We start from the raw sequence: 72,089 nt of genomic DNA, 5'->3' as shown, positions 1-72,089 counted from the left end.
TGAATTCCGGAATTCAACCCTGACTCTGTTAAAAGTTAAGATGAATCTTTACTCTCCTATTTCACTCTTTGATGATAGCTTCATTCATATGCTTCGATTAATCGAATCATTTTATCCATATTGCTCAATGATGATAAAACTCTATTTATCAACTCATATTCGTCATGAAAAATTTTTTATTGTTAACCATGACCACCTCACTCAAATTTCGGGACGAAATTTCTTTAACGGGTAGGTACTGTAGTGACCCGGAAAATTTCGACTAATTTTAAACTAAACTCTCGATACGATATTATATTTTTGACACGTTAAGAAAAGCATGTTAGGTTGAGTCTCAAAAATTTTGAACTGTTTCATTTATTCAATTGAACTTCGGCCAATCTCGACGATTCACGAACAACTTATTATATATATGTGTGTGTGTGTGTGTGTGTGTGTGTGTGTGTGTGTGTGTGTGTGTATGTATATGATTTCTATAAAGAAGTATTATGATATATATATTGGAGTATGTATAAAAGATATAAATGTTATATGTATTGTATGTATGATATAATTATTAGATATTACATAATTAATAAACTGTAATATTAATATAACAAATGAAATTTCAAGATAAAAATAGTTGCTATATCAATGATATTATTTTCATTATTATTATATTAATATCAATATTATTATTAGATACATATAATGTATATATGATAGTTGATACATCTAATTGCTAATATTATTGTTATTAGTAATATCATTACAATTAGTAGTAAATATTATGATTTTAATTATTACTTATATTATTTTATTATTATTATTATTAATTCTATTATTATTAATATATTTATATTTATTATTAATATCAAATAAAACCTAAAAATGAATCAGGAATCCAAATTAGTTTGGTGTCCACATCCAACTTTTATCTTTGTCTCCTTGAATTCTTGCAAATCGTTTAATATCTAGGTAGATTACAAATCTGTTATCAATCTTAATCAATCTTTATATTCTTTTATCTATTTCTTCTGTACTGGATGGAATATAATCGACCTACCTTACTATTAGCAATCACAATTATCTACAACAACCATTTTATTTGATGAATTAAACATAAAAGGAAAAGGCATCCAGCACATTACCTACTATCTCAAATTACATATAATATACATATGCAAAGTGAGATACTACACATTTGAGTTTTATGTATTCCATCTTTTCTAGTTCAACATAATCAAACACAACATAAAACCCATATCCTCCTTTTTGCTTATCACCAACTTCTTTCTTTTCCCTTCTGATTGACAATCACCACTGCACCCCCACCTTCATCATCGGCTAGCTTCATCTCCCACGATCACCACCACAATCAAAATGGTTTCACCATTTAACCATCATCAAACCACCAAATTTTTTTTATGCGTTTCATTTATGTTCTAATCTGTAGATTCAAAAGAACCATCCTCAACACCTTATCACCACCTATATATTGTTGGTTTAACACGAAACCCAGTTCAAGAATACCTCAACCGTCATCAACCCCATTGTGATCTACTAACAAATTTCTATTCCATTATTTAAACAACTTCCACTGCCACCTTCGAACACCCAACTAAAACCCATTTCTATATATATAAAATATACATATTCCATATAGATATAGCATTTACATATACATACGTATCACCCTACAACCATCATCATCTTGAGAAGCCACTTATGAAACCTGCTACCATTCTGTTTACTCCACGTTCCTTTTATTTCCAGTTTCTGTTCAAATGTGACCATTAAACCAACCCATTAAATCACGACAAAACCTCACCACCTTGAAAACCCATTTAACCACCTTTCGTTTATCCTTTTCCTTTCGTGGGCAACTAAAACTAGACACCCTCTAGCCGCCACCTTCCACCATTTTGTTTTTATTCCAATTCGAGTTTACATACAAAAAAACTGAACCATTCGGTCGTGGACTGCTGCAACTCGACATAACCATCACCATTACTCGGACCCTTCTCGTTTGGTGCTGTTTCTTTGTCTTGTTACTGTTCACCTGCATCATGAACTATCAACATCATTTTCTTTTAATCGTTTACTCCTAAGATATCACTAATCCCCAACTTAAAATCATATGTGATAGTGCTCGTTTCTTATTACTGTTTCTTTGCTACGATTAAAACCCACAACCACTGTAACCATTACTGCTATGTGCTTCTGTCTTCTATTTGTTTCTATTCGAGAACCCAAACAACCACCATGAACTGCAAACCTATTTCTTTTACTACTGTATTTTTCTGTTTTCAATCGAATCATATAATAATGATGATGAAGGTGATGGAAGCTTGAAGATGATGAGTAGTCGATTTATGCTTTACGAACTTGTTTCTGTTTCTATTCGAACCTAAACACCAGCTACAACGAAACCCACCTGCAAATTGTTTAAACACCATCATTGTTTCTATTAAGTTGTAATGGTGTTGTTGTACGTTCCTGTGCGTGTTTAACCCCAAAGCAATACAAATCGAAGACCAACACCATAATCACCATAGTCAACATCGTTATTGTTTTCTATATTGCTGCTACCATTTCCATTCCCCAACAGACATGATAATTTGGTGGTTACACGATAACGATGATGATGATAGGAGTTGTTGAAGACGATGAATGCTGACTTCAGGTTGATAATGAATATGACGTTGAAGAAGATAACACGATGTTAAACAATAATGATAAGCGAGACAATAATTAAGATGACGATGAAACGATTCCCTTTTGTGTTCTTTTTGTTCCTGCCGACACTAGACCTCAACAATGGCCGACCAAGAGATGGAGCCGTATATATATTTTATTTATTATATTGGACTTTCCATTTGAGCTTATTAAGATGCGTATTGGGCCAAGATTCGTGTTGGGCCGTTATGTGTTAAATAAATTTGATTGGTGTGTTAATCAGAAAGAACAGAATCAGAGGAGTGGTAAGGCATTTGTTTGAGTTAACGAGGGGTCGCGGGTTCGAGCCCGGTTCATGCCAATCTTTTTAGGAAAAGCTTTTAAAGGTAGTCTATAATTATTATTATCCTTATTATTTTTATTGTTATTGTTATTATTATTATTACTATTAATTACTACTATGATTATGATAAAAAATGAAAATAAATATAATTTAGGATAAGAAACATTAATATAAAAATAATTATGAATGTAATCATAGTTAGGAGAATTACAATCGAGAAGATTAATTATATGAACGAATACGATTAAGTTAATATAAGAATATAATTATGAATATAATTAAGTCACGATTAAATAATATTATTATCATGATTATGGTTACTGTTATGATTATTATTATTACTATTAAGTATTAAGTATTATTACCAAAATTATTATCATTATTATTAAACTTATCATTTTTATTAAAAACTACTATTAATATTAAAAGTATCATCTTTATTATTAAAATTATCATTTTTATTAGTATTAAAATTATCATTAAAGGTATCATTTTAATATTATCAACATTAGTTTTACCATTATTATTATTATTATAATTATTATTTTTACAAACAATAGATATCTATATAAAAATATATTTATTACATATATCATAAGTATACTAATATTAGATTTTTAATATATTAATGAATATAATATTATTATTAGTAATATCGTATTTCTTAAAGTATATATATATATATATATATCATATAGTATTATAACAAATAATAAGAATTAATTATATGTAAGGATATTAATCTATATATATTTATATATATAAACTCAGTTGATTAATATTACAACGTGTTAATATATATACTTGATATAGGTTCGTGAATCCGAGGTCAACCCTGCATTGTTCAATATAGTTACATGTATTTTTACTACAAAATACAGTATGGTGAGTTTCATTTGCTCCCTTTTACTCTTTACGTTTTTGGGCTGAGAATACATGCAAATGCTTTATTAAATGTTTTACAATATTTATATGCGTGAGTTTCATTAATCCCTTTTTTTAAATGCTTTTGCAATATATATTTTTGGGACTGAGAATACATGCGCTGTTTTTATAAATGCTTTACGAGATAGACACAAGTAATCGAAACTACATTCTATGATTGGATTATCTAATCGAATATGCCCTTTTTATTAAGTCTGGTAATCTAAGAATTAGGGAACAGACACCCTAATTGACGCGAACTCTAAAGATAGATCTGTCGGGCCTAACAAGCCCCATCCAAAGTACCGGATGCTTTAGTACTTTGAAATTTATATCATGTCTGAAGGAGGATCCCGGAATGATGGGGATATTCTTATATGCTGATTGTGAATGTCGATTACCAAGTGTTCAATCCATATGAATGATATTTTGTCTCTATGCATGGGACGTATGTTTATGAGAAATGGAAATATGAAATCTTGTGGTCTATTAAAATTATGAAATGATTATTTATGTTAAACTAATGAACTCACCAACCTTTTGGTTGACACTTTTAAGCATGTTTATTCTCAGGTACGAAAGAAATCTTCCGCTGTACATTTGCTTATCTTAGAGATATTACTCGGAGTCATTCATGACATATTTCAAAAGACATTGCATTCGAGTCATTGAGTTCATCAAGATTATCATTAAGTCAATTATAGTAAAATATATTACGAAATGGTATGCATGTTGTCAACTTTCGATGTAATGAAAGACTGTCTTTTCAAAAACGAATGCAATGTTTGTAAAATGTATCATATAGAGGTCAAGAACCTCGTGATGTAATCAACTGTTGTGAATCGTTTATAATCGATATGGACTTCGTCCGATGGATTAGGACGGGGCATCACAAAACGGCCCAACAACAACAACAACAACAACAACAACAACAACAACAACAACAACAACAACAACAACAACAACAACAACAACAACAACAACAACAACAACAACAGCAACTACAACAATCAACCCAACAACAATAACAATCGCAACAACAACAACAATCAGAAGCAGCTATGCCAAAGGTGTGAAAAGAATCACTCGGGGTTCTGCACCAAATTTTGCAACAAGTGTAAAAGAAATGGTCATAGCGCGGTGAAGTGTGAGGTCTACGGACCAGGGGTTAACAGAACGAAAGGAACAAATGGTGTCGGAACGAGTAATGGCGGAGCAAGTAGTGTCGGAGCAAGTTATGCCAATGTAGTTTGTTATAAATGTGGAAAACCGGGCCACATTATTAGAAATTGCCCGAACCAGGAGAACACGAATATACAAGGCCGCAGAAGAGTTTTCAATTTTAATGCGGCAGAGGCACAGAAAGACCCGGAGCTTGTTACGGGTACGTTTCTTATTGACAATAAATCTGCTTACGTTTTATTTGATTCGGGTGCGGATAGAAGCTATATGAGTAGAGATTTTTGTGCTAAATTAAGTTGTCCATTGACGACGTTGGATAGTAAATTTTTACTCGAATTAGCAAATGGTAAATTAATTTCAGCAGATAAAATATGTCGGAATCGAGAAATTAAACTGGTTAGCGAAACATTTAAGATTGACTTGATACCAGTAGGGTTAGGGAGTTTTGATGTGATAATCGGTATGGACTGGTTGAAAAAAGTGAAAGCAGAGATCGTTTGTTACAAAAATGCAATTCGCATTATACGAGAAAAAGGAAAACCCTTAATGGTGTACGGAGAAAAGGGCAACACGAAGCTACATCTTATTAGTAATTTGAAGGCACAAAAACTAATAAGAAAAGGTTGCTATGCTGTTCTAGCACACGTCGAGAAAGTACAAACTGAAGAAAAGAGCATCAATGATGTTCCCGTCGCAAAAGAATTTCCCGATGTATTTCCTAAAGAATTACCGGGATTACCTCCACATCGATCTGTTGAATTTCAAATAGATCTTGTACCAGGAGCTTCACCAATAGCTCGTACTCCTTATAGACTCGCACCCAGCGAGATGAAAGAACTGCAAAGCCAACTGCAAGAACTATTAGAACGTGGTTTCATTCGACCAAGCACATCACCATGGGGAGCTCCTGTTTTGTTTGTCAAGAAGAAGGATGGTACATTTAGGTTGTGTATTGACTACATAGAGTTGAACAAACTTACCATAAAAAATCGTTATCCACTGCCGAGAATTGACGACTTATTTGATCAACTACAAGGCTCGTCGGTTTATTCGAAGATCGATTTACGTTCTGGATATCATCAAATGCGAGTAAAGGAGGATGATATTCCAAAAACTTCTTTTAGGACGCGTTATGGTCATTACGAGTTTATGGTTATGCCGTTTGGATTGACTAACGCGCCAGCTGTGTTCATGGACCTTATGAACCGAGTGTGTGGGCCATATCTTGAAAAGTTTGTCATTGTTTTCATCGATGACATACTTATTTACTCAAAGAATGATCAAGAGCACGAAGAACATTTGAGAAAAGTGCTAGAAGTATTGAGGAAAGAAAAACTGTACGCTAAGTTTTCAAAGTGTGCATTTTGGTTGGAAGAAGTTCAATTCCTCGGTCACATAGTGAACAAAGAAGGTATCCAGGTGGACCCGGCAAAGATCGAAACCGTTGAAAAGTGGGAAATCCCAAAAACTCCGAAGCATATACGTCAATTTTTAGGATTGGCTGGTTACTACAGAAGATTCATCCAAGATTTCTCCAAAATAGCAAAACCCTTGACTGCATTAACGCATAAAGGGAAGAAATTTGAATGGAAGGATGAACAAGAGAAGGCGTTTCAATTATTGAAGAAAAAGCTAACTACGGCACCTATATTGTCATTGCCTGAAGGGAATGATGATTTTGTGATTTATTGTGACGCATCAAAGCAAGGTCTCGTTTGTGTATTAATGCAACGGACGAAGGTGATTGCTTATGCTTCTAGACAATTAAAGATTCATGAGCAAAATTATACGATGCATGATTTGGAATTAGGCGCGGTTGTTTTTGCATTAAAGACTTGGAGGCACTACTTATATGGGGTCAAAAGTATTATATATACCGACCACAAAAGTCTTCAACACATATTTAATCAGAAACAACTGAATACGAGGCAGCGTAGGTGGATTGAATTGTTGAATGATTACGACTTTGAGATTAGTTACCACCCGGGGAAGGCAAATTTGGTAGCCGATGCCTTGAGCAGAAAGGACAGAGAACCCATTCGAGTAAAATCTATGAATATAATGATGCACACTAACCTTACTACTCAAATAAAGGAGGCGCAACAAGGAGTTTTAAAAGAGGGAAATTTAAAGGATGAAATACCCAAAGGATCGGAGAAGCATCTTAATATTCGGGAAGACGGAACCCGGTATAGGGCTGAAAGGAATTGGGTACTAAAATTTGGAGATATGAGAGAAATGGTACTTAGAGAAGCTCATAAAACCAGATACTCAATACATCCTGGTACGGGGAAGATGTACAAGGATCTCAAGAAACATTTTTGGTGGCCGGGTATGAAAGCCGATGTTGCTAAATACGTAGGAGAATGTTTGACGTGTTCTAAGGTCAAAGCTGAGCATCAGAAACTATCAGGTCTACTTCAACAACCCGAAATCCCGGAATGGAAATGGGAAAACATTACCATGGATTTCATCACTAAATTGCCAAGAACTGCAAGTGGTTTTGATACTATTTGGGTAATAGTTGATCGTCTCACCAAATCAGCACACTTCCTGCCAATAAGAGAAGATGACAAGATGGAGAAGTTAGCACGACTGTATTTGAAGGAAGTCGTCTCCAAACATGGAATACCAATCTCTATTATCTCTGATAGGGATGGCAGATTTATTTTAAGATTTTGGCAGACATTACAGCAAGCATTAGGAACTCGTATAGACATGAGTACTGCTTATCATTCACAAACTGATGGGTAGAGCGAAAGGACAATACAAACGCTTGAAGACATGCTATGAGCATGTGTTATTGATTTCGAAAACAGTTGGGATCGACATCTACTGTTAGCAGAATTTTCCTACAACAACAGCTACCATTCAAGCATTGAGATGGCGCCGTTTGAATCACTTTATGGTAGAAAGTGCAGGTCTCCGATTTGTTGGAGTGAAGTGGGGGATAGACAGATTACGGGTCCGGAGATAATATAAGAAACTACCGAGAAAATCATCCAAATTCAACAAAGATTGAAAACCGCCCAGAGTCGACAAAAGAGCTACGCGGACAGTAAAAGAAAAGATATAGAGTTTGAAATTGGAGAAATGGTCATGCTTAAGGTTTCACCTTGGAAAGGCGTTGTTCGATTTGGTAAACGGGGGAAACTAAATCCAAGGTACATTGGACCATTCAAGATTATAGATCGTGTCGGACTAGTAGCTTACCAACTGGAGCTACCTCAACAACTCGCAGCTGTACATAACACTTTCCACATCTCAAATTTGAAGAAATGTTTTGCTAAAGAAGATCTCACTATTCCGTTGGACGAAATCCAAATCAATGAAAAACTTCAATTCATTGAAGAACCCGTAGAAATAATGGATCGTGAGGTTAAGAGACTTAAACAAAACAAGATACCGATTGTTAAGGTTTGATGGAATGCTCGTAGAGGACCCGAGTTCACCTGGGAGCGTGAAGATCAGATGAAGAAGAAATACCCGCATTTATTTCCAGAAGATACGTCAACACCTCCAACTGCTTAAAATTTCGGGACGAAATTTATTTAACGGGTAGGAACTGTAGTGACCCGAACTTTTCCATGTTTATATATATATTAAATGAAATTGTTATTTACATGATTAAGTGGTTCCAACATGTTAAGCAATCAAACTTGTTAAGACTTGATTAATTGAAATAGGTTTCATATAGACAATTGACCACCCAAGTTGACCGGTGATTCACGAACGTTAAAACTTGTAAAAACTATACGATGACATATATATGGTTATATATATAGTTAACATGATTTTATTATAAGTATGTATCTCATTAGGTATTTTAACAATGAGTTATATACATAAAAATGAGACTATTAATTTAAGAAACTCGAAAACGATATATATAACGATTATCGTTATAACAACGTCTTACTAGGTACATATGAATCATATTAAGATATTGATACACTTGGTTAATTATGTTAAATTATAAGTAAATATATTATTAAGTGTATTGAAAATGAAATACATATGTAAAAATAAGACTACTAACTTAATGATTTTGAAACGAGACATATATGTAACGATTATCATTGTAACGACATTTAACTGTATATATATCATACTAAGATATATTATATATCATAATATCATGATAATATAACAATTTAACATCTCATTTGTTATAATAAACAATGGGTTAACAACATTCAACAAGATCGTTAACCTAAAGGTTTCAAAACAACATTTACATGTAACGACTAACGATGACTTAACGACTCAGTTAAAATGTATATACATGTAGTGTTTTAATATGTATTCATACACTTTTTAACGACTTCAAGATAATTATCAAAATACTTCTACTTAACAAAAATGCTTACAATTACATCCTCGTTCAGTTTCATCAACAATTTTACTCGTATGCACCCGTATTCGTACTCGTACAATACACAACTTTTAGATGTATGTACTATTGGTATATACACTCCAATGATCAGCTCTTAGTAGCCCATGTGAGTCACCTAACACATATGGGAACCATCATTTGGCAACTAGCATGAAATATCTCATAAAATTACAAAAATATGAGTAATCATTCATGACTTATTTACATGAAAACAAAATTACATATCCTTTATATCTAATCCATACACCAACGACCAAAAACACCTACAAACACTTTCATTCTTCAATTTTCTTCATCTAATTGATCTCTCTCAAGTTCTATCTTCAAGTTCTAAGTGTTCTTCATAAATTCTACAAGTTCTAGTTTCATAAAATCAAGAATACTTCCAAGTTTGCTAGCTTACTTCCAATCTTGTAAGGTGATCATCCAACCTCAAGAAATCTTTGTTTCTTACAGTAGGTTATCATTCTAATACAAGGTAATAATCATATTCAAATTTGGTTCAATTTCTATAACTATAACAATCTTATTTCAAGTGATGATCTTACTTGAACTTGTTTTCGTGTCATGATTCTGCTTCAAGAACTTCGAGCCATCCAAGGATCCGTTGAAGCTAGATCCATTTTTCTCTTTTCTAGTAGGTTTAACCAAGGAACTTAAGGTAGTAATGATGTTCATAACATCATTCGATTCATACATAAAAAGCTATCATATTCGAAGTGGTAAACTTGTAATCACTAGAACATAGTTTAGTTAATTCTAAACTTTTTCGCAAATAAAGTTAATCCTTCTAACTAGACTTTTAAAATCAACTAAACACATGTTATATATCTATATGATATGCTAACTTAATGATTTAAAACCCGGAAACACGATAAACACCATAAAACTGGATATACGCCGTCGTAGTAAAACCGGGGGCTGTTTTGGGTTAGTTAATTAAAAACTATGACAAACTTTGATTTAAAAGTTTTTATTCTGGGAAAATGATTTTTATTATGAACATGAAACTATATCCAAAAATTATGGTTAAACTCAAAGTGGAAGTATGTTTTCTAAAATGGTCATCTAGACGTCGTTCTTTCGACTGAAATGACTACCTTTACAAAAACGACTTGTAACTTATTTTTCTGACTATAAACCTATACTTTTTCTGTTTAGATTCATAAAATAGAGTTCAATATGAAACCATAGCAATTTGACTCACTCAAAACGGATTTAAAATGAAGAAGTAATGGGTAAAACAAGATTGGATAATTTTTCTCATTTTAGCTACGTGAAAATTGGTAACAAATCTATTCCAACCATAACTTAATCAACTTGTATTGTATATTATGTAATCTTGAGATACCATAGACAGGTATACAATGTTTCGACCTATCATGTCGACACATCTATATATATTTCGGAACAACCATAGACACTCTATATGTGAATGTTGGAGTTAGCTATACAGGGTTGCGGTTGATTCCAAAATATATATAGTTTGAGTTGTGATCAATACTGAGATATGTATACACTGGGTTGTGGATTGATTCAATATAATTTTTATCGATTTATTTCTGTACATCTAACTGTGGACAACTAGTTGTAGGTTACTAACGAGGACAGCTGACTTAATAAACTTAAAACATCAAAATATATTAAAAGTGTTGTAAATATATTTTGAACATACTTTGATATATATGTATATATTGTTATAGTTTCGTGAATCAACCAGTGGTCAAGTCTTACTTCCCGACGAAGTAAAAATATGTGAAAGTGAGTTATAGTCCCACTTTTAAAATCTAATATTTTTGGGATAAGAATACATGCAGGTTTTATAAATGATTTACAAAATAGACACAAGTACGTAAAACTACATTCTATGGTTGAATTATCGAAATCGAATATGCCCCTTTTTATTAAGTCTGGTAATCTAAGAATTAGGGAACAGACACCCTAATTGACGCGAATCCTAAAGATATATCTATTGGGCCTAACAAACCCCATCCAAACTCGGACATGATATAAATTTCGAAGTACTAAAGCATCCGGTACTTTGGATGGGGCTTGTTGGGCCCGATAGATCTATCTTTAGAATTCGCGTCAATTAGGGTGTCTGTTCCCTAATTCTTAGATTACCAGACTTAATAAAAAGGGGCATATTCAATTTCGATCATTCAACCATAGAACGTAATTTCGATTACTTGTGTCTATTTCGTAAAACAGTTATAAAAGCAGCGCATGTATTCTCAGTCCCAAAAATATATATTGCGAAAGCATTTAAAAAGGGATTAATGAAACTCACGCGTATAAATATTGTATAACAGTTAATAAAGCATTTGCATGTATTCTCAGCCCAAAAACGTAAAGAGTAAAAAGGGAGTAAATGAACTCACGCATATAAATATTGTAAAACAGTTAATAAAGCATTTGCATGTATTCTCAGCCCAAAAATGTAATGAGTAAAAAGGGAGCAAATGAACTCACCAAATATATTTTGTAGTAAAAATACATATAACAATATTGAACAACTGAATAATGCAGGGTTGGCTTTGGATTCACGAACCTATATCATTTGTATATTTATCAATACATATAACCGTACTCGAACCATTTCACATACTATATCTATATATTATTTATTTAATTTGTATATATATATATATTTGAAAATGGTTATTACTTATATAGTTATATATATTTATGTTGTATATATATTTAAATGATTAATATCTATATATGTAATTATATTAATATATCTATATATCTATATATATATATATATATATATATATATATATATATATATATATATATATATATATATATATATATATATATATATATATATATATATATATATATATATATATATATATATATATATATATATATATATATATATATATATATATATATATATATATATGTATATTTATATGTGGTTAGTATTATATCTAAAATTCTTTAGTTTGTTATATATAAATATTTGTGTAATTAATGTTAATATGTTTTATATATATAGGTATATAAACTATTAATACCATATATATGTTAGGTCAAAATATTTATCTATAATAATAATGATAGTTTTGAAAATAATGATTTACTAATAATAATAACTTTCTTGATAATGATAATACTAAAAACGATATTGTTAAAAAAAATATTTATATTAATAATAGTAGTAATATTAATAATTATGAAAAAAATGATATTAATACTAATTTTAGTGAAACTAATTATAATTTGTATCACTTTTATAATAACAATAATAATAATAATCCTAATCATAATTATAATAATAGCACTTAAAAAGATAAGTTAGTAATCATAATAATAATAATAATATCATTCATAGTTGTGTTTATCATCATAATACTAATAATAAATGATAACGTCATTGATGATTTTATTACCAATACTCTTGTTGATAATAATAATAATAATAATAATACCAACAATTTTATAAAGTGATACTAATAGTAATATTTATAATGATAAATTGTATTATGTTCATAATAATGATAATAATAATAATAATAATTATAATAATAATAATAATAATGATCATAATTATAATTATAATAACAATAGTACATATGTAATAATATTAGTAATAATAATATTCTAACAATATTAATTAATACTAGTAAGAACAATAACAATAACAATAATAATCATAATAATAGAAATTATAATCATAGTAATAACTAGTAACAATAATAATAATAATAATAAACATAATAACAATAATAAAATTGGTTACTACCTTAAAGGCTCAAAAAAAAAATGTCAAACTCGCCCAAGCCGGGACTCGAACTCATGACCTCCCGCTCACCTGCACACCCCTTTAACCATTTCGCTGACCAGTTTTTCTGTTATATTACCCCGTTTTAATTAATATAAACTGTAATTCAATTGTTTCCTTTTCTTCATCTCCTTCCTTAGCCAAGTCGATCAGAAAAGTCTCAAAACCAAAATATCGAACTTATAGCTTCAATTAGAACTTGTAAACATTAATAAAATCATAAATGTGATCTTAAAATAAAAAATAATATGAAAAAAAATTCGAAGTAGAACAGCAAAAGCTTTCGCAGCTGTCGCTAGGAGTAATGGAAAAAAAAATAATTGATTTCACTTATGAGATAGTTTTAGACAAAGTTTATAAAACGAAAAATGTTTTATAACTCTTCTGTAACCTTTATCAAACCTTAATTTCACTTAATTCATAACAAAAAATTCGAATTTCAATGAAGAACACATGTTGACTTTTTAAATCTTAAACTTTGACTCGCAAATTCGAACTCATTTTTAAGAATTGAAACGTATAATTTTGTAGATAGTTTGGTTAGATAATTCCTAACCTTTCTGCATTTTTAGATTTTTAAATTTGATTCAAAGACGAATTATGGGTAAAAAGTGGAACGAACAGAGCTGTTCGTTTTGTTTCTGTTTAATCAGATAAAAAAAATTAATTGATGATTGATATTGAGATTAAAAGATTCCAATGAGTTTATCATAGTTTGATTGTATTTATAACGCAGAGATCTTATCGACAAAGAGAATCAAAATCAAATAAATAAAAATTAAATAAAATAAATAAATAAAAAGCAGAGGACATGGACATCTAACAGAATTTGTCTGTTCTCTTTGGATTGGATCTTAGTTTAGAGACATAAATCTAAAATATAACATGATAGCACTTTAAACAGATTTCCAAATCTTTACATACGATTTCTTTTACATAATTAATATAAATTAGATTAATATTAATAACAATAATAATTTTATAAATAATAATAATAATTAATGATATTTTCAATAATGTTAATAATAATACTCTCTATAATAATATCAATATTATTAATGCTACTACTAATATTAGTAATAATAATACTTTTACATATTAAATTTTCTATTTAATTTTAAGAATGATAATACATATATTAACATAATAATTATATTCAAACTTGTAGCTAATTTTAATATAATAAAATGTATCACTATATCATAGTTACCAACTATATATTAACATATTTTAATGTTTATAAATATTACAATATATATATAACCTTATTCATGTAAAGAATTCATAGGTATATATTCATTTTGATAATAGTTTAACTATCTTGTATGTTACTTTATATTTTTCAATTTAAATTATTAAATTATATTTTATTAATCCAACTTAACATATATGCTTTTATTTATTTTTATATATATTTAATATGTATACATTCTATCAATATACATATAGTACTAATTATGTGTAGATGTCACACATCTATTCTCACTACTGTATATGTAATTATGTTTTCAAATATCATATTTATTACGTAGATAAATATGTTAATTATATATATATATATATATATATATATTTAAAAAAATTAAAGTATAACATTATAAATTTTAATATCTTGTTGTCGTTGACAATTAATGTCCGCAATTATTTATCTTCAATATACTTTATATATTCAAATTAACAAGTTTTTCTTATTTGAAGTTATTTTCCATAATAACTAAATCACATAGTAGTTCATTATTATATTTAATATATTGTATATAATTCTTTACATGTATAGTTATTTATATATATATATATTTATATTTTCAATTATAGGTTCGTGAATCGTCGGATAATAGTCAAAGGTCAATTGATTATGTGAATATAGGTTTCAAAACTTTCGAGACTCAACATCACAGACTTTGCTTATCGTGTCGGAAACATATAGAGATTAAAGTTTAAATTTGGTCGGAAATTCCCGGGTCATCACAGTACCTACCCGTTAAAGAAATTTCGTCCCGAAATTTGAGTGAGGTCGTCATGGCTAACAATAAGAATGTCTTCATGACGAATATGAGTTGATAAATATAGTTTTATCATCATTGAGTAATATGGATAAAAATAACTCGATTATTCGGAGAGTACGAATGAAGCTATCACCAAAGAGTGAAATAGGAAAGTAAGGATTCATCTTAACTTTTGACGTAGTCATGGTTGAATTTAGAAAATGAGGTGCGTCTTAACTTTTAACGTAGAGGGTTGAATTCCGGAATTCAAGGGATTAAAGAAAATCTTCGAAATCTAAAAGATTTGATTCTTCGGTGAATGAGGAAATTAAGATCTTTCTAATTAAATACGGTGATCTGCTTTGATTACTCTGTCTGATATTTCCATTATAAATTAAACTCTTCCGTTCCATTATTCTCACCATTCCTATACTTTCCTTCTTGTTTCATACATCCAAAAGATTCTGAAAATGTTTAATCCAGTTCTGATCCTTGTCCTCATCCTTACTATCACAACAATCATTCTCCTTTTCCAACTTCCACCAGAGGAATCTGCTTTCTTCTACTTCACCCTTGGGATTATAATGTTTTTAATTCTCCCGTGTATTTATGTTGCTATAAACATTGATATATACGGTTTGTAATTTATGTGTTGCTATCGGGATTTATATTCTCCCTTAAATTTCAAAGCTCTATGCTTTTGTTTTCTCTTCTCGACTTCAAGTCAAGCGAATAATGGTCCAGAATTTGTAGATATAGAGTTTCGAATGATTATAATGTTCTAAGCAGGAAGGAACGTGATAGCACGATTTGATTTTTAAATTTATCAACATCGCGGAAGATAGAACCATCAAGAATACATTTTCTTGATTTGTTCAGGAGTTGAGTAGAATGAAAGAGTTATGTAACATGGCACATGATGACGTTATGATCTGTGAATCATCACGTCCCATTAGAAACTCAGCATGACTTACTGTAATATAATCACGTTGATCAAGTGTCATTATATTATACTAACTCATGCATCAGTTCCCAACACTACTTCAAAAACATTCATAATTTAAACTCGAATTTTTAAAGAAATTTAGAAACTAAAGTAGTTTCCTTTATGATGTAATATAGATAGCATGAGGAGATAAATAATTTCAGACGAGAATATTTATGAAAATATCTTCAGAAATATCGAAGATATTTATGATGATATTTTGGAATTTCTAAGTTCGATGGTTGATGAGGAAGATTTTCTGCAAGATTTTAACATGAGTACGGAGCAAGATATTCGTTGAAGGTTTCATCGGATCCAGAATTACCTGGATTCTTTGAATATATGGTATGGTCCTTGTATTTGTCCTTGTTCTCCTTCGTGGTTAGCTCAATCCGTTTTCCAGTTTCAACTTTTCTGAGCTTTTCCAACATACTATTGTTTATCATCAAACTTTCGATGATTAAGGTCGTTTACGGTTGTCTATGGTTTCTGCTGCTTCATTCAACTTTTTCAACATTTACAGTATTGATTTGTGACTGAGTGCTTTTCAGAATTTCAGAATGAGAGATCATAATTCTAAGAGATAAATGTCATACCTATAACTGTTGATGTAGATATGATGTGAGTTTTCATAGTACTGATTGCTGATTCCCGGTAATTGGTATGGTAGTTCTCGTTACAATATGTGAATGATTATATGATAGGGTTTCAGTGAATAAATATAATGATTTGTCAGAGAGATTCAAGTCAAGAAGCAACGAGGTTGCTGGTATGTCTGCTGGTAGTATGGTGGAATATAAAAGAATTCTCCGGTATCAAAAGGGTAATTGTATATATCTGGATTATAGTAAAGCTACTTCGAATGAAAGGTCGAAGCTGACTTGCTGGAGCTGTGACAAAATTGGCTACTTTGAAAAGGGATCGCAAAGTTATTTTTGCTAATAAATGCCAAAGGATCTGATGCGGCTACGTGTTAAACTTTTACTCAATTGTCGAGAGTTTCTCAGGTGCATAACTATATGCATAAATCTTTCCTTCCGTAGATGAAGTGCAGTTGATTCATCCTATTGATTTAGGTGTTTTCAAGAATCATGAAAGGTTTGAATGCAGATTGTAATTGTCGAGATACAATGAGGTTTAAGATGAAATCAAGTGGCAAACTTGAAGAATTGTTTAGTTTCATATGTTATAATCAATATTTTAATTCATTATAATTGTCCAATGTTGGTAGTCCTCAGTTGATAGTCCACAGTTAGCAATTCAATAATTCATATATAGTTTAATATATAATATTCGAATTAATTAATACGTATCGTGACCCGATATTTAAAGTGCGTAAAATGAATATAGAAATTAAATGACGATAAATAAAATTGTGAGAATGTAAATTGCGATAATTAAATTGCGATAAATAAAGTGTAATTAATTAGCTGGGAACAATTAGCTCGGAACAGTTAGCGTGGATTCTTAACAAAATTTCTCATAGCTAATTTGTTTGTTTCTAACAAATTTTATTCCGTCAAATGTTTTCTTCATTATGCCACTTGTTGGATTCTGATAGGTCAAAATCCAAATATGAAATTTGAATGGAAATGGTTATTTTGTGGTGAACGGATTCATTTATCTGTGGATGTAAGTAGGATAGGAAATGACTGTTGAATCAGATTTAAAGAATGTACAATGTATCTTATTAATGTGAAATCTTAAATATTCCTCGGGTATTACCTACCCGTTAAAACATTTTCATCATTAACAGTTTGTACGAAAGAATTTTTGATCACAATCTTTATGAGAATATATATATACATATATATTTTCTTCAGATGTAATTATGGATTTAACGAGTCAGTATAATATTAGACTCATTTGATTTTCGATTTGAGCTAGAATAAGTAATCTTTAAAACTATTAAAATCCACATATTCTTCGCAGAATATTAATGAAGTTATGGATCAATACTTCGTCGTTCATTGATGTTGGTACTCCTTGGTATCTATGATGCGTATGATGTTGATGTTCATGGGAAAGATTGTGATGTTGAGGTGTGGGATGTGGATGTTGCTGAAGCTGGTACGTTTTACACCATACTTTTCAAGGCTACAACTTGGGTGCGAAGCTCGTTGACTTGTTACTCCAGGATGATTGTCGGTAGGAACGGACGAGTGAATAAGGTTTTAGAATTTTTGAAATCATAATATCATTGCGTGGTATCCTGGAAATGAGTGTGAAAATGGTGTTTCGGACAGGTTCGCCGGTAAGTGCTTCAGGATCTTCACCAAGAGGTGAATTCGGTTGGAGGAAAGGATTGCCTTCTTCTTGTCACTATTGATTAAGTCAACTATGAACCCATCAGATGAATTGGGGATGACTGATTGATTGATTCATGCTGGTGACGCTGCTTTCGGAGTTTAGGTGAACATCCATGCCGGAATAGCTGTCGGAATAACTATTGGAGTAGCTATCGAAATCTGAGGGACTCGAATTGATTGAGGGATTCATCTCGTACGACCAGATGAAGGATTTTCGATAAGAAATAGATTATAGTATGTAGATTAGTACCCTGCAATACATAATTTACATATGCATATATAATACTAAAATCCCATGAGTTAAGGAGGAATCTACGGAATCTGTCAGCCAAAGTTAACAATAACAGAAACGCTAATATATGAATTAGTAGATACGCTAAGATATGAATTTTGTCTATACACTATTCATGCAATCAATGCAGTAAGATGTGTCTAGACTAAAAATGATAAGCAGATGATTTCCGACTAGAAATGATAAGCAACACTTTTGACATGCAGACACGGTCGAAGTCCAGACTCACTAATGCATCCTAACGACTTATCAGTTAGACACACTAATGCAGACATGGTTCGCTAAGACCACCGCTCTGATACCAACTGTGAAGACCCGTCCTAATCCATCCGGACGAAGTCCATATCGATTACAAATGATTCACAACAGTTGATTACATCGCGAGGTAATTTACCTCTATATGATAAATTTTACAAACATTGCATTCGTTTTTAAAAGACAAACTTTCGTTACATCGACAGTTGACAGGCATGTAAAGCATTTCATAATATATCCAAATATAATTGACTTAATAATAATCTTGATGAACTCAACGACTCGAATGCAACATCTTTTGAAATATGTCATGAATGACTCCAAGTAATATCTCTAATATGAGCAAATGCACAGCGGAAGATTTCTTTCGTACCTGAGAATAAACATGCTTTAAAGTGTCAACCAAAAGGTTGGTGAGTTCATTAGTTTATCATAAAGAATCATTTCATAATTTTAATAGACCACAAGATTTCATATTTCCATTTCTCATAAACATACGTCCCATGCATAGAGACAATAATATCATTCATATGGATTGAACACCTGGTAACCGACATTCACAATATGTATATAAGAATATCCCCATCATTCCTGGATCCTCCTTCGGACATGATATAAATTTCGAAGTACTAAAGCATCCGGTACTTTGGATGGGGCTTGTTGGGCCCGATAGATCTATCTTTAGGATTCGCGTCAGTTAGGGTGTCTGTTCCCTAATTCTTAGATTACCAGACTTAATAAAAAGGGGCATATTCAGTTTCGATCATTCAACCATAGAACGTAATTTCGATTACTTGTGTCTATTTCGTAAAACAGTTATAAAAGCAGCGCATGTATTCTCAGTCCCAAAAATATATATTGCGAAAGCATTTAAAAAGGGATTAATGAAACTCACGCGTATAAATATTGTATAACAGTTAATAAAGCATTTGCATGTATTCTCAGCCCAAAAACGTAAAGAGTAAAAAGGAAGTAAATGAACTCACGCATATAAATATTGTAAAACAGTTAATAAAGCATTTGCATGTATTCTCAGCCCAAAAATGTAATGAGTAAAAAGGGAGCAAATGAACTCACCAAATGTATTTTGTAGTAAAAATACATATAACAATATTGAACAACTGAACAATGCAGGGTTGGCCTTGGATTCACGAACCTATATCATTTGTATATTTATCAATACATATAACCGTACTCGAACCATTTAACATACTATATCTATATATTATTTATTTAATTTGTATATATATATATATTTGAAAATGGTTATTACTTATATAGTTATATATATTTATGTTGTATATATATTTAAATGATTAATATCTATATATGTAATTATATTAATATATCGATATATATATATATATATATATATATATATATATATATATATATATATATATATATATATATATATATATATATATATATATATATATATATATATATATATATATATATATATATATATATATATATATATATATATATATATATATATATATATATATATATATATATATATATATATATATATATATATATATATATATGTATATTTATATGTAGTTAGTATTATATCTAAAATTCTTTAGTTTGTTATATATAAATATTTGTGTAATTAATGTTAATATGTTTTATATATATAGGTATATAAACTATTAATACCATATATATGTTATGTCAAAATATTTATCTGTAATAATAATGATAGTTTTGAAAATAATGATTTACTAATAATAATAACTTTCTTGATAATGATAATACTAATAACGATATTGTTAAAAAAAATATTTATATTAATAATAGTAGTAATATTAATAATTACAAAAAAATGATATTAATACTAATTTTAGTGAAACTAATTATAATTTGTATCACTTTTATAATAACAATAATAATAATAATCCTAATAATAATTATAATAATAGCACTTAAAAAGATAAGTTAGTAATCATAATAATAATAATAATATCATTCATAGTTGTGTTTATCATCATAATACTAATAATAAATGATAACGTCATTGATGATTTTATTACCAATACTCTTGTTGATAATAATAATAATAATAATACCAACAATTTTATAAAGTGATACTAATAGTAATATTTATAATGATAAATTGTATTATGTTCATAATAATGATAATAATAATAATAATAATAATAATAATAATAATAATAATAATAATAATAATAATAATAATAATAATAATAATAATAATAATGATCATAATTATAATTATAATTATAATAACAATAGTACATATGTAATAATATTAGTAATAATAATATTCTAACAATATTAATTAATACTAGTAAGAACAATAACAATAACAATAATAATCATAATAATAGCAATTATAATCATAGTAATAACTAGTAACAATAATAATAATAGTAATAAACATAATAACAATAATAAAATTGGTTACTACCTTAAAGGCTCAAAAAAAATGTCAAAGTCGCCCAAGCCGGGACTCGAACTCATGACCTCCCGCTCACCCGCACACCCCTTTAACCATTTCACTGACCAGTTTTTCTGTTATATTACCCCGTTTTAATTAATATAAACTGTAATTCAATTGTTTCCTTTTCTTCATCTCCTTCCTTAGCCAAGTCGATCAGAAAAGTCTCAAAACCAAAATATCGAACTTATAGCTTCAATTAGAACTTGTAAACATTAATAAAATCATAAATGTGATCTTAAAATAAAAAAAATAAGAAAAAAAATTCGAAGTAGAACAGCAAAAGCTTTCGCAGCTGTCGCTAGGAGTAATGGAAAAAAAATAATTGATTTCACTTATGAGATAGTTTTAGACAAAGTTTATAAAACGAAAAATGTTTTATAACTCTTCTGTAACCTTTATCAAACCTTAATTTCACTTAATTCATAACAAAAAATTCGAATTTCAATGAAGAACACATGTTGACTTTTTAAATCTTAAACTTTGACTCGCAAATTCGAACTCATTTTTAAGAATTGAAACGTATAATTTTGTAGATAGTTTGGTTAGATAATTCCTAAACTTTCTGCGTTTTTAGATTTTTAAATTTGATTCAAAGACTAATTATGGGTAAAAAGTGGAACGAACAGAGCTGTTCGTTGTGTTTCTATTTAATCAGATAAAAAAAATTAATTGATGATTGATATTGAGATTAAAAGATTCCAATGAGTTTATCATAGATTGATTGTATTTATAACGCAGAGATCTTATCGACAAAGAGAATCAAAATCAAATAAATAAAAATTAAATAAAATAAATAAATAAAAAGCAGAGGACATGGACATCTAACAGAATTTGTCTGTTCTCTTTAGATTGGATCTTAGTTTAGAGACATAAATCTAAAATATAACATGATAGCACTTTAAACAGATTTCCAAATCTTTACATACGATTTCTTTTACATAATTAATATAAATTAGATTAATATTAATAACAATAATAATTTTATAAATAATAATAATAATTAATGATATTTTCAATAATGTTAATAATAATACTCTCTATAATAATATCAATATTATTAATGCTACTACTAATATTAGTAATAATAATACTTTTACATATTAAATTTTCTATTTAATTTTAAGAATGATAATACATATATTAACATAATAATTATATTCAAACTTGTAGCTAATTTTAATATAATAAAATGTATCACTATATCATAGTTACCAACTATATATTAACATATTTTAATGTTTATAAATATTACAATATATATATAACCTTATTCATGTAAAGAATTCATAGGTATATATTCATTTTGATAATAGTTTAACTATCTTGTATGTTACTTTATATTTTTCAATTTAAATTATTAAATTATATTTTATTAATCCAACTTAACATATATGCTTTTATTTATTTTTATATATATTTAATATGTATACATTCTATCAATATACATATAGTACTAATTATGTGTAGATGTCACACATCTATTCTCACTACTGTATATGTAATTATGTTTTCAAATATCATATTTATTACGTAGATAAATATGTTAATTATATATATATATTTAAAAAAAATTAAAGTATAACATTATAAATTTTAATATCTTGTTGTCGTTGACAATTAATGTCCGCAATTATTTATCTTCAATATACTTTATATATTCAAATTAACAAGTTTTTCTTATTTGAAGTTATTTTCCATAATAACTAAATCACATAGTAGTTCATTATTATATTTAATATATTGTATATAATTCTTTACATGTATAGTGATTTATATATATATATATATATTTATATTTTCAATTATAGGTTCGTGAATCGTCAGATAATAGTCAAAGGTTAATTGATTATGTGAATATAGGTTTCAAAACTTTCGAGACTCAACATCACAGACTTTGCTTATCGTTTCGGAAACATATAGAGATTAAAGTTTAAATTTGGTCGGAAATTCCCGGGTCATCACAAAAACTGCATTCAAGAAACTGATTTCGATGTAACATATTTGTATTGTAAACCATTATGTAATGGTCGTGTGTAAACAGGATATTTTAGATTATCATTATTTGATAATCTACGTAAAGCTTTTTAAACCTTTATTTATGAAATAAAGGTTATGGTTTGTTTTAAAAATGAATGCAGTCTTTGAAAAACGTCTCATATAGAGGTCAAAACCTCGCAACGAAATCAATTAATATGGAATGTTTTTAATCAATAAGAACGGGACATTTCAATAACCAGTACCAACAATAACAACATCATTGTACATCTCAACCTCGCAATCTATACCTCAAGCATAATCATCGTTCTACGAATCATTCTACATAAACTATCTTCGTCCTTCATGGCGATTACGTAATCTCTAATGTTTTAGAGATTATGTACTTTAGTTCTAGCCGTAAATCTGATGAGTTTAATATCACATTGACTCATTAAACCCATGATTACGTCTGAAGAAAATATACATGTATATATGTTTTCATAAAGATTGTAATTAAAAAAAAATTCTTTTGTACAAACTGTTAGTGGTGAAAATATTTTAACGGGTAGGTAATACCCGTGGAATATTTAGATTTCACATTAATAAGTTACATTGTACGTTCTTCGAATCTAATTCAACAGTCATTTACTATCCTACTTACATCCACAGATATACATATCCGTCAACACAGAGTAACCATTTTCAATCAATTTCATTTTTGGATTTTGATTTATCTGAATCCAACAAGTGGTATAATGAAGAAAACATTTGACAAAATAAAATTTGTTAGAAACAAACAAATTAACTATGAGAAATTCTGTTAAGAATCCACGCTAACTGTTTCTAGCTAATTGTTCCTAGCTAACTGATTACATTTTATTTATCGCAATTTAATTATTGCAATTTACATTCTTGCAACTTTATTTATCGTCATTTAATTTCTGTTATTTACTTTACGCACTTTATTTATCGTTATTTAATTTCTGTTATTTATTTTACGCACTTTAAATATCGGGAAACGTATACAATGTTTTGACATATCATATCGACGCATTTATATATATTATTTGGAATAACCATAGACACTCTATATGCAGTAATGATCGAGTTCTCTATACAGGGTTAAGGTTGATTCTACAATAATATATATAATTTGAGTTGTGATCGAGTCTGAGACATGTACACGGGTCACGATACGTATTAATTAATTCGAATATTATATATTAAACTATATATGAATTATTGGACTGTCAACTGTGGACTATGGACTGTGGACTAATAACATTAGACAATTAAAATGAATTAAAATATTGATTATAATATATGAAACTAAACAATTCTTCAAGTTTGCCACTTGATTTCATCTTAAACCTCATTTGTATTTTGACAATTACAATCTACGTTCAAACCTTTCATGATTCTTGAAAACACCTCCATCGAGGGTATGAACCAACCCCACTTCATCTACGGAAGAAGAGATTGACACATATAGTTATGCACCTGAAAACACTCGGAACCTGAGTAAAACGTTTAACCCGTATCTGTGTTAGCTCCTTTAGCATTATTATTACCCAAAATAACTTGGTAATCCCTTTCAAAGTAGCAAATTTTATCACAGCTCCAGCAAGTCAACTTCGACTTTTCTTTCAAAACAACCTTATTATAACCTTGATATATATGTGTACTCTTTTATTGTTACCGAGGAACCTTTTATATTCCACGACATTATCAGAAGATGTATCAGCAACTCCGTGATCTTTGATTTTTTGAAAATCATTATATTCATTGAAACCCTATCATATACTCATCCGCATCTTGTAACGAGTATTGCCATACCAAATACCGAGAATCAGCAATCATTATTTTGAATCTCGCAACAATTTTACAACAACAGTTATATATATATGTATATATATATATATATATATATATATATATACATATATATATATATATATACATATATATATATATATACATATATATATATATATATACATATATATATATATATATATATATATATATATATATATATATATATATATAACATGTACCTCTTAAAATCATGATCTTCAATTCTAAAATTTTGAACAGCACCCAGTCTACAAATCAATACCACAAATTCTGGAAAAAAAAACTGAATATAGCAGCACAAATTGTACACGACCTTAACTGTCAAAAGTTTAATGATAAAGAATGGAGTATTGGAAACACTCAATAGAAAATTTAGTACCGAAAAGTGGATTATGCGAAACTATGAAGGAAGCCGTGAACAAATCACAAAGAATAAGTTTGACTTCAAAGAATCCTGATGATTCTATATCTGATGAAATCTTTAGCCAATACCATGCTTCAGAATCTAAACCCTTACGGATAAATCTTCTTCATCATCCTTCGATATTAGAAATTCCAAGATATCATCGTATCTATCATTATAAATATCCTCCATATTTCTAAATATATTTTTATAAGCATTCTTATCTGAAATCATTTGCCTCTCTGTAATATCTACAACATAAAAGAAACTGTGTTAGTTTCTAAATTCTGAAAAATTCGAATATGAATGTTTTTGAAGTAGTGTTGGAAACTGATGCATGAGTTAGTATAATATAATGACACTTGATCAACGTGATTATATTACAGTAGGTCATGCTGAGCTTCTAATGGAACGTGATGATACACAGAACATACCTTCATCATGTGCCATTTACACGATTCTTACATTCTATTTAATCTCTAAACCTATAAAGAAAATATTTTTCTTGATGATTCGGTCTTTTCAGGGATATTCTGGTAATTTGCCAAATCAAGATCATGCCATTTCGATTTTCTTCTTAGAGCATTAATTATGTTCATCCAAAACTTCATACCTACGAATTCTGGACCATTACATGCGGTGCTTAATGGCAAGAAGAGGAAACAAAAAAATGAAGTTTCGAACTATATATGGGGGTATAAACAGCAGCAAATAGGAGAGGACATTAACTGTGGATGACAATGAATATAGAAGACAGAAGCAGGGACATCGAAGTATAATGGAAGATATAAAACCCAACAACCACCCAGGAATTTATAAACTGTATATGTCGATGCATATAGCAACATAAAGACGCGAGAGAACTAGAAACACTATAAACCCAAGAGTATAGTAGAAGTGAATAAAATCCTCCGGTGGTAGATGAAAGAGAAGAATGACAGATATGAAAGTTAGGAGTATATCAAGGATCAGAACGGGATGGAGCATATTGATGAATTTCTTAAAGTATGAATCAAGGGAGGAAGAATAGAAGATGTGAGATATGGAAAAGAAGGAAAAGAAGGGGGTGGATTTATAGTAAAATATCCGACAGAGCAATCAAAACAGATAATCACATTTAAAGTGGATCCTGATTTCCTTAATCGCCGAAGACCCAAATCTTATTACGAAGATTTTCTTTAAATCCCATGAATTCCAAAAATCAATCATAACTACGTCATCGGTTAAAACGAATATACATTTACTCAATTCACTCTTTTGCGATAGTTTCGCTTATGCTCTTTGCATAATCAAATCGTTTCATCTATATTACTCAATGATGATAAAACTCTATTCACCAACTCATATTCATCATGAAAACATTTTTATAGTCAGCCATGACGACCTCGATCAAATTTCGGGATGAAATTTCTTTAACGGGTAGGTACTGTGATGACCCGGGAATTTCCGACCAAATTTAAACTTTAATCTTTATATATTTCCGACACGATAAACAAAATCTGTAATGTTGAGTCTCAAAATTTTTGAACTCTTTTATATGATAAATTACCCTGTGACTATTTCTGACGATTCACGATCAATTATTGTGAATATATATATATATATATATATATATATATATATATTAAATATTAAATGTCTATTATGTTATATAATTATTAAATATTACATAAGTAATAAATTATAGTGATAATATATTTAATTACAAGTTAAGATAAATGCTGTATTAATATTATTATTATTATTACTAATAACTGTATTATTAATATTATTATTTGTAATATAAAAATAGGTATGAAATTTGATACATATAACTTGTTATATCTTAAATATTATTTGTATAATTATCAGATATTATTATTACGTTTATCATTAAAAATCATTATTATTATATTATTAATATCATTTTATTATTATAATTATCATTCATTATTATTCTTAATAGTAGAATCATTATTAATATAATTATTATTAATATTAGTATTAGAGATATTATTATCATATATATTATTTCTATTATTATTATTATTAGTATTTGTAATAATATTAATATTATTAATAATATAGTTATTAAATTAGACTAAATATATACGGATATTATATAAACAGTGAAAGAATCAATTTCTGTTTAAACATCACAATCCCACTATATCTGATTTTGTTTCTTATCTCTTAAATTGTTATACAGCAAGAACAATCGTACTGGTTTGTTAGCAATCACATTCACCTTTTATTTCTTTATGTTATTTTTCTGACACGGTTGTCTGATGGAGAAGAAATTGATAACCACATTGTTATTTAATCAATCTATTACAGCTAATAAGTTTATCAATCAACCTACCATTATCTTCCTCAATCAACATCGAATTCCATAAAACCACGATGAAACAACACGTTCACCCTATATCACCACTATTTATCAACCGTCATCGAATCATCCTCAATCATGCTATAGCTTCGGTTGTAACAACAAGAACACCAAACCATAAACGCCACTTTTGTAACATCCCGCATTTTTCCGTTAAATTATTTTAACGCCCGTCTTTTTATTTTAAAAATATCCTTCGTAACTAAATTCGTATCCTCCGTTAGCTAACATTCTTAATATTTTTCCGTTATTGGATTTTAACATCCTCCGTTAATACGCGTTTTAAAACATTCCGTTTAGGTAATTCCCGCACCCGACTACAAACTCGAGGGACTAAAATTGACACGGGGCAAACTAGTTGACTAGGTCAACTAGTCCACCCCAATCACCACCATTCAATCATCTCCATCTCTCTCTCTTTCTCTCTAGCAAGAACACACACACAAACACCCAATTCAATCATTCATCATCTAAATTCGATCTAGGAGGCTTACAACAAAACAAATTACATATTTGGAATCCTCTCTTCATCCTCTACAATTTGATACCAACTTCATCTCGTTTGGGTAACATTTCTAAAACTCTAGATTTCTCTAAATTCGTGTTTTTGATTTGAAATGGTGTTAGTTAGTGTCTATGGCTCGTGTCTAGCATGAATATATGATTTACTTGCTCGATTTGTTGGTTTGAGTAACTAGTTTGAACATTTGAAATGGGTTTGCTTAATCTTGCATTTTGGAAGATTAAATGTTGTTTGATTGTTAAAGTTCATGTTTTAATTGTGTTACTAGTAGAACTAGCTTCGTTTTGATGCGTAGGTTGATTAAGAAAACTTCAAACACATGATTATTGATTTTTGTGAATTTTGGTTAGGGTTTGATAGACTTTGAAATGAACTTTTGATGCGTTGAATGCTTGTTAATGTTGTTAGTAAGTGTTTAGATGCATTGTATGCTTAATTACCTTCGGAACGGCATATCGTATGTGTAAATTGGATTCCCGAATCATAAAATACGTTTTACGAACTTGAAACTTTGAAAATAAACCTTTCTTGATCAATTGACGAGTTTTTGGTTATTGTAATTGATGTTTTTGCTTGTGAAAGGTAGTTAATTGTATTCCTTGTCAAAAGAGCTTTCCAATGATATAAGATGCGTATTCTAAGTGTTTACGGTTTGCGTTTTGTGCTAAATTGAATTTTGGATCAAGACTTGAACTTTTGAAACTGACCAGGTACCAGGCCACGCCTAATGTCGCGGCGCGACACCTCTGGCCGCGGCGCGGCAATAGCCGTGTTTGGGTTCTGACCTACTTTGTCAAATTTCGAAAAATGTTTGCTATGCTACGCACCTCCGATTAACATGTAACTTGGCCAACATGCTCATATATGACTTCTAAGCTTAGAAAAATAGTTTGGGACCCGACCCGAACGTGTTGACTTTTTCGTTGACTTTGACCAAGTTTGACTTTTAGTCAAACTTAACAAAACACTTATACAATCGTTCTAATCTTATTTTATACTTGATTCTTGCATGAAACTTGACAACGTGATTCACATGCTATACTATTCGAGTCATAACGAGCCATAGGACTAATTGAACACATTTCGCCCGACCTTGTGTCGTAACCGGTTAATTGATACAACTTACTTGTTTAGGTCAAGACTAGCATTGTTCTTTGCACACGTTTACTTGTTGAAGTACTTTACTACTCGTGCACTCAAGGTGAGATCATAGTCCCACTTTTACTCTTTTTGAACTTACATTTGGGATGAGAAAACATAAACATTTCTTTACTAAGTGAACACAAGTACAGGAAAACAAACATTCTACATACGAGTTTAGAACAAAATCCTCAATTCGATTATCATTAGTTACACTTGCCGGGTGTAAGCGAGAACTTATGTTGTATGGATCCATATGGGTTTGACAAACCCTCATTCAAACGGTTCGCTACCGTTTACGAATGAAATATATTTTCGAGAAACAGTGTATGTTCTAGCACTAAGTGATGGGGTTCAATGGAAGGAAATGTTAAGCATTGATAATTGGGTGCTCGTGAAACAAACTTTTGGAATGTATTACTATTAATTCATTGATGCAAATCTTGTGGTTCACTTGTACTTACTTACTTAAACCTATGATTTCACCAACGTTTTCGTTGACAGATTTCTATGTTTTTCTCAGGTCTTTGAACGCTATGTGAAACATGCTTCCGCTCATTATTTGATACTTGCATTGGATGTCGAGTATACATGCATTTCATGGAGCGTCTTTTGACTTTCTTTAAAACTGTGTCGCATAGGTTTCACATGTAACTATAACTTTGTAACGTAAATTTTGGATGAACAATTCTTGTAAACTTTGAAACAATCCTTACTTTTGAAAGGAATGCGACATATCTTTGGTCAAACGTCACGTTAAAGACCTATGACCACGTAACGGGACCTAAGTAGTCGACGCCGTCAATTGACAATTTGTCGGGGTCGCTACAAGTGGTATCAGAGCATTGGTTGTAGGGATTTAGAGTTCATTGGTGTCAACCCCGAGTCATAGGGTACATTAGTGAATCTAGACTACAACCGGCATATAGACATGAAGTAGGAATTACTTGACTATTTGTGCATTTATACTCGAACGTTTCTACTCATAACTAACTCTCGCTTCATCTAAATCTTTCGTTGTTTAATTTGATTGATGCGCCACCTTGACTTTATAGAATAATGTCGAATGCACATATGAATCAGGGTAATATAATTGCCGGGATTATATTACGGTGACTCATATGAACGTTCCGACATTACGACATAAAGAATTTAAGGCGAATCAAGGAAAAATTTTCTCTTCATAATTATTCCATATCACGATTAGTATTGTTAAGAATACTAATCAACGATATTCTTGTGTCATGAAGGAACAATGGCTCACCAAGGTCAACACAATACCCTTCCCGAAACTTTAGAACAAGCCCTTCAACGAATGATAGCCACCGCCGTGGGTGAGGCCGTGGCCGATCACTTCTCCAACCACAACAACAATCATGGAGCCGATAATTCAAACGAGGGGTGCTCCTACAAAAACTTCATGGGGTACAAACCTCCCACTTTCGATGGAACCGGGGGACCGATTGCTCTCACCCAATGGTTCGAACAAACGGAAGCCGTTTTTAACATAAGCGGTTGTCAGGACCAAGATAAGGTCAAGTTTTCCACCCTCACTTTCACCGGTGTTGCTCTCTCATGGTGGAACACGTATGTACAATCAGTGGGTATCGATGAGGCCCTTACACTCTCTTGGACCGAATTAAGAGAAAGAATGATCACCTAATAGTTCCCGCGCGACGAGACTCGAAGGCTCGAACAGGGTCTAAGGAATTTAAAAACGGTCGGGAATGACCTCGAAGCTTATAATCAACGGTTTACCGAACTAGTCTTAAAGTGTCCAAATCTCATGACTCCCGAATCCCTAAGAGTCGAACATTACATGGATGGCTTCCCGAAGTGTAGTGACCCGAACTTTTCCATGTTTATATATATTAATTGGGATTGATGTTTACATGATTAAATGTTTCCAACATGTTAAGCAATCAAACTTGTTAAGACTTGATTAATTGAAATAGGTTTCATATAGACAATTGACCACCCAAGTTGACCGGTGATTCACGAACGTTAAAACTTGTAAAAAACTATATGATGACATATATATGGTTATATATATAGTTAACATGATATTATGATAAGTAAACATATCATTAATTATATTAACAATGAACTACATATGTAAAAACAAGACTACTAACTTAATGATTTTGAAACGAGACATATATGTAACGTTTATCGTTGTAACGACATTTAATGTATATATATCATATTAAGAGATATTCGTACATCATAATATCATGATAATATAATAATTTAAAATCTATTTTGTTATTATAAACATTGGGTTAACAACATTTAACAAGATCGTTAACCTAAAGGTTTCAAAACAACACTTACATGTAACGACTAACGATGACTTAACGACTCAGTTAAAATGTATATACATGTAGTGTTTTAATATGTATTTATACACTTTTGAAAGACTTCAATACACTTATCAAAATACTTCTACTTAACAAAAATGCTTACAATTACATTCTCGTTCAGTTTCATCAACAATTCTACTCGTATGCACCCGTATTCGTACTCGTACAATACACAGCTTTTAGATGTATGTACTATTGGTATATACACTCCAATGATCAGCTCTTAGCAGCCCATGTGAGTCACCTAACACATGTGGGAACCATCATTTGGCAACTAGCATGAAATATCTCATAAGATTACAAAAATATGAGTAATCATTCATGACTTATTTACATGAAAACAAAATTACATATCCTTTATATCTAATCCATACACCAACGACCAAAAACACCTACAAACACTTTCATTCTTCAATTTTCTTCATCTAATTGAACTCTCTCAAGTTCTATCTTCAAGTTCTAAGTGTTCTTCATAAATTCCAAAAGTTCTAGTTTCATAAAATCAAGAATACTTTCAAGTTTGCTAGCTCACTTCCAATCTTGTAAGGTGATCATCCAACCTCAAGAAATCTTTGTTTCTTACAGTAGGTTATCATTCTAATACAAGGTAATAATCATATTCAAACTTTGGTTCAATTTCTATAACTATAACAATCTTATTTCAAGTGATGATCTTACTTGAACTTGTTTTCGTGTCATGATTTTGCTTCAAGAACTTTGAGCCATCCAAGGATCCATTGAAGCTAGATCCATTTTTCTCTTTTCCAGTAGGTTCATCCAAGGAACTTAAGGTAGTAATGATGTTCATAACATCATTCGATTCATACATATAAAGCTATCTTATTCGAAGGTTTAAACTTGTAATCACTAGAACATAGTTTAGTTAATTCTAAACTTGTTCGCAAACAAAAGTTAATCCTTCTAACTTGACTTTTAAAATCAACTAAACACATGTTCTATATCTATATGATATGCTAACTTAATGATTTAAAACCTGGAAACACGAAAAACACCGTAAAACCGGATTTACGCCGTCGTAGTAACACCGCGGGCTGTTTTGGGTTAGTTAATTAAAAACTATGATAAACTTTGATTTAAAAGTTGTTATTCTGAGAAAATGATTTTTATTATGAACATGAAACTATATCCAAAAATTATGGTTAAACTCAAAGTGGAAGTATGTTTTCTAAAATGGTCATCTAGACGTCGTTCTTTCGACTGAAATGACTACCTTTACAAAAACGACTTGTAACTTATTTTTCCGACAAGAAACCTATACTTTTTTTGTTTAGATTCATAAAATAGAGTTCAATATGAAACCATAGCAATTTGATTCACTCAAAACGGATTTAAAATGAAGAAGTTATGGGTAAAACAAGATTGGATAATTTTTTTCATTTTAGCTACGTGAAAATTGGTAACAAATCTATTCCAACCATAACTTAATCAACTTGTATTATATATTATGTAATCTTGAGATACCATAGACACGTATACAATGTTTCGACCTATCATGTCGACACATCTATATATATTTCGGAACAACCATAGACACTCTATATGTGAATGTTGGAGTTAGCTATACAGGGTTGAGGTTGATTCCAAAATATATATAGTTTGAGTTGTGATCAATACTGAGATACGTATACACTGGGTCGTGGATTGATTCAAGATAATATTTATCGATTTATTTCTGTACATCTAACTGTGGACAACTAGTTGTAGGTTACTAACGAGGACAGCTGACTTAATAAACTTAAAACATCAAAATATATTAAAAGTGTTGTAAATATATTTTGAACATACTTTGATATATATGTATATATTGTTATAGGTTCGTGAATCAACCAGTGGCCAAGTCTTACTTCCCGACGAAGTAAAAAATCTGTGAAAGTGAGTTATAGTCCCACTTTTAAAATCTAATATTTTTGGGATGAGAATACATGCAGGTTTTATAAATGATTTACAAAATAGACACAAGTACGTGAAACTACATTCTATGGTTGAATTATCGAAATCGAATATGCCCCTTTTTATTAAGTCTGGTAATCTAAGAATTAGGGAACAGACACCCTAATTGACGCGAATCCTAAAGATAGATCTATTAGGCCTAACAAACCCCATCCAAAGTACCGGATGCTTTAGTACTTTGAAATTTATATCATATCCGAAGGGTGTCCCGGAATGATGGGGATATTCTTATATATGCATCTTGTTATTGTCGGTTACCAGGTGTTCACCATATGAATGATTTTTATCTCTATGTATGGGATGTGTATTGAAATATGAAATCTTGTGGTCTATTGTTACGATTTGATTTATATAGGTTAAACCTATAACTCACCAACATTTTTGTTGACGTTTTAAGCATGTTTATTCTCAGGTGATTATTAAGAGCTTCCGCTGTCGCATACTTAAATAAGGACAAGATTTGGAGTCCATGCTTGTATGATATTGTGTAAAAACTGCATTCAAGAAACTTATTTTGTTGTAACATATTTGTATTGTAAACCATTATGTAATGGTCGTGTGTAAACAGGATATTTTAGATTATCATTATTTGATAATCTACGTAAAGCTTTTTAAACCTTTATTGATGAAATAAAGGTTATGGTTTGTTTAAAAATGAATGCAGTCTTTGAAAAACGTCTCATATAGAGGTCAAAACCTCGCAACGAAATCAATTAATATGGAACGTTTTTAATCAATAAGAACGGGACATTTCAGTTGGTATCCGAGCGTTGGTCTTAGAGAACCAGAAAATTTGCATTAGTGTGTCTTATCGAGTTTGTTAGGATGCATTAGTGAGTCTGGACTTCGACCGTGTTTTCTTTAAAAATGATTGCTTAACATTTTTGTTGGAAACTATATATTTTTAACATATGAATATTATGTGATATATTAATCTCTTAACGTGTTTGATATTATGTGATAGATGTCTACCTCTAGAACAAGTCCCATTGACTCACCTAATAATAATGAAGAGTCAAATGTAAATTGGAATGATTTGTGGACTGATTCACAAGTTCCCGAAGAGGAACCGGAAGAAGAGTCGGAACCGGAAGAAGAATCGGAACCGGAAGAAGAATCGGAACCGGATGAAGAAATAGAACCGGTGGGGGAAATAATAAAACGGTTAAGTAAAAGAAAATCCTCAACCAACCGACCAAAGTTAATTATGGTCAATGGTGTTTCCGCCAAGGAAGCAAAATATTGGGAGGATTACCAATTCTCCGATGAATCGGATTCCGACGAGAATTCCGATGATGTTATAGAAATTACCCCAACTGAATTTAAAAAGGCAAAAGAAAATAATAAGGGAAAGGGCATAAAAATAGAGAAATCTAATTCCAACCCCGATGAACTTTATATGTATCGTCAACCCCCGAAGTCCTTAAGTTGTAACAATGACCCGGGAACCTCTAAACCACCAGGTTTTTCTAAACCAATGTGGACAACGACGGCTCGTATTAGGGGAACATCATATATCCCTAGAAACTTGGCAAAACGAATCAAAACCGAAGAAGAAGAAACGAGCGAGTCGGAATAAGATAGTTGTATTCGTGTGGTGTAATATATGGAATATAGTGTTCTTATGCTTTATGATATATGTAAAAATTGCTTGTATTAATAAGTATTTTTTTTATGAATCTAACTCTTGTCTATTTTACAGTTTAAAAACACAAAATGGATAGACAACCCAATATTTTAAGAGACCTACCCGGAGACATGATTGATGAAATCTTGTCTAGAGTCGGCCAGAATTCTTCGGCACAACTATTTAAGGCGAGATCAGTTTGTAAGACATTCGAAGAACGTTCCAAGAATGTCTTGGTTTATAAGAGACTTTCGTTTGAAAGATGGGGGATATCACATTGGGAAACCCATAAGTTACGATGTGTTTACTTTGACGCATATATTGCGGGGAACCCAAATGCTATTTTACGCAACGGGTTAAGAAATTATTTTGACTCAATATATCCGAATATTGGACTTCGTGATTTAGAAAAAGCGGCTAACATGCAACATAAAGAAGCATGTTATGCTTACTGATTAGTAATGTTCGCTTCTCACCAAAGTGAGAACAAGAACATCGGGCTACAACTATTAAACAAAATGTTTCCACAAGTGACGGAGTCGGTAATTGGGGTAAGAAATGAGGTTTTTAGATTATTACGGGACTGTTGGACATTACGTAACCCTCGTCCCTTTGATGACGTTACAACACGCTGTCTTATCAACGGCCATAACGGTTATGTTGCACAAGACCAAGGATGGGAAGTAGTCCTAGTAAAACCAGAATGCATGACTTGTTTCTGGACGTATGAATTACGTGTCTTTATTGCCTTTGCTGAACGACTTGTGTACTAGCTAGAATTGTCTTCACAACTATCTTGTATCAAAGTTATTGTGTGCTATATTTCATGCTTTATGTAAAATAAGCGGTATTGTAAGTTTGTAAAATATTGTATAAAAGTTTGAACGCGAAATATTATTATAATCAGTTTTTCATATAGAATTGTAGTAGTTGAATTGTATATTAGCTACTAAGTATGAACTTAACGGGTAGGTACTACCCGAATTTAAACTTATAAAACGCTAATATGAAGAAAAAGCTTTTATAAATGAGTTCATATTATGCTACGAAATACTATTAACTACTCTTAATATTCTGTATGATTAACTTGTTCCATTTAACTATTTTGAAGGAAATGGCACCGACTACTCGACACACCGTGAATATGAATGAAGAGGAATTCCGTACTTTTCTAGCTTCAAACATAGCCGCAGTACAGGCTGCACTACATACCAACAATAACCTTGGATCTAGCAGTACAGGAAATCGTGTAGGATGCACCTACAAAGAATTCACTGCCTGCAAACCTTTGGAATTTGATGGAACCGAAGGACCGATCGGATTGAAACGGTGGACCGAGAAGGTTGAATCGGTGTTTGCCATAAGTAAGTGTACTGAAGAGGACAAAGTGAAGTACGCTACGCATACCTTCACAGGTTCTGCGTTAACATGGTGGAATACCTATCTAGAGCAAGTGGGACAAGATGATGCGTACGCACTACCGTGGTCAGCATTCAAGCACTTGATGAACGAGAAGTACCGTCCCAGAACCGAGGTCAATAAGCTCAAGACAGAACTTAGAGGGTTACGAACCCAAGGATTTGATATTACCACGTACGAAAGACGATTCACAGAATTGTGCCTATTGTGTCCGGGAGCATTCGAAGATGAGGAAGAGAAGATCGACGCGTTTGTGAAAGGATTACCGGAAAGAATCCAAGAAGATATAAGTTCACACGAGCCCGCCTCCATACAACAGGCATGTAGAATGGCTCACAAACTAGTGAACCAGATTGAAGAAAGAATTAAAGAACAGACTGCTGAAGAGGCCAATGTGAAGCAAGTCAAAAGAAAGTGGGAGGAAAACGGTGATAAGAATCACCAATACAACAACAACAGAAATTACAACAATAATCGCAACAATTATCCCAACAATCGCAACATCAATCGCAACTACAACAAACGGCCCAACAACAACAACAACAACAACAACAACAACAACAGCAACTACAACAATCATCCCAACAACAATAATAACCGCAACAACAACAACAATCAGAAGCAACTATGCCAAAGGTGTGAAAAGAATCACTCGGGGTTCTGCACCAAATTTTGCAACAAGTGTAAAAGAAATGGTCATAGCGCGGCGAAGTGTGAGGTCTACGGACCAGGGGTTAATAGAACGAAAGGAACAAATGGTGTCGGAACGAGTAATGGCGGAGCAAGTAGTGTCGGAGCAAGTTATGCCAATGTAGTTTGTTATAAATGTGGAAAACCAGGCCACATTATTAGAAATTGCCCGAACCAGGAGAACACGAATGGACAAGGCCGTGGAAGAGTTTTCAATATTAATGCGGTAGAGGCACAGGAAGACCCGGAGCTTGTTACGGGTACGTTTCTTATTGACAATAAATCTGCTTACGTTTTATTTGATTCGGGTGCGGATAGAAGCTATATGAGTAGAGATTTTTGTGCTAAATTAAGTTGTCCATTGACGCCTTTGGATAGTAAATTTTTACTCGAATTAGCAAATGGTAAATTAATTTCAGCAGATAATATATGTCGGAATCGAGAAATTAAACTGGTTAGCGAAACATTTAAGATTGATTTGATACCAGTAGAGTTAGGGAGTTTTGATGTGATAATCGGTATGGACTGGTTGAAAGAAGTGAAAGCGGAGATCGTTTGTTACAAAAATGCAATTCGCATTATACGAGAAAAAGGAAAACCCTTAATGGTGTACGGAGAAAAGGGCAACACGAAGCTACATCTTATTAGTAATTTGAAGGCACAAAAACTAATAAGAAAAGGTTGCTATGCTGTTCTAGCACACGTCGAGAAAGTACAAACTGAAGAAAAGAGCATCAATGATGTTCCCATTGCAAAAGAATTTCCCGATGTATTTCCGAAAGAATTACCGGGATTACCCCCACATCGATCCGTTGAATTTCAAATAGATCTTGTACCAGGAGCTGCACCAATAGCTCGTGCTCCTTACAGACTCGCACCCAGCGAGATGAAAGAACTGCAAAGCCAATTACAAGAACTTTTAGAGCGTGGTTTCATTCGACCAAGCACATCACCGTGGGGAGCTCCTGTTTTGTTTGTCAAGAAGAAAGATGGTACATTCAGGTTGTGTATCGACTACCGAGAGTTGAACAAACTTACCATCAAGAACCGCTACCCACTACCGAGAATCGACGACTTATTTGATCAACTACAAGGCTCGTCTGTTTATTCAAAGATTGACTTACGTTCCGGGTATCATCAAATGCGGGTGAAAGAAGATGATATTCCAAAGACTGCTTTCAGAACACGTTACGGTCATTACGAGTTTATGGTCATGCCTTTTGGTTTAACTAATGCACTAGCTGTGTTCATGGACCTTATAAACCGAGTGTGTGGACCATACCTTGACAAGTTTGTCATTGTTTTCATTGATGACATACTTATTTACTCAAAGAATGACCAAGAACACGGTGAACATTTGAGAAAGGTGTTAGAAGTATTGAGGAAGGAAGAATTGTACGCTAAGTTTTCAAAGTGTGCATTTTGGTTGGAAGAAGTTCAATTCCTCGGTCACATAGTGAACAAAGAAGGTATTAAGGTAGATCCGGCAAAGATAGAAACTGTTGAAAAGTGGGAAACCCCGAAAACTCCGAAACACATACGCCAGTTTTTAGGACTAGCTGGTTACTACAGAAGGTTCATCCAAGACTTTTCCAGAATAGCAAAACCCTTGACTGCATTAACGCATAAAGGGAAGAAATTTGAATGGAATGATGAACAAGAGAAAGCGTTTCAGTTATTGAAGAAAAAGCTAACTACGGCACCTATATTGTCATTGCCTGAAGGGAATGATGATTTTGTGATTTATTGTGACGCATCAAAGCAAGGTCTCGGTTGTGTATTAATGCAACGAACGAAGGTGATTGCTTATGCGTCTAGACAATTGAAGATTCACGAACAAAATTATACGACGCATGATTTGGAATTAGGCGCGGTTGTTTTTGCATTAAAGACTTGGAGGCACTACTTATATGGGGTCAAAAGTATTATATATACCGACCACAAAAGTCTTCAACACATATTTAATCAGAAACAACTGAATATGAGGCAGCGTAGGTGGATTGAATTATTGAATGATTACGATTTTGAGATTCGTTACCACCCGGGGAAGGCAAATGTGGTAGCCGATGCCTTGAGCAGGAAGGATAGAGAACCCATTCGAGTAAAATCTATGAATATAATGATTCATAATAACATTACTACTCAAATAAAGGAGGCGCAACAAGGAGTTTTAAAAGAGGGAAATTTAAAGGATGAAATACCCAAAGGATCGGAGAAGCATCTTAATATTCGGGAAGACGGAACCCGGTATAGGGCTGAAAGGATTTGGGTACCAAAATTTGGAGATATGAGAGAAATGGTACTTAGAGAAGCTCATAAAACCAGATACTCAATACATCCTGGAACGGGGAAGATGTACAAGGATCTCAAGAAACATTTTTGGTGGCCGGGTATGAAAGCCGATGTTGCTAAATACGTAGGAGAATGTTTGACGTGTTCTAAGGTCAAAGCTGAGCATCAGAAACCATCAGGTCTACTTCAACAACCCGAAATCCCGGAATGGAAATGGGAAAACATTACCATGGATTTCATCACTAAATTGCCAAGGACTGCAAGTGGTTTTGATACTATTTGGGTAATAGTTGATCGTCTCACCAAATCAGCACACTTCCTACCAATAAGAGAAGATGACAAGATGGAGAAGTTAGCACGACTGTATTTGAAGGAAGTCGTCTCCAGACATGGAATACCAATCTCTATTATCTCTGATAGGGATGGAAGATTTATTTCAAGATTCTGGCAGACATTACAGCAAGCATTAGGAACTCGTCTAGACATGAGTACTGCCTATCATCCACAAACTGATGGGCAGAGCGAAAGGACGATACAAACGCTTGAAGACATGCTACGAGCATGTGTTATTGATTTCGGAAACAGTTGGGATCGACATCTACCGTTAGCAGAATTTTCCTACAACAACAGCTACCATTCAAGCATTGAGATGGCGCCGTTTGAAGCACTTTATGGTAGAAAGTGCAGGTCTCCGATTTGTTGGAGTGAGGTGGGGGATAGACAGATTACGGGTCCGGAGATTATACAAGAAACTACCGAGAAGATCATCCAAATTCAACAACGGTTGAAAACCGCCCAAAGTCGACAAAAGAGCTACGCTGACATTAAAAGAAAAGATATAGAATTTGAAATTGGAGAGATGGTCATGCTTAAAGTTTCACCTTGGAAAGGCGTTGTTCGATTTGGTAAACGAGGGAAATTAAATCCAAGGTATATTGGACCATTCAAGATTATTGATCGTGTCGGACCAGTAGCTTACCGACTTGAGTTACCTCAACAACTCGCGGCTGTACATAACACTTTCCACGTCTCGAATTTGAAGAAATGTTTTGCTAAAGAAGATCTCACTATTCCGTTAGATGAAATCTAAATCAACGAAAAACTCCAATTCACGAAGAACCCGTCGAAATAATGGATCGTGAGGTTAAAAGACTTAAGCAAAACAAGATACCAATTGTTAAGGTTCGATGGAATGCTCGTAGAGGACCCGAGTTCACCTGGGAGCGTGAAGATCAGATGAAGAAGAAATACCCGCATCTATTTCCAGAAGATTCGTCAACACCTTCAACAGCTTAAAATTTCGGGACGAAATTTATTTAACGGGTAGGTACTGTAGTGACCCGAACTTTTCCATGTTTATATATATTAATTGGGATTGATGTTTACATGATTAAATGTTTCCAACATGTTAAGCAATCAAACTTGTTAAGACTTGATTAATTGAAATAGGTTTCATATAGACAATTGACCACCCAAGTTGACCGGTGATTCACGAACGTTAAAACTTGTAAAAAACTATATGATGACATATATATGGTTATATATATAGTTAACATGATATTATGATAAGTAAACATATCATTAATTATATTAACAATGAACTACATATGTAAAAACAAGACTACTAACTTAATGATTTTGAAACGAGACATATATGTAACGTTTATCGTTGTAACGACATTTAATGTATATATATCATATTAAGAGATATTCGTACATCATAATATCATGATAATATAATAATTTAAAATCTATTTTGTTATTATAAACATTGGGTTAACAACATTTAACAAGATCGTTAACCTAAAGGTTTCAAAACAACACTTACATGTAACGACTAACGATGACTTAACGACTCAGTTAAAATGTATATACATGTAGTGTTTTAATATGTATTTATACACTTTTGAAAGACTTCAATACACTTATCAAAATACTTCTACTTAACAAAAATGCTTACAATTACATTCTCGTTCAGTTTCATCAACAATTCTACTCGTATGCACCCGTATTCGTACTCGTACAATACACAGCTTTTAGATGTATGTACTATTGGTATATACACTCCAATGATCAGCTCTTAGCAGCCCATGTGAGTCACCTAACACATGTGGGAACCATCATTTGGCAACTAGCATGAAATATCTCATAAGATTACAAAAATATGAGTAATCATTCATGACTTATTTACATGAAAACAAAATTACATATCCTTTATATCTAATCCATACACCAACGACCAAAAACACCTACAAACACTTTCATTCTTCAATTTTCTTCATCTAATTGAACTCTCTCAAGTTCTATCTTCAAGTTCTAAGTGTTCTTCATAAATTCCAAAAGTTCTAGTTTCATAAAATCAAGAATACTTTCAAGTTTGCTAGCTCACTTCCAATCTTGTAAGGTGATCATCCAACCTCAAGAAATCTTTGTTTCTTACAGTAGGTTATCATTCTAATACAAGGTAATAATCATATTCAAACTTTGGTTCAATTTCTATAACTATAACAATCTTATTTCAAGTGATGATCTTACTTGAACTTGTTTTCGTGTCATGATTTTGCTTCAAGAACTTTGAGCCATCCAAGGATCCATTGAAGCTAGATCCATTTTTCTCTTTTCCAGTAGGTTCATCCAAGGAACTTAAGGTAGTAATGATGTTCATAACATCATTCGATTCATACATATAAAGCTATCTTATTCGAAGGTTTAAACTTGTAATCACTAGAACATAGTTTAGTTAATTCTAAACTTGTTCGCAAACAAAAGTTAATCCTTCTAACTTGACTTTTAAAATCAACTAAACAGATGTTCTATATCTATATGATATGCTAACTTAATGATTTAAAACCTGGAAACACGAAAAACACCGTAAAACCGGATTTACGCCGTCGTAGTAACACCGCGGGCTGTTTTGGGTTAGTTAATTAAAAACTATGATAAACTTTGATTTAAAAGTTGTTATTCTGAGAAAATGATTTTTATTATGAACATGAAACTATATCCAAAAATTATGGTTAAACTCAAAGTGGAAGTATGTTTTCTAAAATGGTCATCTAGACGTCGTTCTTTCGACTGAAATGACTACCTTTACAAAAACGACTTGTAACTTATTTTTCCGACTAGAAACCTATACTTTTTTTGTTTAGATTCATAAAATAGAGTTCAATATGAAACCATAGCAATTTGATTCACTCAAAACGGATTTAAAATGAAGAAGTTATGGGTAAAACAAGATTGGATAATTTTTTTCATTTTAGCTACGTGAAAATTGGTAACAAATCTATTCCAACCATAACTTAATCAACTTGTATTATATATTATGTAATCTTGAGATACCATAGACACGTATACAATGTTTCGACCTATCATGTCGACACATCTATATATATTTCGGAACAACCATAGACACTCTATATGTGAATGTTGGAGTTAGCTATACAGGGTTGAGGTTGATTCCAAAATATATATAGTTTGAGTTGTGATCAATACTGAGATACGTATACACTGGGTCGTGGATTGATTCAAGATAATATTTATCGATTTATTTCTGTACATCTAACTGTGGACAACTAGTTGTAGGTTACTAACGAGGACAGCTGACTTAATAAACTTAAAACATCAAAATATATTAAAAGTGTTGTAAATATATTTTGAACATACTTTGATATATATGTATATATTGTTATAGGTTCGTGAATCAACCAGTGGCCAAGTCTTACTTCCCGACGAAGTAAAAAATCTGTGAAAGTGAGTTATAGTCCCACTTTTAAAATCTAATATTTTTGGGATGAGAATACATGCAGGTTTTATAAATGATTTACAAAATAGACACAAGTACGTGAAACTACATTCTATGGTTGAATTATCGAAATCGAATATGCCCCTTTTTATTAAGTCTGGTAATCTAAGAATTAGGGAACAGACACCCTAATTGACGCGAATCCTAAAGATAGATCTATTGGGCCTAACAAACCCCATCCAAAGTACCGGATGCTTTAGTACTTCGAAATTTATATCATATCCGAAGGGTGTCCCGGAATGATGGGGATATTCTTATATATGCATCTTGTTATTGTCGGTTACCAGGTGTTCACCATATGAATGATTTTTATCTCTATGTATGGGATGTGTATTGAAATATGAAATCTTGTGGTCTATTGTTACGATTTGATTTATATAGGTTAAACCTATAACTCACCAACATTTTTGTTGACGTTTTAAGCATGTTTATTCTCAGGTGATTATTAAGAGCTTCCGCTGTCGCATACTTAAATAAGGACAAGATTTGGAGTCAATGCTTGTATGATATTGTGTAAAAACTGCATTCAAGAAACTTATTTTGTTGTAATATATTTGTATTGTAAACCATTATGTAATGGTCGTGTGTAAACAGGATATTTTAGATTATCATTATTTGATAATCTACGTAAAGCTTTTTAAACCTTTATTGATGAAATAAAGGTTATGGTTTGTTTAAAAATGAATGCAGTCTTTGAAAAACGTCTCATATAGAGGTCAAAACCTCGCAACGAAATCAATTAATATGGAACGTTTTTAATCAATAAGAACGGGACATTTCACGAAGAGCGTTCAACATGGGTTAATGTCATCCAAACCCGCCAACCTACAAGAGGCTTTAACGATGGCCCGCCAATCTATAAAAACGGTGAATGAAATTGAAGCGCCGACACCTACGGCCGAGGACCAACCGGGTAACAACAAAAGAAAATGGGAAGCCTCTCCATCGAGCAACTACAACAACAACTTCACCAAGAAGTCCTTCACCTCCGACGGCAAGAAAGGGTATGCCGAAAACCTGCCCTACTGTAACGAATGTCGCAAACATCATTTGGGTGAATGTGGCAAACCATTTTGCATCAGGTGTCAAAGAAGTGGCCATGTGGCCCATATCTGTAAAAGTACCATTACCGTCGCTCAAAAGACGCCCAATGCGCCAAGGGCGGTTGTTTGTTTCGAATGTGGCCAACCGGGTCATTATAGGAATGCGTGCCCAAAGAAGAAAGCCAACCCCAACGCCCGCCGTTGAACTTTCAACATCGACACCTAGGATGCCCGAGACAACGATGGACTAGTCACGGGTACGTTTCTTCACAACAACCCGCATATTTCATACTTATTCGATTCGGTTATCGTTAGACGTTTTATAACCAAGACTTTGACTCGTACTCCTTGCACTCCACCACTCCCCCTAGATATTGCTTAGGCCATTCAAGTGACCAACGGAAAACTATTGCGTACTGACAAATTTATCGGAGAGTGTACGTCAAACTTATTGGGTAGGTAATTTGAAATTTGATTTGACATCTATAGAACTAGGGAGCCCAAAACCTATACGTTAGGAAGGGAATGTTTTCCCCACATATATGTGATTTTAGTGAACTAAATAATTTCCGTTTAAGAACCGATATCCTCTTCCCCGTATCAACAACCTCTTGAACCGTTACACGGATCTCGCGTATATTCTAAAATCGACCTTCATTCTGGTTATCATCAATTGAGGGTTAAGGTAGAAGATGTCTCCTAAACCGCTTTCCGAACTCGCTACGATAGTTATAAATTTCTTTTAGTGCCGTTCAGTTTATCTAAGGCTCCGCCCGTATTCATAGACCTCCGGAACCGCGTATGCAAACTTATCTAGACAAATCCGTTACCGTACTTATAATTTTAAGCTATTCAAGCGGAAAGGAAAACGAACAACGTCTCCGTCTTACGCTCGAACTCTTGAGAAAAGAGCAACTCTATGCCGAATTCTCCAAGTGAGAATTTTGGTTAAACGAAGTCCAAATTCTAAACCATATTGTTAGTGGTCAAGGTATTACAGTAGATCTCGCAAAAAAAAAAAAAAAAAATTAAACATTTTTCGTGTCCGGACTTTGAACGTGATTTTTCACACCAACCTTACTAGATAAATTCGTGTGGCACAAAATGGAACTCAAATATAGAAATACTTCTATGTGAACGCCTGAAAGGCAACCCCTCTCGACTCGAAATCAAGGAAGCTGAAATTCGTTATTTTACACGGAGAATTTGAATACTTATTTATGGATCCGATCAATCTTCTCATCATCGCGTACCACGATACATAGCTCTGCTATTTCACTATTACCGTCTGATATTACTGAGACCAAAGATAACACACAATCCAAGGATACCCCTTTCTTCTTTGACTTAACGTCCTTGTGCTTCTGTTATACGGCTAACTACTACTCAACCCCGAGCTATACAACTACGTGTACTATCTCGTTTCCCACCAAGTCTCAACATTTGGCCACTAGATGCGTGATATGGCTACCTCAAAATGTGAACTCATCCTATTCTAAGTTCTCATTTCACTCCTGTCTTATTGCTCGCATTTCCGTGTAAGGAAACTTTTTATAAAACTTCTCAATGGAGAGAGAAACTCTTCACATTATATTAGTATTCGCCACGATGGTGAATAGTCCTAACAACCACTTTCGGGAACCGATGGATCTTCCGCGGTGCGGACCTCTTGAGAAACGAAACCTGTTCAAACGTGTATTAAAGAAAATTCTAGCTCGACACGGCGTACCATCTCCATTAAAATTTCAGATCGGGATACTCGTCTCACTTCTAAATTCGGGATGCCTTACAAGGAACTGTAGGGACACGTTTAAACATGAATGCCGTGTATCATCCACAATCAACGGACCAAACAAACGTACGTTTCACATCTTGGAAAGACATGTTACAAACTTGTATTGTTGCCTTTAGTTGTCTCCTCTCACACAGCAGTTACCATTCGTGTATTAACGCCGCACTTCCGAAACCCTATATGACCGCAAATGTCATACCCCTATTCGTTGGATCAAAGCATGTGGCAAGCAAATCACCGAATCCGAACTCATTCAAGAAATAACAGTTAAGATCGTCCAAGTCTGAGAAGGACTCAAGATGACCCGTAGTCGCCAAAAGGACTATACCGATATTCGACGTAAACCTCTCGAACCCCAAGTCAGTAACCGTGTAATATTGAGACCTCGCACCTTGGAAAGGTGAAATCCATTTCGGGAATCAGGGAAATTTAAACCGCGAAATATTAATCCTTTTGAAACCTTGGGGCATATTGAACCGCTCCTACCGTTTAGAACTTCCGACTCAATTAAGTTTCCGTTTACCCTACGTTCCATGCAACAAACTTAGATACGTGTCCTGCGGAACAGGAACGTGCTATCCTTCTAGATAAACTTACTATTGATGACAACTCCTCTTCGTAGAAAGACCGGTTGAAATTGTGGATCGTAATACCAAGCCTTAATACAACATAAAACCCCGACTGCCCAAATTCGTGGGAATGCCCAAGGACGTATCTTCACTTATTCATAGCATTGACAATGCAAGGTCTCAAGGAAGAGACATCGACTATTACTTCCAACTAAATTTCGGGACGAAATTTTTTTTAAGGTGTGGGTAATGTAACATCCCGCATTTTTCCGTTAAATTATTTTAACGCCCGTCTTTTTATTTTAAAAATATCCTTCGTAACTAAATTCGTATCCTCCGTTAGCTAACATTCTTAATATTTTTCCGTTATTGGATTTTAACATCCTCCATTAATACGCATTTTAAAACATTCCGTTTAGGTAATTCCCGCACCCGACTACAAACTCGAGAGACTAAAATTGACACGGGGCAAACTAGTTGACTAGGTCAACTAGTCCACCCCAATCACCACCATTCAATCATCTCCATCTCTCTCTCTTTCTCTCTAGCAAGAACACACACACAAACACCCAATTCAATCATTCATCATCTAAATTCGATCTAGGAGGCTTACAATAAAACAAATTACATATTTGGAATCCTCTCTTCATCCTCTACAATTTGATACCAACTTCATCTCGTTTGGGTAACATTTCTAAAACTCTAGATTTCTCTAAATTCGTGTTTTTGATTTGAAATGGTGTTAGTTAGTGTCTATGGCTCGTGTCTAGCATGAATATATGATTTACTTGCTCGATTTGTTGTTTTGAGTAACTAGTTTGAACATTTGAAATGGGTTTGCTTAATCTTGCATTTTGGAAGATTAAATGTTGTTTGATTGTTAAAGTTCATGTTTTAATTGTGTTACTAGTAGCACTAGCTTCGTTTTGATGCGTAGGTTGATTAAGAAAACTTCAAACACATGATTATTGATTTTTGTGAATTTTGGTTAGGGTTTGATAGACTTTGAAATGAACTTTTGATGCGTTGAATGCTTGTTAATGTTGTTAGTAAGTGTTTAGATGCATTGTATGCTTAATTACCTTCGGAACGGCATATCGTATGTGTAAATTGGATTCCCGAATCATAAAATACGTTTTACGAACTTGAAACTTTGAAAATAAACCTTTCTTGATCAATTGACGAGTTTTCGGTTATTGTAATTGATGTTTTTGCTTGTGAAAGGTAGTTAATTGTATTCCTTGTCAAAAGAGCTTTCCAATGATATAAGATGCGTATTCTAAGTGTTTACGGTTTGCGTTTTGTGCTAAATTGAATTTTGGATCAAGACTTGAACTTTTGAAACTGACCAGGTACCAGGCCACGCCTAATGTCGCGGCGCGACACCTCTGGCCGCGGCGCGGCAATAGCCGTGTTTGGGTTCTGACCTACTTTGTCAAATTTTGAAAAATGTTTGCTATGCTACGCACCTCCGATTAACATGTAACTTGGCCAACATGCTCATATATGACTTCTAAGCTTAGAAAAATAGTTTGGGACCCGACCCGAACGTGTTGACTTTTTCGTTGACTTTGACCAAGTTTGACTTTTAGTCAAACTTAACAAAACACTTATACAATCGTTCTAATCTTATTTTATACTTGATTCTTGCATGAAACTTGACAACGTGATTCACATGCTATACTATTCGAGTCATAACGAGCCATAGGACTAATTGAACACATTTCGCCCGACCTTGTGTCGTAACCGGTTAATTGATACAACTTACTTGTTTAGGTCAAGACTAGCATTGTTCTTTGCACACGTTTACTTGTTGAAGTACTTTACTACTCGTGCACTCAAGGTGAGATCATAGTCCCACTTTTACTCTTTTTGAACTTACATTTGGGATGAGAAAACATAAACATTTCTTTACTAAGTGAACACAAGTACAGGAAAACAAACATTCTACATACGAGTTTAGAACAAAATCCTCAATTCGATTATCATTAGTTACACTTGCCGGGTGTAAGCGAGAACTTATGTTGTATGGATCCATATGGGTTTGACAAACCCTCATTCAAACGGTTCGCTACTGTTTACGAATGAAATATATTTTCGAGAAACAGTGTATGTTCTAGCACTAAGTGATGGGGTTCAATGGAAGGAAATGTTAAGCATTGATAATTGGGTGCTCGTGAAACAAACTTTTGGAATGTATTACTATTAATTCATTGATGCAAATCTTGTGGTTCACTTGTACTTACTTACTTAAACCTATGATTTCACCAACATTTTCGTTGACAGATTTCTATGTTTTTCTCAGGTCTTTGAACGCTATGTGAAACATGCTTCCGCTCATTATTTGATACTTGCATTGGATGTCGAGTATACATGCATTTCATGGAGCGTCTTTTGACTTTCTTTAAAACTGTGTCGCATAGGTTTCACATGTAACTATAACTTTGTAACGTAACTTTTGGATGAACAATTCTTGTAAACTTTGAAACAATCCTTACTTTTGAAAGGAATGCGACATATCTTTGGTCAAACGTCACGTTAAAGACCTATGACCACGCAACGGGACCTAAGTAGTCGACGCCGTCAATTGACGATTTGTCGGGGTCGCTACAACTTTGACACCACCTTCATCATATATATTAACCATCAAACCCACTGCTACTACTCGAATGTATATGTTCTACTTTCCTTCTGTTTCTACTCCAAACGAAATCTTATGACCCACGATTGTTGTATTTTTCCTTTCGATTAGAATAGACCCAAACGAGCACCATCTTCAATGTGTACACCATCGTAAACCCACCACTCTCCACCACCTCCGGTCACCATACAAACTACAACCCATCACCACCTTGCAAACAACCACACAATCGACACCTGCAACTAGGTCTTCATTGCAAGTCGTGAATACAACCGACGATCATTATCACTCTAGTAAACCCTTTCGTTCCTTTATGTTTTTGTAACAGTCGACAACCAAATCGTACTCTAAATCATCTTCAACCCAACGACACCCTTCTTTCTTCTTCTCCTCTAACCGAACCAACGTGAGCACTACCGTCCACCGTGGAGAAACACAAGAAAACCCTCACTCAAACTCAAGATAAACTGATGCAACTTCAATTTTGTTTTTCGGTTTCAGCTAGTAACCGACACCGCCACATCCTTCTCATTTTGATACCTGCTACTACTTGCTTACTTTACTTCTGTAATTCGTTTATTTCACCAAGAAGTTTATGCAAGTGGAAAATGATAGAAAATATAGCCAACACATATTAAATAGAAAAGAGGTCGTCCATAATTGGTTTATCAAATGATGCGTTTGTTTTTTTTAATTAGGATGGGGCACTATATAATGATGATGTATAATGTCACGATTAAGTTTATGAGTGAACAATGACATGGCTTTGTCCATTGATATGTGATACTAGTGGAGATTAGTATATATGATGATATATTCAACATAATGATTATGTTATAATGATGAGGATTAGTAGTGGATGCCACAATTGAAAAAGGAAAAGATGGAAACCGTATAACTTGATTCTTAATTCTTTCCGGGTATTAGTTGGGCCGAAATACCACTGATGGGCCGAGAACTTAAGGGTAACATTGGGCCATTTATGTCTTAAAATGGTTTTAATCATGGACTAGTGATAGTTGGGCCGAAATGAAACAAAAATGGTTCAAGTATATTTGGATATGGTATTATTACAGAAAAACAGACTTGGTTAAATGGTTGGGTGTGTTGTTGGATTAGCGGGAGGTTGTGGGTTCGATCCTGAGCTGGGGCATTATTTTTGTTAAAAGCCTTTTCTCTTTGAGGTAGTCATTATTAAACTTTTTATTATTAATATCATTATTATTATTATTATTATTATTATTATTATTATTATTATATTATTATTATTATTATTATTATTATTATTATTATTATTATTATTATTATTATTATCATCATCATCATTAATAGAATCATTAATAGTATTATCATTATTGTAATTATTAGTATTAACATTATTATTATTTTTATCATTACTTATATTATTTTAGTATTATTATAACTATTATTTTAAAACAAGTAATATTATGTAAAAATATACTCAATACATACAAAATAACTATATTAATAATTTAATGAAACATATAAGCTATAAAACGATATCACTAATGAATACATATATAATTTGTTCGATTACAATTATATGTATTAATATATATAATGGAAATAGGTTCATGAATCCGAGGTCAACCCTACACTTGTTAAATGATGTCATATGTATTTTTACTACAAAATACAGTATAGTGAGTTTCATTACTGTAGTGACCCGAACTTTTCCATGTTTATATATATTAATTGATATTGATATTTACATGATTAAATGTTTCCAACATGTTAAGCAATCAAACTTTTTTAGACTTGATTAATTGAAATATGTTTCATATAGACAATTGACCACCCAAGTTGACCGGTGATTCACGAACGTTAAAACTTGTAAAAACTATATGATGACATATATATGGATATATATATATATATAGATAACATGATACTATGATAAGTAAACATATTATTAAGTATATTAACAATGAACTACATATGTAAAAACAAGACTACTAACTTAATGATTTTTAAACGAGACATATATGTAATGATTATCGTTGTAAAGACATTTAATGTATATATATTGTAGTGACCCGAACTTTTCCATGTTTATATATATTAATTGAGATTGATATTTACATGATTAAATGTTTCCAACATGTTAAGCAATCAAACTTGTTAAGACTTGATTAATTGAAATAAGTTTCATATAGACAATTGACCACCCAAGTTGACCGGCGATTCACGAACGTTAAAACTTGTAAAAACGACATGACGATATATATATGGATATACATATGGTTAACATGAAATTATGATAAGTAAGTATCTCCATAATTATATTAACAATGAGTTATATACATATAAACAAGACTACTAACTTAAGGATTTCGAAACGAGACATATATGTAACGATTATCGTTGTAACGACATTTAAATGTATATATATCATATTAAGATATATTAATATATCATAATATCATGATAATATAATAATTTAACATCTCATTAGATATAATAAACAATGGGTTAACAACATTAATTGAGATCGTTAACTTAAAGGTTTCAAAACAACACTTACATGTAACGACTAACGATGACTTAACGACTCAGTTAAAATGTATATACATGTAGTGTATTTAGATGTATTAAAATACTTTTGGAAGACTTCAAGACATATATCAAAACACTCATACTTAACGAAAATGGTTACAGTTACTTTCCCATTCTTTTCTTTCATCAAGAATTCTAGTCGTATTCTTACCCGTATTATACACAGCTTCAAAACGTACTTACTATGGGTATATACCAATAGGAACTAGCATGGGATTCCACTCTTGATTATGTCATGTATGACTAATCAATTTTAACTTCTACCATGAGCTAGTCAACTAACTAGAACTCCTTTTAACCCCACTCACCACTCACCAATTACCACTCATCATTCACTCCATTTCACTTCCAATTCTCTTTCTAATTCTCTCTCAACACACACACTATTATGAACGTATTTTTCCAGTAGTTAATCATCATCTTCATCAAAAATCACTTCAAGAATCAAGCTATAATCATCATAGGAAGAACACTTCAAGAACACTTCAAAAATCCCTTCAAGTTTACTAATTTACTTCCAAGCTTTCTAATCCATTCCAAGTAATCATCTAAGATCAAGAAACCTTTGTTATATATAGTAGGTTATCTTTCTTATTCAAGGTAATATTCATATTCAAACTTTGATTCAATTTCTATAACTATAAACTATCTTAATTCGAGTAAAAATCTTACTTGAACTTGTTTTTGTGTCATGATCCTACTTCAAGAACTTTCAAGCCATCCAAGATCCTTTGAAGCTAGATCATTTCTTGTCACTTCCAGTAGGTTTACCTACTAAATTTGAGGTATTAATGATGTTCATAACATCATTCGATTCATATATATAAAACTATCTTATTCGAAGGTTTAAACTCGTAATCACTAGAACATAGTTTAGTTAATTCTAAACTTGTTCGCAAACAAAAGTTAATCCTTCTAACTTGACTTTTAAAATTAACTAAACACATGTTCTATATCTATATGATATGCTAACTTAATTATTTAAAACCTGGAAACACGAAAAACACCGTAAAACCGGATTTACGCCGTCGTAGTAACACCGCGGGCTGTTTTGGGTTAGTTAATTAAAAACTATGATAAACTTTGATTTAAAAGTTGTTATTATGAGAAAATGATTTTTATTATGAACATGAAACTATATCCAAAAATTATGGTTAAACTCAAAGTGGAAGTATGTTTTCTAAAATGGTTATCTAGACGTCGTTCTTTCGACTGAAATGACTACCTTTACAAAAATGACTTGTAACTTATTTTTCTGACTATAAACCTATACTTTTTCTGTTTAGATTCATAAAATAGAGTTCAATATGAAACCATAGCAATTTGATTCACTCAAAACGGATTTAAAATGAAGAAGTTATGGGTAAAACAAGATTGGATAATTTTTCTCATTTTAGCTACGTGAAAATTGGTAACAAATCTATTCCAACCATAAATTAATCAACTTGTATTGTATATTATGTAATCTTGAGATACCATAGACACGTATACAATGTTTCGATCTATCATGTCGACACATCTATATATATTTCGGAACAACCATAGACACTCTATATGTGAATGTTGGAGTTAGCTATACAGGGTTGAGGTTGATTCCAAAATATGTATAGTTTGAGTTGTGATCAATACTGAGATACGTATACACTGGGTTGTGAATTGATTCAAGATAATATTTATCGATTTATTTCTGTATATCTAACTGTGGACAACTAGTTGTAGGTTACTAACGAGGACAGCTGACTTAATAAACTTAAAACATCAAAATATATTAAAAGTGTTGTAAATATATTTTGAACATACTTTGATATATATGTATATATTGTTATAGGTTCGTGAATCAACCAGTGGCCAAGTCTCACTTCCCGGCGAAGTAAAAATCTGTGAAACTGAGTTATAGTCCCACTTTTAAAATCTAATATTTTTGGGATGAGAATACATACAGGTTTTATAAATGATTTACAAAATAGACACAAGTACGTGAAACTACATTCTATGGTTGAATTATCGAAATCGAATATGCCCCTTTTTATTAAGTCTGGTAATCTAAGAATTAGGGAACAGACACCCTAATTGACGCGAATCCTAAAGATAGATCTATTGGGCCTAACAAACCCCATCTAAAGTACCGAATGCTTTAGTACTTCGAAATTTATATCATATCCGAAGGGTGTCCCGGAATGATGGGGATATTCTTATATATGCATCTTGTTAATGTCGGTTACCAGGTGTTCACCATATGAATGATTTTTATCTCTATGTATGGGATGTGTATTGAAATATGAAATCTTGTGGTCTATTGTTACGATTTGATATATATAGGTTAAACCTATAACTCACCAACACTTTTGTTGACGTTTAAAGCATGTTTATTCTCAGGTGAATATTAAGAGCTTCCGCTATTGCATACTAAAATAAGGACAAGATTTGGAGTCCATGTTTGTATGATATTGTGTAAAAACTGCATTCAAGAAACTGATTTCGATGTAACATATTTGTATTTTAAACCATTATGTAATCGTCGTGTGTAAACAGGATATTTTAGATTATCATTATTTGATAATCTACGTAAAGCTTTTTAAACCTTCATTTATAAAATAAAGGTTATGGTTTGTTTTAAAAATGAATGCAGTCTTTGAAAAACGTCTCATATAGAGGTCAAAACCTCGTAACGAAATCAATTAATATGGAACGTTTTTAATCAATAAGAATGGGACATTTCAGTTGGTATCCGAGCGTTGGTCTTAGAGAACCAGAATTTTGCATTAGTGTGTCTTATCTAGTTTGTTAGGATGCATTAGTGAGTCTGGACTTCGACCGTGTTTACTTGAAAAATGATTGCTTAACAAATTTTGTTGGAAACTATATATTTTTAACATGTGAATATTATGTGATATATTAATCTCTTAACGCGTTTGATATTATGTGATAGATGTCTACCTCTAGAACAAGTCCCATTGACTCACCTAATAATAATGAAGAGTCAAATGTAAATTGGAATGATTCGTGGACTGATTCACAAGTTCCCGAAGAGGAACCGGAAGAAGAGTCGGAACCAGAAGAAGAATCGGAACCGGAAGAAGAATCGGAACCGGATGAAGAAATAGAACCGGTGGGGGAAATAATAAAACGGTTAAGTAAAAGAAACTCCTCAACCAACCGACCAAGGTTAATTATGGTCAATGGTGTTTCCGCTAAGGAAGCAAAATATTGGGAGGATTACCAATTCTCCGATGAATCGGATTCTGACGAGAATTCCGATGATGTTATAGAAATTACCCCAACTGAATTTAAAAAGGCAAAAGAAAATAATAAGGGAAAGGGCATAAAAATAGAGAAATCTAATTCCAACCCCGATGAACTTTATATGTATCGTTAACCCCCGTAGTCCTTAAGTTGTAACAATGACCCGGGAACCTCTAAACCACCAGGTTTTTCTAAACCAATGTGGAAAATGACGGCACGTATTAGGGAAACATCATATATACCTAGAAACTTGGCAAAACGAACCAAAACCGAAGAAGAAGAAACAAGCGAGTCGGAATAAGATAGTTGTATTCGTGTGCTGTAATATATGTAATATAGTGTGCTTATGCTTTATGATATATGTAAAAATTACTTGTATTAATAAGTATTTTTTTTATGAATCTAACACTTGTCTATTTTACAGTATAAAAACACAAAATGGATAGACAACCCAATATTTTAAGAGACCTACCCGGAGACATGATTGATGAAATCTTGTCTAGAGTCGGTCAGAATTCTTCGGCATAACTATTTAAGGCAAGATCAGTTTGTAAGATATTCGAAGAACGTTCCAAGAATGCCTTGGTTTATAAAAGGCTTTCGTTCGAAATATGGGGGATATCACATTGGGAAATCCATAAGTTACGATGTGTTTACTTTGACGCATATATTGCGGGGAACCCAAATGCTATTTTACGCAATGGGTTAAGAAATTATTTTGACTCAATATATCCGAATATTGCACTTCGTGATTTAGAAAAAGCGGCTAACATGCAACATAAAGAAGCATGTTATGCTTACGGATTAGTAATGTTCGCTTCTCACCAAAGTGAGAACAAGAACATCGGCCTACAACTATTAAACAAAACGTTCCCACAAGTGACGGAGTCGGTAATTGGGGTAAGAAATGAGGTTTTTAGATTGTTACGGGACTGTTGGACATTACGTAACCCTCGTCCCTTTGACGACGTTACAACACGCTGTCTTATCAATGGCCATAACGGTTATGTTCCACAAGACCAAGGATGGGAAGTAGTCCTAGTAAAACCAGAATGCATGACTTGTTTCTGGACGTATGAATTACGTGTCTTTATTGCCTTTGCTGAACGACTTGTGTACTAGCTAGAATTATCTTCACAACTATCTTGTATCAAAGTTATTGTGTGCTATATTTCATGCTTTATGTAAAATAAGCGGTATTGTAAGTTTGTAAAATATTGTATAAAAGTTTGAACGCGAAATATTATTATAATCAGTTTTTCATATAGAATTGTAGTAGTTGAATTGTATATTAGCTACTAAGTATAAACTTAACGGGTAGGTACTACCCGAATTTAAACTTATAAAACGCTAATATGAAGAAAAAGCTTTTATAAATGAGTTCATATTATGCTATGAAATACTATTAACTACTCTTAATATTCTGTATGATTAACTTGTTCCATTTGACTATTTTGAAGGAAATGGCACCGACTACTCGACACTCCGTGAATATGAATGAAGAGGAATTCCGTACTTTTCTAGCTTCAAACATAGCCGCAGTACAGGCTGCGCTACATACCAACAATAACCTTGGATCTAGCAGTACAGGAAATCGTGTAGGATGCACCTACAAAGAATTCACTGCCTGCAAACCTTTGGAATTTGATGGAACCGAAGGACCGATCGGATTGAAACGGTGGACCGAGAAGGTCGAATCGGTGTTTGCCATAAGTAAGTGTACTGAAGAGGACAAAGTAAAGTACGCTACGCATACCTTCATAGGTTTTGCGTTAACATGGTGGAATACCTATCTAGAGCAAGTGGGACAAGACGATGCGTATGCACTACCGTGGTCAGCATTCAAGCACTTGATGAACGAGAAGTACCGTCCCAGAACCGAGGTCAATAAGCTCAAGACAGAACTTAGAGGGTTACGAACCCAAGGATTTGATATTACCACGTGCGAAAGACGATTCACAGAATTGTGCCTATTGTGTCCGGGAGCATTCGAAGATGAGGAAGAGAAGATCGACGCGTTTGTGAAAGGATTACCGGAAAGAATCCAAGAAGATATAAGTTCACACGAGCCCGCCTCCATACAACAGGCATGTAGAATGGCTCACAAACTAGTGAACCAGATTGAAGAAAGAATTAAAGAACAGACTGCTGAAGAGGCCAATGTGAAGCAAGTCAAAAGAAAGTGGGAGGAAAACGGTGATAAGAATCACCAATACAACAACAACAGCAATTACAACAATAATCACAACAATTATCCCAACAATCGCAACATCAATCGCAACTACAACAAACGGCCCAACAACAACAACAACAACAACAACAACAACATCAACTACAACAATCATCCCAACAACAATAATAACCGCAACAACAACAACAATCAGAAGCAGCTATGCCAAAGGTGTGAAAAGTATCACTCGGGGTTCTGCACCAAATTTTGCAACAAGTGTAAAAGAAATGGTCATAGCGCGGCGAAGTGTGAGGTCTACGGACCAGGGGTTAATAGAACGAAAGGAACAAATGGTGTCGAAACGAGTAATGGCGGAGCAAGTAGTGTCGGAGCAAGTTATGCCAATGTAGTTTGTTATAAATGTGGAAAACCGGGCCACATTATTAGAAATTTCCCGAACCAGGAGAACACGAATGGACAAGGCCGCGGAAGAGTTTTCAATATTAATGCGGCAGAGGCACAGGAAGACCCGGAGCTTGTTACGGCTACGTTTCTTATTGACAATAAATCTGCTTACGTTTTATTTGATTCGGGTGCGGATAGAAGCTATATGAGTAGAGATTTTTGTGCTAAATTAAGTTGTCCATTGACGCCTTTGGATAGTAAATTTTTACTCGAATTAGCAAATGGTAAATTAATTTCAGCAGATAATATATGTCGGAATAGAGAAATTAAACTGGTTAGCGAAACATTTAAGATTGACTTGATGCCAGTAGAGTTAGGGAGTTTTGATGTGATAATCGGTATGGACTGGTTGAAAGAAGTGAAAGCAGAGATCGTTTGTTACAAAAATGCAATTCGCATTATACGAGAAAAAGGAAAACCCTTAATGGTGTACGGAGAAAAGGGCAACACGAAGCTACATCTTATTAGTAATTTGAAGGCACAAAAACTAATAAGAAAAGGTTGCTATGCTGTTCTAGCACACGTCGAGAAAGTACAAACTGAAGAAAAGAGCATCAATGATGTTCCCATTGCAAAAGAATTTCCCGATGTATTTCCGAAAGAATTACCGGGATTACCCCCACATCGATCCGTTGAATTTCAAATAGATCTTGTACCAGGAGCTGCACCAATAGCTCGTGCTCCTTACAGACTCGCACCCAGCGAGATGAAAGAACTGCAAAGCCAATTACAAGAACTTTTAGAGCGTGGTTTCATTCGACCAAGCACATCACCGTGGGGAGCTCCTGTTTTGTTTGTCAAGAAGAAAGATGGTACATTCAGGTTGTGTATCGACTACCGAGAGTTGAACAAACTTACCATCAAGAACCGCTACCCACTACCGAGAATCGATGACTTATTTGATCAACTACAAGGCTCTTCTGTTTATTCAAAGATTGACTTACGTTCCGGGTATCATCAAATGCGGGTGAAAGAAGATGATATTCCAAAGACTGCTTTCAGAACACGTTACGGTCATTACGAGTTTATGGTCATGCCGTTTGGTTTAACTAATGCACCAGCTGTGTTCATGGACCTTATGAACCAAGTGTGTGGACCATACCTTGACAAGTTTGTCATTGTTTTCATTGATGACATACTTATTTACTCAAAGAATGACCAAGAACACGGTGAACATTTGAGAAAGGTGTTAGAAGTATTGAGGAAGGAAGAATTGTACGCTAAGTTTTCAAAGTGTGCATTTTGGTTGGAAGAAGTTCAATTCCTCGGTCACATAGTGAACAAAGAAGGTATTAAGGTGGATCCGGCAAAGATAGAAACTGTTGAAAAGTGGGAAACCCCGAAAACTCCGAAACACATACGCCAATTTTTAGGACTAGCTGGTTACTACAGAAGGTTCATCCAAGACTTTTCCAGAATAGCAAAAACCTTGACTGCATTAACGCATAAAGGGAAGAAATTTGAATGGAATGATGAACAAGAGAAAGCGTTTCAGTTATTGAAGAAAAAGCTAACTACAGCACCTATATTGTCATTGCCTGAAGGGAATGATGATTTTGTGATTTATTGTGACGCATCAAAGCAAGGTCTCGGTTGTGTATTAATGCAACGAACGAAGGTGATTGCTTATGCGTCTAGACAATTGAAGATTCACGAACAAAATTATAAGACGCATGATTTGGAATTAGGCGCGGTTGTTTTTGCATTAAAGACTTGGAGGCACTACTTATATGGGGTCAAAAGTATTATATATACCGACCACAAAAGTCTTCAACACATATTTAATCAGAAACAACTGAATATGAGGCAGCGTAGGTGGATTGAATTATTGAATGATTACGACTTTGAGATTCGTTACCACTCGGGGAAGGCAAATGTGGTAGCCGATGCCTTGAGCAGGAAGGACAGAGAACCCATTCGAGTAAAATCTATGAATATAATGATTCATAATAACCTTACTACTCAAATAAAGGAGGCGCAACAAGGAGTTTTAAAAGAGGGAAATTTAAAGGATGAAATACCCAAAGGATCGGAGAAGCATCTTAATATTCGGGAAGACGGAACCCGGTATAGGGCTGAAAGGATTTGGGTACCAAAATTTGGAGATAGGAGAGAAATGGTACTTAGAGAAGCTCATAAAACCAGATACTCAATACATCCTGGAACGGGGAAGATGTACAAGGATATCAAGAAACATTTTTGGTGGCCGGGTATGAAAGCCGATGTTGCTAAATATGTAGGAGAATGTTTGACGTGTTCTAAGGTCAAAGCTAAGCATCAGAAACCATCAGGTCTACTTCAACAACCCGAAATCCCAGAATGGAAATGGGAAAACATTACCATGGATTTCATCACTAAATTGCCAAGGACTGCAAGTGGTTTTGATGCTATTTGGGTAATAGTTGATCGTCTCACCAAATTAGCACACTTCCTGCCAATAAGAGAAGATGACAAGATGGAGAAGTTGGCACGAATGTATTTGAAGGAAGTTGTCTCCAGACATGGAATACCAATCTCTATTATGTCTGATAGGGATGGCAGAATTATTTCAAGATTCTGGCAGACATTACAGCAAGCATTAGGAACTCGTCTAGACATGAGTACTGCCTATCATCCACAAACTGATGGGCAGAGCGAAAGGACGATACAAACGCTTGAAGACATGCTACGAGCATGTGTTATTGATTTCGGAAACAGTTGGGATCGACATCTACCGTTAGCAGAATTTTCCTACAACAACAGCTACCATTCAAGCATCGTGATGGCGCCGTTTGAAGCACTTTATGGTAGAAAGTGCAGGTCTCCGATTTGTTGGAGTGAAGTGGGGGATAGACAGATTACGGGTCCGGAGATTATACAAGAAACTACCGAGAAGATCATCCAAATTCAACAAAGGTTGAAAACCGCCCAAAGTCGACAAAAGAGCTACTCTGACATTAAAAGAAAAGATATAGAATTTGAAATTGGAGAGATGGTCATGCTTAAAGTTGCACCTTGGAAAGGCGTTGTTCGATTTGGTAAACGAGGGAAATTAAATCCAAGGTATATTGGACCATTCAAGATTATTGATCGTGTCGGACCAGTAGCTTACCGACTTGAGTTACCTCAACAACTCGCGGTTGTACATAACACTTTCCACGTCCCGAATTTGAAGAAATATTTTGCTAAAGAAGATCTCACTATTCCGTTAGATGAAATCCAAATCAACGAAAAACTCCAATTCATCGAAGAACCCGTCGAAATAATGGATCGTGAGGTTAAAAGACTTAAGCAAAACAAGATACCAATTGTTAAGGTTCGATGGAATGCTTGTAGAGGACCCGAGTTCACCTGGGAGCGTGAAGATCAGATGAAAAAGAAATACCCGCATCTATTTCCAGAAGATTCGTCAACAGCTTCAACAGCTTAAAATTTCGGGATTAAATTTATTTAACGGGTAGGTACTGTAGTGACCCGAACTTTTCCATGTTTATATATATTAATTGAGATTGATATTTACATGATTAAATATTTCCAACATGTTAAGCAATCAAACTTGTTAAGACTTGATTAATTGAAATAAGTTTCATATAGACAATTAACCACCCAAGTTGACCGGCGATTCACGAACGTTAAAACTTGTAAAAACGACATGACGATATATATATGGATATACATATGGTTAACATGAAATTATGATAAGTAAGTATCTCCATAATTATATTAACAATGAGTTATATACATATAAACAAGACTACTAACTTAAGGATTTCGAAACGAGACATATATGTAACGATTATCGTTGTAACGACATTTAAATGTATATATATCATATTAAGATATATTAATATATCATAATATCATGATAATATAATAATTTAACATCTCATTAGATATAATAAACAATGGGTTAACAACATTAATTGAGATCGTTAACTTAAAGGTTTCAAAACAACACTTACATGTAACGACTAACGATGACTTAACGACTCAGTTAAAATGTATATACATGTAGTGTATTTAGATGTATTAAAATACTTTTGGAAGACTTCAAGACATATATCAAAACACTCATACTTAACGAAAATGGTTAGAGTTACTTTCCCATTCTTTTCTTTCATCAAGAATTCTAGTCGTATTCTTACCCGTATTATACACAGCTTCAAAACGTACTTACTATGGGTATATACCAATAGGAACTAGCATGGGATTCCACTCTTGATTATGTCATGTATGACTAATCAATTTTAACTTCTACCATGAGCTAGTCAACTAACTAGAACTCCTTTTAACCCCACTCACCACTCACCAATTACCACTCATCATTCACTCCATTTCACTTCCAATTCTCTTTCTAATTCTCTCTCAACACACACACACTATTATGAACGTATTTTTCCAGTAGTTAATCATCATCTTCATCAAAAATCACTTCAAGAATCAAGCTATAATCATCATAGGAAGAACACTTCAAGAACACTTCAAAAATCCCTTCAAGTTTACTAATTTACTTCCAAGCTTTCTAATCCATTCCAAGTAATCATCTAAGATCAAGAAACCTTTGTTATATATAGTAGGTTATCTTTCTTATTCAAGGTAATATTCATATTCAAACTTTGATTCGATTTCTATAACTATAAACTATCATAATTCGAGTAAAAATCTTAATTGAACTTGTTTTTGTGTCATGATCCTACTTCAAGAACTTTCAAGCCATCCAAGATCCTTTGAAGCTAGATCATTTATTGTCACTTCCAGTAGGTTTACCTACTAAACTTGAGGTATTAATGATGTTCATAACATCATTCGATTCATATATATAAAACTATCTTATACGAAGGTTTAAACTCGTAATCACTAGAACATAGTTTAGTTAATTCTAAACTTGTTCGCAAACAAAAGTTAATCCTTCTAACTTGACTTTTAACATCAACTAAACACATGTTCTATATCTATATGATATGCTAACTTAATGATTTAAAACCTGGAAACACGAAAAACACCGTAAAACCGGATTTACGCCGTCGTAGTAACACCGCGGGCTGTTTTGGGTTAGTTAATTAAAAACTATGATAAACTTTGATTTAAAAGTTGTTATTATGAGAAAATGATTTTTATTATGAACATGAAACTATATCCAAAAATTATGGTTAAACTCAAAGTGGAAGTATGTTTTCTAAAATGGTCATCTAGACGTCGTTCTTTCGACTGAAATGACTACCTTTACAAAAACGACTTGTAACTTATTTTTCTGACTATAAACCTATACTTTTTCTATTTATATTCATAAAATAGAGTTCAATATGAAACCATAGAAATTTGATTCACCCAAAACGGATTTAAAATAAAGAAGTTATGGGTAAAACAAGATTGGATAATTTTTCTCATTTTAGCTACGTGAAAATTGGTAACAAATCTATTCCAACCATAACTTAATCAACTTGTATTGTATATTATGTAATCTTGAGATACCATAGACACGTATACAATGTTTCGATCTATCATGTCGACACATCTATATATATTTCGGAACAACCATAGACACTCTATATGTGAATGTTGGAGTTAGCTATACAGGGTTGAGGTTGATTCCAAAATATGTATAGTTTGAGTTGTGATCAATACTGAGATACGTATACACTGGGTCGTGGATTGATTCAAGATAATATTTATCGATTTATTTCTGTATATCTAACTGTGGACAACTAGTTGTAGGTTACTAACGAGGACAGCTGACTTAATAAACTTAAAACATCAAAATATATTAAAAGTGTTGTAAATATATTTTGAACATACTTTGATATATATGTATATATTGTTATAGGTTCGTGAATCAACCAGTGGTCCAGTCTTACTTCCCGACAAAGTAAAAATCTGTGAAAGTGAGTTATAGTCCCACTTTTAAAATCTAATATTTTTGGGATGAGAATACATGCAGGTTTTATAAATGATTTACAAAATAGACACAAGTACGTGAAACTACATTCTATGGTTGAATTATCGAAATCGAATATGCCCCTTTTTATTAAGTCTGGTAATCTAAGAATTAGGGAACAGACACCCTAATTGACGCGAATCCTAAAGATAGATCTATTGGGCCTAACAAACCCCATCCAAAGTACCGGATGCTTTAGTACTTCGAAATTTATATCATATCCGAAGGGTGTCCCGGAATGATGGGGATATTCTTATATATGCATCTTGTTAATGTCGGTTACCAGGTGTTCACCATATGAATGATTTTTATCTCTATGTATGGGATGTGTATTGAAATATGAAATCTTGTGGTCTATTGTTACGATTTGATATATATAGGTTAAACCTATAACTCACCAACATTTTTGTTGACGTTTAAAGCATGTTTATTCTTAGTTGAATATTAAGAGCTTCCGCTGTTGCATACTAAAATAAGGACAAGATTTGGAGTCCATGTTTGTATGATATTGTGTAAAAACTGCATTCAAGAAACTGATTTCGATGTAACATATTTGTATTGTAAACCATTATGTAATGGTCGTGTGTAAACAGGATATTTTAGATTATCATTATTTGATAATCTACGTAAAGCTTTTTAAACCTTCATTTATAAAATAAAGGTTATGATTTGTTTTAAAAATGAATGCAGTCTTTGAAAAACGTCTCATATAGAGGTCAAAACCTCGTAACGAAATCAGTTAATATGGAACGTTTTTAATCAATAAGAACGGGACATTTCATATATCATATTAAGAGATATTCATACATGATAATATCATGATAATATAATAATTTAAAATCTCATTTGATATTATAAACATTAGGTTAACAACATTTTACAAGATCGTTAACCTAAAGGTTTCAAAACAACACTTACATGTAACGACTAACGATGACTTAACGACTCAGTTAAAATGTATATACATGTAGTGTTCTAATATGTATTTATACACTTTTGAAAGACTTCAATACACTTATCAAAATACTTCTACTTAACAAAAATGCTTACAATTACATCCTCATTCAGTTTCATCAACAATTCTACTCGTATGCACCCGTATTCGTACTCGTACAATACACAGCTTTTAGATGTATGTACTATTGGTATATACACTCCAATGATCAGCTCTTAGCAGCCCATGTGAGTCACCTAACACATGTGGGAACCATCATTTGGCAACTAGCATGAAATATCTCATAAAATTACAAAAATATGAGTAATCATTCATGACTTATTTACATGAAAACAAAATTACATATCCTTTATATCTAATCCATACACCAACGACCAAAAACACCTACAAACACTTTCATTATTCAATTTTCTTCATCTAATTGATATCTCTCAAGTTCTATCTTCAAGTTCTAAGTGTTCTTCATATATTCTACAAGTTCTAGTTACATAAAATCAAGAATACTTTCAAGTTTGCTAGCTCACTTCCAATCTTGTAAGGTGATCATCCAACCTCAAGAAATCTTTGTTTCTTACAGTAGGTTATCATTCTAATATAAGGTAATAATCATATTCAAACTTTGGTTCAATTTCTATAACTATAACAATCTTATTTCAAGTGATGATCTTACTTGAACTTGTTTTCGTGTCATGATTCTGCTTCAAGAACTTCGAGCCATCCAAGGATCCGTTGAAGCTAGATCCATTTTTCTCTTTTCCAGTAGGTTTATCCAAGGAACTTAAGGTAGTAATGATGTTCATAACATCATTCGATTCATATATATAAAGCTATCTTATTCGAAGGTTTAAACTTGTAATCACTAGAACATAGTTTAGTTAATTCTAAACTTGTTTTCAAACAAAAGTTAATCCTTCTAACTTGACTTTTAAAATCAAATAAACACATGTTCTATATCTATATGATATGCTAACTTAATGATTTAAAACCTGGAAATACGAAAAACACCGTAAAATCGGATTTACACCGTCGTAGTAACACCGCGGGCTGTTTTGGGTTAGTTAATTAAAAACTATGATAAATTTTGATTTAAAAGTTGTTATTCTGAGAAAATGATTTTTATTATGAACATGAAACTATATCCAAAAATTATGGTTAAACTCAAAGTGGAAGTATGTTTTCTAAAATGGTCATCTAGACGTCGTTCTTTCGACTGAAATGACTACCTTTACAAAAACAACTTGTAACTTAGTTTTCCGACTATAAACCTATACTTTTTCTGTTTAGATTCATAAAATAGAGTTCAATATGAAACCATAGCAATTTGATTCACTCAAAATGGATTTAAAATGAAGAAGTTATGGGTAAAACAAGATTGGATAATTTTTCTCATTTTAGCTACGTGAAAATTGGTAACAAATCTATTTCAACCATAACTTAATCAACTTTTATTGTATATTATGTAATCTTGAGATACCATAGACACGTATACAATGTTTCGACCTATCATGTCGACACATCTATATATATTTCGGAACAACCATAGACACTCTATATGTGAATGTTGGAGTTAGCTATACAGGGTTGAGGTTGATTCCAAAATATATATAGTTTGAGTTGTGATCAATACTGAGATACGTATACACTGGGTCGTGGATTGATTCAAGATAATATTTATCGATTTATTTCTGTACATCTAACTGTGGACAACTATTTGTAGGTTACTAACGAGGACAGCTGACTTAATAAACTTAAAACATCAAAATATATTAAAAGTGTTGTAAATATATTTTGAACATACTTTGATATATATGTATATATTGTTATAGGTTCGTGAATCAACCAGTGGCCAAGTCTTACTTCCCGACGAAATAAAAATCTGTGAAAGTGAGTTACAGTCCCACTTTTAAAATCTAATATTTTTGGGATGCGAATACATGCAGGTTTTATAAATGATTTACAAAATAGACACAAGTACGTGAAACTACATTCTATGGTTGAATTATCGAAATCGAATATGCCCCTTTTTATTAAGTCTGGTAATCTAAGAATTAGGGAACAGACACCCTAATTGACGCGAATCCTAAAGATAGATCTATTGGGCCTAACAAATCCCATCTAAAGTACCGGATGCTTTAGTACTTTGAAATTTATATCATATCCGAAGGGTGTCCCGGAATGATGGGGATATTCTTATATATGCATCTTGTTAATGTCGGTTACCAGGTGTTCACCATATGAATGATTTTTATCTCTATGTATGGGATGTGTATTGAAATATGAAATCTTGTGGTCTATTATTATGATTTGATATATATAGGTTAAACCTATAACTCACCAACATTTTTGTTGACGTTTTAAGCATGTTTATTCTCATGTGATTATTAAGAGCTTCCGCTGTCGCATACTTAAATAAGGACGAGATTTGGAGTCCATGCTTGTATGATATTGTGTAAAAACTGCATTCAAGAAACTTATTTTGTTGTAACATATTTGTATTGTAAACCATTATGTAATGGTCGTGTGTAAACAGGATATTTTAGATTATCATTATTTGATAATCTACGTAAAGCTTTTTAAACCTTTATTGATGAAATAAAGGTTATGGTTTGTTTTAAAATGAATGCAGTCTTTGAAAAATGTCTCATATAGAGGTCAAAACCTCGCAACGAAATTAATTAATATGGAACGTTTTTAATCAATAAGAACGGGACATTTCAGTTACTCCCTATTTAAATGCTTTTGCAATATATATATTTTTGGGACTGAGAATACATACGCTGCTTTTATAAATGTTTTACGAAATAGACACAAGTAATCGAAACTACATTCTATGGTTGAATTATTAAACCGAATATGCCCCTTTTTATTAAGTCTGGTAATCTAAGAATTAGGGAACAGACACCCTAATTGACACGAATCCTAAGGATAGATCTATCGGGCCCAACAAGCCCCATCCAAAGTACCGGATGCTTTAGTACTTCGAAAATTATATCATGTCCGAAGGAGGATCCCGGAATGATGGGGATATTCTAATATGCATATTGTGAATGTCGGTTACCAGGTGTTCAATCCATATGAATGATTATTTTTGTCTCTATGCATGGGACGTTTATTTATGAGAACTGAAAATGAAAATCTTGTGATCTATTAAAATGATGGAAATGATTATTTATGCTAAACTAATGAACTCACCAACCTTTTGTTTGAAACTTTAAAGCATGTTTATTCTCAGGTACTGAAGAAATCTTTCGCTGTGCATTTGATCATTTTAAAGATATTACTTGGAGTCATTCATGACATATTTCAAAAAGATGTTGCATTCGAGTCGTTGAGTTCATCAAGATTATTATTAAGTCAATTATAGTTGGATATATTATGAAATGGTATGCGTGTCGTCAACTTTCGATGTAAAGCAAGTTTGTCTTTTAAAAACGAATGCAATGTTTGTAAAATGTATCATATAGAGGTCAAGTACCTCGCGATGTAATCAACTATTGTGAATCGTTTGTAATCGATATGGACTTCGTCCAGATGGATTAGGACGGGTCGCTTCACATACGGTACCCACTGTTGGCAAAACCTTAACTTAGAGGTAAAGTCCAAAATAACATCATCAATTGTCATATCATCAGTCATTCTCATCCTCAAGAACTCGGTTTTCAATTTCTCCAAATCATATTCTGAACAATACTGTTATACCCCGTCCAAAATCTTCCGAACGAATACAATAACACATGGTACCATCGCGGTGAACTGACGTCTAAATGCCATGAATGACTCCATGTAATATGAGCAAATGCACAGCGGAAGGTTTCTTTCATACCTGAGAATAAACATGCTTTCAAGTGTCAACCAAAAGGTTGGTGAGTTCATAGGTTTATCTTAAAACAATAAAATTCATCATTTTGATATACCACAAAATTTAAATGATGAATGGTACAAATGGGCCTGAATCCTATACCCACCTGTAATGTACATGCGATATCTTTTAAATACAGTACATCTTTCTCGTGTACGAAACCATTTTCATAAATCATAGTAACCGTACAGATATCTTGTGCACAAAACTAACATACACATAACCTGTGTATAAAATCATTCTCGCGATATATAACATTCACATCAACTTGTGGCAATTATCATGTCCACATAATTCAATGGTGGAAATTATCATGTCCACATAATTCAATGGTGGTAATTATCATGTCCACCTAATTCAACGGTGGCAATTATCATGTCCACATAATTCAATAATAATCCGCAGAACTTCTGTCTGCATAATAATTCATTCGAGGAATGTTTTGCTTGTGTCTATCTCGTCAAACATTTATAAAAGCATTTCAGGTATTCACAATTCAAAATGTATTTCAAAAGCATTTAATAAAGCAGTTGTAAAAGCAGCGCATGTATTCTCAGTCTCAAAAATGTAAAGAGTAAAAGGGAGCAAATGAAACTCACCTATTGTATTTTGTAGTAAAAATACATATGACGACATTAAACAACTGAACAAAGCAGGGTTGGCCTCGGATTCACGAACCTATATCATTTGTATATTTATTAACACATATATTCGAAATCCAACAAGCATATATTTTATTGTTAATGATATAACTTTTGTATTAATAACCTATGTATATACTTTATTATTAAATATATTTATGTTGTATATTTAAGATACATAAGAATTTTATATGATTAAGTTATGTATTTTAATTATATCTTTATATATATATATATATATATATATATATATATATATATATATATATATATATATATATATATATATATATATATATATATATATATATATATATATATATATATCACTTGTTTATTAAATCAGTAATTATAATAATTCTATGATAATTTTAGTAAAAATACTAATATTAATAATAATAATAATAATAATAATAATAATAATAATAATAATAATAATAATAATAATAATAATAATAATCATGATAATAATTATATTATTGGTAATAATATTAATATCTAATAATAACAATAATAATAATATTTAGTATTAATAATCTTAATAATAATAAGTGTTATTTAATAATATTAGTAATTATAATACTAATAAATATAATAATCAAAATAATGATAATAATAATTATAACAATACTAATATTAACAATAACAATAATACTAATAATTTTTGTAATAAAAACTACCTTCAAAACAAGCTTGTAAAAAGAAATGCCCCGAACCGGGCTCGAACCCGCGACCTCTAGATTCACAATTCCCCTTCCAAACCACTGATCTATCCGTGTTTTTCTGTTTTAACTCGTACCATTAATTATTTAACATGTATGAATCTGTTTACCCTTTTCATTTAAAACCATCATTTTCATTCCCAGGTTTCATCATCATCGTGTATCATCCGTTATCATCCTATCCGTCCAATACTGGCTGAGTTCTCGGCCCAACATGGAATCCAAGTTCAGGCCCAAGATTTTAACTAACTCACGACCCAAAACAAGTGTAATTGACCCGTTCGTTTACCTAAGTGGGTGTGGGGTTGTTTTCTTAATACATGTCGGCTACAAGAAAATAAAAGTAGAAGAAAAGTGGCACCACTTAATCAAATAACATCTTTTAATCGCAGAAGTAATCGGTGGTCTCCTTTAACAGATCATCTAATCATCATCTTTATACATCAATCATTATTATCTTTATTTCCTTTTGTTAAATACTAACAGAAACAAATAAGAACGCAGCAGCAGAGTTTCTCGTTCTTTACTATGAAACCATTGATATTCATCATCTTCTATAACATAGTTTTGGAAACTGGAAAAAAAATAACACGCTGTAGCAGAAGGTTGCAGCAACAGTGTATCGTTATATCAGGTATGTGATTGTTTTGGTTTTAATTCAAGATGAAACATAAATCATTACAATAATAGGAAATAGGAGGGCTGTAGCAGAATCACGTCGGTTATAGCAGCAATTTGTAGTTACCTGTGGTTCTTTTGCAGCTGAAACAGAAAGTAACAATTGAGAGAGAGTGGTTAAAAGTGATGGTTTGGTGGTTAAATGGGTAATGGTTTAGATAGTTTTGTGATTTAAAAATTAAACTGCAACAACAGAAGATTTGGATTAGATTGTTCACGAATAAAAAAAATGAAGAGGGAGAGAAGAGAAAGAGTAAGGTGATGGAAGTCGATGGTGGCTCAATTAAATAATAGAAGTAGGAAATGGTGATGGTTGCGGTGTAGCTTCCAAGACAGAAAATGATAACAAAAGTAACATAAAAGGTGATGGGTGAAAGTGTTTTGATAGTGGTGTGTAGTGATGATACCCGATGGTGGTTCACGGTTGTGTTGGGTTAGGATCGATTGAAACAGAAAATAAAGCAGGTTCAAATGGGTCTGCCCAGAATAAAACAGATGGAACAAGCAATTCCAGCTTTTGTTTATTTTCTTTTAAATAGAATAATACAGCTTCAAGGGTTTCGAGTTTTGTCTTAGTTCAACGAAAAAAAAATGATTAAAACATGGTTAAGGATAGTGATCGTACGTGTAGATTTGAGGATAGTTTTCATAGTAATGTCGTAGTAGTGGTTGAACGAATTATAATACATATGTTCGATCCTAATTTGTTTGTATTGTAATTTGATTGGGACTTGTAACAACATTGAGTCATATTCGTACGAGCAGAAGAAAAAAATAACAAAAGGATAAG

The sequence above is a fragment of the Rutidosis leptorrhynchoides genome, chromosome 4 (genome assembly GCF_046630445.1).
Source record: "Rutidosis leptorrhynchoides isolate AG116_Rl617_1_P2 chromosome 4, CSIRO_AGI_Rlap_v1, whole genome shotgun sequence".
NCBI classification, from domain to species: domain Eukaryota; kingdom Viridiplantae; phylum Streptophyta; class Magnoliopsida; order Asterales; family Asteraceae; genus Rutidosis; species Rutidosis leptorrhynchoides.
Note: the sequence above shows the minus strand (reverse complement) of the source record.